Source organism: Arachis ipaensis, chromosome B7 (assembly GCF_059453495.1).
Source record: "Arachis ipaensis isolate K30076 ecotype BB chromosome B7, ASM5945349v1, whole genome shotgun sequence".
In the NCBI taxonomy this organism is placed as follows: domain Eukaryota; kingdom Viridiplantae; phylum Streptophyta; class Magnoliopsida; order Fabales; family Fabaceae; genus Arachis; species Arachis ipaensis.
In genome coordinates this window covers 81,497,224-81,569,312 of record NC_142442.1, presented here as the reverse complement: position 1 = coordinate 81,569,312, position 72,089 = coordinate 81,497,224, and the positions used below count along the sequence as shown (strand labels likewise).

General features: G+C 36.0%; 4 protein-coding genes and 1 pseudogene across 12 annotated transcripts in view; 3 read left to right on the top strand and 2 right to left on the bottom strand.

Moving 5' to 3' along the window:
* LOC107630845 (uncharacterized) overlaps window positions 1-1,354 on the bottom strand; it is a 6,587-nt gene extending 5,233 nt beyond the window's left edge. The window contains exons 1-2 of the mRNA XM_016334101.3: window positions 983-1,354; window positions 443-653 (exon numbers count right to left, since the gene is read on the bottom strand). Of these exons, the coding sequence (XP_016189587.1) occupies window positions 443-653; window positions 983-1,141 (370 nt within the window). The 5' untranslated portion in view covers window positions 1,142-1,354. The remainder of the gene's footprint in view (window positions 1-442; window positions 654-982) is intronic.
* A 22,847-nt stretch (window positions 1,355-24,201) lies between these two features.
* LOC107630846 (putative serine/threonine-protein kinase At1g54610) lies at window positions 24,202-26,874 on the top strand. Of its 4 annotated transcripts, none has more exons than XM_016334104.3 (7): window positions 24,202-24,616; window positions 24,688-24,972; window positions 25,042-25,359; window positions 25,426-25,653; window positions 25,734-25,834; window positions 25,924-26,026; window positions 26,153-26,443. In XM_016334104.3, exons 1-7 carry the CDS (start codon window positions 24,434-24,436, stop codon window positions 26,228-26,230), a joined length of 1,296 nt encoding a protein of 431 aa, XP_016189590.1. In that variant the 5' UTR covers window positions 24,202-24,433; the 3' UTR covers window positions 26,231-26,443. The 4 variants fall into 4 exon arrangements, with proteins under 4 accessions (XP_016189590.1, XP_016189588.1, XP_020974879.1 ...); XM_016334102.3 differs by having other exon boundaries at window positions 24,203-24,616; window positions 26,300-26,874; XM_021119220.2 differs by having other exon boundaries at window positions 24,203-24,616; window positions 26,123-26,443.
* A 10,824-nt stretch (window positions 26,875-37,698) lies between these two features.
* LOC148553140 (protein BASIC PENTACYSTEINE4-like) lies at window positions 37,699-41,758 on the bottom strand. 6 transcript variants are annotated; one of them, XM_088492519.1, is made up of 4 exons: window positions 41,639-41,758; window positions 40,317-40,460; window positions 39,406-40,232; window positions 37,699-38,941 (listed from the first exon to the last, which is right to left on the bottom strand). In XM_088492519.1, the coding sequence occupies exons 2-4, from the start codon at window positions 40,380-40,382 to the stop codon at window positions 38,887-38,889; spliced, it is 948 nt and encodes a 315-aa protein (XP_088348645.1). In that variant the 5' UTR covers window positions 40,383-40,460; window positions 41,639-41,758; the 3' UTR covers window positions 37,699-38,886. The 6 variants fall into 6 exon arrangements, with proteins under 6 accessions (XP_088348645.1, XP_088348643.1, XP_088348646.1 ...); XM_088492517.1 differs by having other exon boundaries at window positions 38,810-38,941; window positions 41,588-41,741; XM_088492520.1 differs by having other exon boundaries at window positions 38,810-38,941; window positions 39,406-40,214; window positions 41,588-41,741.
* Window positions 37,821-39,079, top strand: LOC148553141 (CASP-like protein 1F2). Its single transcript, XM_088492523.1, has 3 exons — window positions 37,821-38,177; window positions 38,258-38,387; window positions 38,502-39,079. The coding sequence occupies exons 1-3, from the start codon at window positions 37,861-37,863 to the stop codon at window positions 38,721-38,723; spliced, it is 669 nt and encodes a 222-aa protein (XP_088348649.1). The 5' UTR covers window positions 37,821-37,860; the 3' UTR covers window positions 38,724-39,079.
* A 22,384-nt stretch (window positions 41,759-64,142) lies between the features above and the next one.
* LOC148553139 (25S ribosomal RNA) lies at window positions 64,143-65,650 on the top strand (annotated as a pseudogene).
* Window positions 65,651-72,089: the final 6,439 nt, after the last annotated feature.

Genomic DNA, 72,089 nt, shown 5'->3' with positions numbered 1-72,089 from the left:
CGGTTTCAATATGGATAATAACTTAATATCACCCAGAATAAACAATGTTCTATCTGATCCCTTTCACAAATAATCCAAAAGAAAGAAGGAATAGCATTTGAGGTGGAGTGAGGAGAACAAAGAAGGGAGTAGTGTGGCTGCAAGAGGAGGATATACATGCAAGAAAGCTACATTTTTTAACAAGATCTTTTACAATTGATAAAGCACAGACAAATTTCTTTATTATAAATAGTTAAACAAAAATGGTATTTTGCACAGCAACTTTTGCTGTCTAATAATAACAGAATTAATGTTTAAAAAATAGACCGATTCATAGACACATATCCTAATAAAAACTCATACTTTAGACATAATTAAATATTGTCAATAATTGATTCAGGGTGGATAAATACTAAGAATTAGCATCTTAATTGAAGTCAAAATAATAAGTGGGGGAATTTACCTTTCTCCCCTATATAACCCTTAATTCTGTTGCCTTTCTTAGTAGAGCGTCCAACACTACATATAGAGTCAATGTTTCGAGTAGAAAAGCCAATTTCATTGTTGAAGATGAGCAAAGTGGCTGTAGCACCAGTGCCTGTTATGTCCTTCGAAGTTATAATGAAATCAAGGGTGGGATCCACTCCTCCATCATACTGGTTATCTTCTGCGTTCTGTTGTAGCAAATAAGTGAGTCAGAAACTAACCAATCTAATAATAGAGTAATATTATTCAATACATAGATTACATTATTATCATCTCACCAGGTTCTGCGTGCTATTGTAGTTTGCATGTAAACAACATGGGTAAATTGTTCTTAATTGATCAACTGAGTCGAATTTTGATTGTTAAAACACTACACGTTTAGTTTAATTCTAATGATGTTATTTAAGACTACAAATATTGATGAGCAAGGGGTTAACCGAGAAGGAACATATTAAGGAGGGACCACACCAGAGTACACATTATTTATTGTCATAACAAAAATCAATGAGAGTGAGACCTGGATGAGTTCCATAAGGAAGTGAACGTCCTTAGCGTAGAGCTCGGCAGAGAGGTTCCTAACGGCTTGGTGGAGGTCCTCCGTCAGAGGGTTGGGTGCTCCTCCGATCGAGAATTTGCTCCTCCGTATTTGCTCCACGTGTTCCTTCGCTCTCTCCATTGATCGATCACAGTACAATGCAGTATGAGAATTGTGAGGGAGGTGTAACTACCAAGTCAAACTGAAACTTAGCAACGAAGCACACACAACACAACACAACACAACACAATAGCACTCATTAAGGTCAACAATAAGTCTCTCAGTCTTCCTTTAATAAAGTCTTAAAATGCGCAACGCGATTCTTTCCTTCTCTGCCTTTTTTCAGGGAAGCTCAATCGTTCCTACTGAATACAGTGGTATATCTATTTACGGTTATTATTAGTACAAATTTTTAAATTTTTTTAATGAATAAATAATAAATGAATTTGAATCTTCCAAATTTTAAATTTTTATTTAGAAAATAAAGTGAAATCTTTTATCATTAAATATTTTTTTATCATATTTTTTTATTTTTATTTATAAAATAAATAATAATAGATCATACTTTATTTTTTAAAAAATTTAAATTCATAATAAATATATTAAAAATTAAATTATATATTTTTTGTATAAATTTTTTAATTAATAATTTTAATTTATGTCCGCACATATTAACTAAACTTAATAAAGAAAGGAAATGTTTAACGTATAATACATAATATATAATAATTTTGTATTCAATACTATATGTTTCCTTAATGCAAAATAGCATTTAGTATTTATTTTTAACAAAAGTTCTATAAACACCTTGTTGAAGAGATTAATTTTAATGTATTAATAGTGTAAAATATTTTATTTAATTATATAATTATATTTATTTTTTTATGATTATTTATAAAATTAATATAAAAAATAATTATTTTTACTGATATAATATTATATAATTAAATACATATATAAAATTATTTTATATTAATAATATATTAAAATAGTTAATAAATTATAGTTTAAATAACATTTAAAAAGTTGTTAGTTTGAGTCTCCTTATTTTTAATAAAATAAATAAATAAATAATACATCAAAATAAAAAATTAAAATAAAAAAATAAAATTACCAATCATCAAGAATATGTATTCAAAATATTAGGTTTATTTTTTATTTTTTATTTTTTTATATTTGTTTTCATGATATTCTAAAAATAAATAACATTCAAACTAAAATACTAAATAGTCCCTAAATTTTTTTAATGAGAAAACATCTCATTTTGGAGAGAACTTGCAGGAGAAGGAATCGGAATGGAAGAGTAACATTAGATTTGTGTGGTGGGGTCATCTTTCGTATCATGAAATTGAAATGATTGTACGGGGATACACCGATACACTACCCTTCTTCCTTTTTTCCAACGGAATGGGATGGCCCGAGTGTATTTAATTACGGTGCACCGTTTCCAATTCCGCATCTTAACGGAAGACTATATATTCTTTGGAAATTGGAATTGCCACTTTGGCTTTTCCGTGGATAAGAAGAGGGTTCAAAACTCGAAATCCAAACAAGATAAATAGTCATTAATTTAATATTTTTTTAATTTAATAATTTAATAATATTACGTAGGTAATTTGAGATGGATGAATTGTACTTGAAGGATTGATCCAAACGTTAGTGAAAAGTAGTTTCTGACTTGTTTTTGTTCGGGAGTAGCTGTCTGAGTTGTGTGTTTTGAAGAATGGGGAGTGGTATCTACAAAGACACTTCGATGTCTAAGTTAGCAAGGGGATAAGCAAGTTTTGAGAGTATTGGAATTTAGTTTTACCTGAGTGTGTCAGTGTATTTATAGTGGTGATCCAATAATCATCGTTGGAGTAGTTCCACTTCTGAAGGTGGATAATCGTCCCTTTATCTTAGAGTTGTTGAGATATTGCTTCTAGAAGTGGATGAGAGATTTTAGGGGGTAGTTACTTATTTGAATAAGTGTTGTTTGCCATCTCATGTCGAGCCCAACCTCTTTGGGGAGGGGCCTATGTCGAGCCCGACCTCTTTCGATGAGATCGGGTAAGTGGTGAAGGCCAATCTTTGGATTGAGCATTTTTGACTTACTTGGGCTTGGACCATAGTAATCAAAACAGAGTAAAGAGACACAGAGAAAAGAGTAACCAGAGCAAAGTAAAGAAACAAAGAGAAGAGAATAATCAGAGCAGAGTAAAGAGACAAAGAGAAAAGAATAATATGATAAAGAGATTAGAGAACAAGCAGAGGGGCTGTTGAAAGGTCATTAGTTGCATGAAGGCAACTCCAGAGACATTTGTGTGTTCATCTGCTACATTGAAGTAGTCAGATAGATAGTGGTCGACCACAGAATGTTTTCCAGTGCTATACAGCTATTGAGGGCTACACCTGCAACTGATAACCTGGGATCACTTGCAGAGGACATTATTTCATACACGGCTGGATTGCCGCCACCTAAAGCAGAGTCTGCTTATAGAGGATATAATGGCTTATGTCGGTTAATGAGAACCGTACTTATGCTTACTGGAATAACCATACCTGTTTCAGCTGCTTCGGGTTACGTCGGGAGCGGGTAGAAACTGACAAATGAGCTCATTACCTGCACTAGGGCTGGACATGCATCATACTTGGTTGTGCATTTCCTCTGTTGTGATTCTTGTATGAATATATGCTTTCTTTGTTTGTATTCTATTCTCTGTGTTTGTATTTTATTTTCTTGTATTCTTCTGTTTGTGTTCTGTTTTCTCTATTTTCTCTATCTATCTGTATTTTCTATTTACTATTTCTCTATATTATGCTATTTGTCTGCTAAACAACACAGAATTAATGAACGTAACTAATAACCCCGGCCCTTCTAAGAACTTCCCAGTTTTTACACTTCTCTCTCTCTCTTCTCCCCTTCAGATGGAAGCAAGAGTACCCTTCGGTACTCTACTGACGATCATTTTGCAAAGAGGATTCCGCTCTAGGTGGTCTTCTGAGTCTAGAGTGAACTCCGTTATCTGTTTATATGTATATACCATGAGACCAGCCGATATCTACATCCCGTTTATCTACGAACTTTAACCTAAGTCCTCAGTACGATGTTGCTGTTATGAGGCCAATCAATAAAGTATCAGTAGTATACTCTAAGACGATGTGTGATCGTGCAGAGGAGTAGAACAAGATGTTCCACCTTTTGATGACATTTGATCGGGTTTTGGTTTTGAAGACCTAAAAATATTTTCCCTCGCTTTAGTAGTTTAGAGGGACTAGGTGAGTATAGAGTCTAGGCTAGCCTGGGTGCCAGCTTAGGGACTTCTTGAACAGGTCAGGGCTTGGGATGTTATATGTATATAATTATTATCTAGCTATATCTAGGGGTGTTCTAACTAAAGATTTATACTCTAATAAAGGCTGGATAATTGAACGTTGTTAACTGCTTGAGATGTTAATAAGTGTGGTTGATTATAACTGCTTTATTTGTTATTATTTGTGAACTGGTAGTGAATGATTCTGTTTATCAATTTCGAACGTTAAACAAAACGTTTTTTTTAAAAAAAAGTAACTCGCAAAATAACTATGCTTTTAACAACGAATCAGGCTCATATAATAAATAATAGATAATAATTAGGAAGACAAGTTAGTAGCACTCAGTTTCTAGTATGATCATGATGTACCAGAAATTGGATCGTTATAGCCCAAGCCCAGAGACCCGACCCAGACCACCTGCTCTACGTGACACATCTTGAACCAAGCTCTATCGTCGCCGATGGATCGGGCAGAGGTTGTTTTCACCGGCAAGAGTGGTGCTGGATTCCACCCCTATCGAGTTGTTCGAGATCCCTGAGTTTGATTTTTTGGAACTCGGCTCTATCTTCCTCGTACCGTGATTTAGCAATGTCGTAGCCGAACCAAACGGCATTGGAAGCCCAGGCTATGGTTTGCACTAGACCCACACAAAGTCGCCCACTCGACGAGGAACAAGCTTTCATGGTTTTTGATACAATTCTGAGATCAGGTTCTTCTTCAATTCCTTTCATTCAATATGTTACAGTTGTTTGTAATCATAGCGGAATTTCAATTCGTACATGTTACTAATTTAGGCTCTAAATTTGACAAATCAAAAGCTTAATTCATTCCTAGTATGGATTAACTTATTTTGCTATTCATCTAATCAAATTCGAAAACCTTGATCAAAGAAGGAGCAACTGGCAGAGTGGTAGAGAAAGTAGGACTCATCCCAAACTGAGTTACCATCATAAGCATTACATTGATCGCCCTCTTTGGAGAGAAACTGAGCCACGTGAGGAAGAGCTGAAGAAGAAGGAGACAAAGAAGAAGGGAGGGGAACGCTAAGAAGGGTGGTTTCTCAAGAGCGTAAGCTTATGTAATCGAGATAGAAGAAGCAGGAGAGGAAGACAAGGAGGGTGAAGGTTCTAAAGGGTTGAAGCGCTTGAACTTGATGCTTCTTCAAACGACGTTGTTTTGAAGCAGGGGGTCCGTTACGTTTTTTAAGCCCAACTCCACAGATGGATATAATTGTCATGTGTTTTGATTTCTCATCGTAACGGAAGATTATACATTCTTTGGAAATTGGAATTGCCCTTTTGGCTTTTCCGTGGATGAGAAGAGGTGTTCAAATCCAAACAAGATAAAAATGCTAGAAATCTATGAATTTATTATTTGTAGTTATTATTTTTAGTCATTAATTTAATTTTTTTAATTTAGTAATTTAACAATATATTTTAATTCATATTTTAAATATTAATTAATGATAACTAAAAACAATAGAATCTTTTTATGATGAGCGCTGAAAATCTCTCTACTGACATTGAGAAAAGGTCATGGAGGAGAAGGATCTCGTGGCAAGGAGCACAAAGAAAAAAATGGATTGCACATTAATTCTGAATCAACTAGAGGAGGAAATAAAAGACGTTTCAGGGGTCTTAGCCAAGGGTGGAGTGAGTGCAACTCACCAAAAGAAAGATATCCATGCCGCTAAAGGAGCTAACAATACCTCAAGCAATAAAGTTTCCTACCGAGATATAGTGGTTGATAATGGATTCGAGAATCTTAACCCAAAAGAAATAGCAGATATGGTTGCTGAGGAATACATGTAGAAACAAGAATTCATGGAAGCAAAAGAAGATCTGGAGACTCCCTTCAATCCTAAACCAAGCATTGAAATGACCCTTGAGGAATATGAGGATTGGTGTAGGCCATGAAAATGATCTCTGATCGTCAAGCCCCTTGGAAAGAACCTCAATCTCCAAGCCATGGAGAAATGGGTCCTCAAAAAGTGGGTTAGAAAAGATGTAGTTAGTGTAATGGATTTGGACGAAAACTTTTTCTTAGTTCATTTTCTTAATCAAGAAGATTATTCTTATGTGTTGTTTGTGGGGCCATGGACGATTGAGGATCATTACCTATTGGTATAGCATTAGAGACCTCTATTCATTCTGTAAGAACCTGATATAAGAAAAGTGACTGTTTGGATTAGGATCCCTAATCTTCTGACGGAACTATATAACAAATAAATCCTTTGGAAGGTTGGTAAAACTCTAGGAACGATGCTTAGGTTGATGAATTAACCTCTATACACTCTAGATGAAAATTTTCCTGCATATGTGTGGAATTAGATTTAAAAAGACAATTTGGTCCTTCTTTCACTACTTTAGGTAAAGAATTCAAACTTGAGTATGAAGGGCTTTATCAAATATGTTTCAAACATAGGCAATATGGACATAAGAAGGAAATCTGTCTGGATTTTATAGGTAAAATGCTGACACAAGTAGCTCAGGCAGCAATGGATGGTGGTCGAAATCCACAAAAGGGTGGGGAGGAAAGAGGAGCTGGTCACATGAGAAAGCTGTTGGATAAGAATTCCCTAAATGAGAAAGATTCTATGATAGCGTAAATTCAAGAAGTTAATGTCAACAACAATAATTCAGGAGAAAATCAGGAGATTAGGGTCATGCAAGATGCGGTCCAAAGAGGAAATGAATCAAGCATTAATGAAGGTAATCCATTTGGGCCTTGGATGCTTGTCAAGAGAAATCCTAGGAGAAATAAAGGCAGATTGGAGGAGAATGTGAGAGAAAAAGGGGAAAGCTTTTATTTTATAAGATTCCAAGTATTAACTAAAGAAAGCTCTGAAGATGAGAATGACAGTAATCAAAGAAGTGCTACTAATGGAGATGCAAATAAACTGAATCCATATAAGGCAAGGTCACATGGTCAATGAAAAAATTATAATAATTTTCATAAACCTAGCAATAAACCATATCCTCAGAAATCCAGCCTAAATCAAGAATTTCACGATACATGTGAAGAAGACAGCATCAGAAATGGGTAGGAAAAAAATAGCAAACACAAGCCAAAGTAAAGCAAGCAACAACAACAAATCTAATAAGACATCCTAATATAACTAGGTGCAATATGTGGAGAATAATAGTAATAAAGAACGACAAAAAAATGAAGCATGAAGACTATTGGAGAAGTTTCAGTATGTTATAAAAGGAGTTAGATAAGGAACACTACAACGGATGGTACATTTCAGTTGCAGACACTACGAACCATACCACAATGACTCTCATTTCGAAGTATATGGGAGGGAATGACATGGACCAAGAAAACAACAACACAAAAAATGAACCTATTGACCCAAAGGAAGTTAACAAGGATGTGAGAACAACTGATATCGTCATCATTGATCAGAACACAAAGAGGGATACATATCCCTCCATCCCAAGGTCTAAAGAGGCATGATTGCCTGTTTTATCAGAAGATTTTTAAATTATTTCTCTTTATATTATCCATGAATTTTATAATTTGAAATTACAGAAGAACTGCAGCTAAAGGATTTTCTATTATTATTAAGGACATGACTTATAGATATAATGCTAATTTTTGTGCTTATTGAAAACTCATGTGTCAGGTAAAAAGGTAGAAAATATTATTAAAAATATGGGTTTTGATTCTTGGTTCATTAGCGAAGCAGCAGGCTTCGATGGAGGCATTTGGTGCTTATGAAATAAGGACAATTGAAATGTGGAACCCATGGTTATCCAGGACCAATTCATAGACATGAAAATTAGCCTACTAATAACTTCTAGTGATTCACAGCTGTTTGTGGAAGTCCACATCTTGCCAACAAAAGAAGACTATGGAGCCATTTGGAGGAGCTGGTAGCAAACCTTCATGAACCATGGTGCATAGGAGGAGACTTCAATTTGATTTTATATCTCAATGACATGGGAGGGAGCTCTCATCTATCTCAAGACCATGGTAACTTCAACATGTGCATTAATATGTGTGGAGTTCATGACTTCGGATTTACGGGACCACCTTTTACTTGGCAAAGAAGGAATATTAAACGGAGACTTGATTGTTGTCTATGCAATATGGAGTTCACAAATTGCTTTCCTAATGTTGGTGTTGAATATTTGCCTAAGTTGAAGTCGGATCTTCTTCCTATCCTTTTGAATATTTAGCTGGCAAGATCAGCCAAAGAAGAAAGACCGTTTCAACTCCTTGCTCCATGGTTGTAGCACAAAGATTATAATAACCTTGTGAAGAATAGTTAGGATAAGGATGGTGATTTGCTGCTGAACGTCACAACCTTCATTGACAAAGCTAAAGTTTAGAATAAGAAAGTATTTGGTCATATCTAAAAACAAAAAGAATTGTATCATGTTGTGCATGGAAGGAATTAATCGCAGGATATCTTTTGTCTTTAACCCATTCTTTGAGAAACTATAAAAGGACCTTTGGAAAGAATATGAAGAGGTTATTATTCAAGTGGAAGCCTACTGACAGCAAATATCAAGATGCAACATGATTAAGTTTGGTGATAAAAACACTAGTTACTTTCACCAAAAGACAAATAGTCAGAGAAGATCAGAAGGAATAAAGTCATAACTCTCAAAGACAATAAAGAGAACTGGATTGACGATGTTTCTATCATCCTCAAAGGAATGAGAGTATCTTTTTTTAAAAATTTATATGGTGCTGATGACGATTACTCACCCTTTTCGATTATAGGTTCTTTCCCGAAAATCTCAGATCACGAAAGGGAGAGGATTAAAAAAAGAATTACAATCGAAGAAATCAAAACTGTGGTTTTCAGTATAAAAGGATGGAAAGCTCTAGGGAAAGATGGACTTCCAGCTAAGTTCTTCCAATTTTCTCAGGACACTTTAAAGAATTTTATTTGTTTGGGTTCAAAATATTTTTAGAAATTCAGAACATATTGGGGATGTTAATCAAACTTTAGTCTCTATCATTCTTAAAGTTCAGGCTCCTAAAAATTTTGCTAACTTTAGATCTATTAGTCGTTGCAATATGTGCTATAAAATCATTACAAAGATTATTGTGAAAAGATTAAAGCCTCATATGTCCTCTCTTATTGTTAACAATCAAGTTAGTTTTATTCCAGGAAGAGTTAGTGCAGATATCATTCTTATTGCTCAAGAGGTTATACATACTATGAGAACTAAGCATACAGGCAGTGACGGATCCAGAAAATTTTAGGAGTGGGGGCAAAAATATATACACTAAAATAAAATTTGTTAAACATTATTAATTATATATGGAGATATAAAAATTTAAAAAAGTTAGTGAACATTTTATTCTTAAAATACTATTCATTATATATAATTTATAAAAAAAATATTTTTTTATTTCTAAAACTTGAACTTAAAATATTTTAATTAAATTATAGAAAATTTGTTATCCTAACTAATTTTTTATACACATTTAATAATAAAAAACAGAATCAATTAGCACATTAACGACTAATGGTACATTAGTATTTATAATTTGAAACTAGAATTATATATAAACACTAGAAAAATTAAATTTGTATATAAAAAGTATGTTTATATAAAATAATAAAAACATAATTTACAATTTTTTTCTTTCTTTTCTTTTAAAATAATTAAATTTATTATATATTTTTTAATTTAATTTTAATATAATGTTAGATAAAAAATTTTATGCATCTATTTAATTATGTATTGTAATTTAAATATTTTTTATTATTATATTTAAAAATAAAAAATATATTCTAAATTAGTAAATTAATCAATTCATTTTAAAATTTTATATGCAACATAGGTACATATAATAGAACAAAAGATATAAAACAATTAATTAGGATGAATAAATTGAAAATAAAATAAAATATATAAATTCATGAAGAGAATAAAAAATAGATTAATACCTAAACTATAATTGTTTGAATTAAAATTTGTAATTGAAAATATCAAAAAGAGAAACAATGAAATTGAAAGATACATAGAGTCATAGAGAGTTATATAAAACAAAATAGAGAATTTAAAATTTACCTTTTGATGAAGAGAAGATGACCACTAGACAAAGAATAGAAAAAGAAGGTTGAAAATATGAAACTAAGAAAAGGGTTTAAGAGAATAAATGAGTGACGGCTGGAATTTAAAAACAGAAGAAGACTAAATTTAATTAGGTTAACTAATAATCAAAATCATAAAAAGATAAAAATGGACTTAGACTTTTAATAATTGGGCTTAATTTATTTGTAGTGGGGTCATTTAAAATTTAAAATGGGATATATATATATATATATATATATATATATATATATATATATATATATTTGGTTTAAAAAAATCAAATGACACTGGGGCAAGTGCCCCCTCATTCATAAGCATGGGTCCGTGCCTGCATACAGGAACATGCCGGACATGCCTCATGGACATCAAAATAGATTTGGAAAAAGCCTATGACAGGATTAACTGGGCGTTTGTGATAGATACACTCAGGGATTATAGTATTTCAAATAATGTAATCAAAGTCATCTCCTACTATATGACTACTCTTTTTATGAATCTTCTCTGGAATGGTTCACCTTCAGAGGAGTTTACCTCCATGAGAGGAATTAGACAGGGAGGTTTCTTTTCTCCTTACCTATTTGTTTTATGTATTGAATGGCTATCACATCTTATTTTTTCTTTGGTTGATAATAATAAATAGAAACCTATTACTTTATCCTGAGGAGGTCCCAATTATGCCAGCTTTGTTTTGCATATGATTTGGTTTTGTTCGCCAAAAATAGTAAAGAGCAAGTGCAAGTTATCAAGGAAGCGATAAGGACCTTCTGTGAGAGTTCGGGTCAAAAAGTGAATTTTCATAAATCATGCATGTTCTTTTCGAAGAATTTCAACTACTCAGTCAAGCAGGACCTCAACTATAACCTAGGTATTAATCTCACTAATAATTTGGGAAAATACCTGGGCATTCTGCTTAGATGTAACAAGCAGTATTTTCACTTTATTATTGACAAAATGCACAACAAGCTTAATTCTTAAGATATGAAGACTCTTTATTTTTCCGGAAGGTTTACTCTAGTGTAATCCTACTAGTTACTATCCCGAGTTATGTTATGCAAACCATGAAAATTTTCAAAAAAGTCTGCAACCAAAACATAGAGGAGGACTTGGTTTAAGGAAAGCACAAGAGTCTAACACTTTATTCCTTGTGAAGATTGTAAGATCCTGGATTTTTAGAAATTAAGTTATAAGATTTTGAGTTTTAAATCGATTATCACCCATGTATTTTTCATAGTAATTGAGTATTTTTCTTATTTATAATTTAAAATTTTAATAGTTGAAAAACTATGAGAATTTTATATGCTTTAATTTGAATATTTAGACTTTGGACCTTATTTTATGAATAAAGGATAATTAATCAAATTATCTCCAATTTTTATTGAATTAGTATTTATTTAAAAATAATCGACAAGTTGATAATTAAATGGTATTTCAAAAAATAATTATTTTGTATTTAATTTGATTTTAAATTATTACTCCATCCTTTTATTTTTATTAAAATTCTTACTCTACACAAACCCTAATTTCTATCACATCACTAACCCTAACGCAACACAACACCTAATCACCCTCACAAAAAATCCTAGCTGCCACACCCCCATCCCCAACAGTCAAAAAGAAAAACAAAAGAAGAAAGGAAAGAGAGGGAAAGAGAGAAGAGGGGAGACCATGGGGGAAGAAGAGAGGGAGGAGGGAGAAGGACGGCACCGGAGGGGCTGGGTGCCGTTGTTGCCGTCGTCATCACCAGTTGTGGAGAGAGAAAGAGACAAAGACAAAACACAAGGAGGGAGGGAGAGAGAGAGAGAGAGAGAGAGAGAGAGAGAGAGAGAGAGAGAGAGAGAGAGAGAGAGAGAGAGAGCTCGTGGATGAGAGGGAGGCGTCACGCACAACCACCATCGTCACCGTTTGTGCCTGTTGCATTCCGAGAAGCCGTGCCATCGTGTCGTCGTCGTTACTGCCGAGGAGGAAGAAGACACTGAGAGGGAGGGGCGCGAGCCAGTAACGCGAAGTAAAGAGGAAGGAGGATTGCCGTCGTTCTGCCTAGCCAGCATCAAGCTGCTGCATCCCGTTACTGGTGTCGTGTTTGTCATCGCCGCCACGTCTGTCGTCGCCGATGGATGAGTCCGCCGCTAGAGCTTGTCACCAAAAAGAGAGAAGGTGATGGTGGGAGGTGTTGTCGCTGCGGTTACCGTTGTTGTGGATGGAGGTTGCCGCTAAGCTTCATGCGGCTGTTGGAGCTACTCCTGCCGCCGTTGAGCTACACTGCCGCTGTCGCTGCTATCTGGGTTGTAACTAGCTCAAGCCGCCACTGCTGGAGCTCGCCAAAGTTAGCCGTTAGAGCTACGATTGCTCTGTTCTTGATTCCTTTTTGGTACAGTAAGTATCTCTACTCTGAAAATTCTTTTAGTTGTTGTTCTGTTATATGTTACTGAGGCTTTTGTGGCGTTATTACCATAGGGTTGAGTTTCGGTTCTTGCATGCCGCGTTTGGAGTTGCTATTGTTGCGAAAGTAGAATGGAGCTGTGGTTGCAGCTGCCGTTGTGGTGGATCGGGAGAAAAAACGTTTTTATGAGTTTTATAGCTTTCGAGTCTTGACTATTCGAGGTAAGTTTTTGTTAAAACTTATTTTATGTTACGGAATTATATATTATAAATTGATATTGATACAAAAATATGTATTTGGTGATTATGTGAGTCATATGGATTGAACTAAGTTACTTTGGATGGATGTAATTGTTTGCCTGATTGATTTATTAACTGTTTGAAAAGGCTGGGCATTTTGGTTTGTTGGATGACTTTGTTGAATTGTTTTTTTTTATATTTAAAATGATTTGATATCGGAATTGGTTTGATGTTAGAAATAATTTGACATTGAAAAATAATTTGATATTGGAAAATAATTTGATATTAGAAATGATTTGATATCAGAATTAGCTTGATGTTAGAAATAATTTGATATTGGAAGTAACTTGATATTTGAAAATGATTTGGTTTTGAAACTGTTGAAAAGAGTTGAAAATTTTGGTTTGGAAGGAACCCTTTAAGGGTGGTAAAGTTCAGATTTTAGGGAGGTGCTATCAAAATTTTTATAAATATTTTAGTAAAATTGAATTAATGATTTTTGAGTCTTTTTGAGAAAACTTATTTTTGGTTTAGTTAATTATGAAAAGAATTATATTTTGTAGCACTTTAAGTGAAAAATAAAGTAATAAAAATAGATATTTAAGTATAATTGATTTTTGAGTCCTTGAGAAAAGGTTCTGGGGTTTGAAAAGGAGTTGAGGTTGATTTTAAAAATTTTAGTGAAATTAAAGCATTTGAGTTGACTAGTAAAAGAAAATAATTTTTGAGTCTCTTTTAGAAAGTTCTTAAACTTGAGAATGAATTTGAAAGTGAGTTTTATTTAACCAAATCTGATTTAAGAGTTATGCTCTTGAAAATTTCAAATGGATTTGAAAGAATGAATTAATGAAGCTAGTTTAATAACTTGGTTAAGGAAAACCAGACTCTTTATGGTTTTGTTAATATATTGAAAGTAAATGTGGTCTAAGTAAGATTTTGAATCTTGATAAATATGAGTATGAAGGCTTATAATTTTTATTATGATTATGAATTAAGTTTGATTAGGATTTTGGGCCTTATTGATTGTGAATATTATTGAGATTTGTTCCAGACATGGACGGTTGGTTAATCCTTCTTGTTTGAGGTACCCGATAAGGACAATGGTGAATCCCGCTTACTTGTGGACTAATATAATAGGCAAGGACGGTGGTTAATCTTGCTTGCATGTTTTGGACAAAGACAGATAGTGAATCCCGCTTGCTTGTAGAACCTACGGGTAAGGACGGTTGGTCAATCTCGCTTACTCATGTCGGGTTCTGACAATAAAACCGATGCATGAGCTCATGGCCAGTAGGACAGGATCTATATGACAATTTTTGGTGTGCATATTGTATTTGATTTGCCTATGTGAATATTTCTGTTTAACTACTAATTGTCATACTTGTTGTAATTGCTCTTAATTGTGTTTGAACTTTATTACTTGTGATTGTGACTCATTAGTTCGGACTCTGGTGGTTTGAGTGGTAATTTAGTTTTGTGTTGGGCCGGAGGCCGTGATTTGGTTTTGTGTTAGGCCGGAGGTTGTGATTTGGTTATGTTGGGCCGGAGGCCGTGATTTGATGAATCAATGGTAAGTTTGGTTAATATGGTCCTTTGGTATGTAGTGAAACCTTTTGGATATTATGTTTGATTGGATTTTATAAACTTTAAATATGAATTTGGATTTTTGGATAATTAACCATTGGTTTTCAAAAAGATTCACAAGACGAGCGATGATCACTGCAGTTGAAAACAGTTTTCTTTATACGTTTCTTCTTATGACAATTCTGAAACTCCTCTGGTGAGATCGTGTGGTTAGGTTCTCACCCCTTACAGCTTTATCTTTTAGGAAACGGGAGAATAAGCTTATGAAGAGACCTTTGCGATTTTGCTTATGCAATGTTATTGTATTAGTTTAGTTATTATTTTTTCCCTCACTATTATTATTAATTTTTGTAAAGAGGAATAGGAGTCGTAATTGTAATGATACGTCATGTTTATAAGTTATTTGTGTGTGTGTGTGTGTGTAAAATAAAAAGTTTATCCGATTTTGAGTTAAAGGGTCCTATCTTATTATTAAGTATATAGAAGTTGTCATAATATCTTTACTATCGGAGTGGCGCAATCGAAAATGTGACATTCTGATAGTAAGGATGTTATATTATGGTATTAGAACAGTCTTTCTTGTAGAGGCTGAGGAATAGACTAACTATGCTTCAATTGCATACTCTGAGTGTCTGTTATATTGTAAGTCTTGTCCAGATGACGAGAGCTAGAGTTTTATGTACATGACGGTCTATTGATTAATATCGTTAGTCTATCATTGCATGCATCACGGTATTAAGTTTGGCCAATTTAACACTAATGGTTTATGTATATGGGAATACTAATAAATTATCATGGACGATATAGGAGTTATAGGTAATACATATCGTGAGTTTTGGAAATGTTAGAAGTTGTTTCTCGAGGTTACTCAGTTATGTGTCTTGAATTCTACTGGTGTCATATGACTTGTTTTTTTTATGGTTTGTCTTGAAGCTCTTGTTTGGGATTTATTTCTTGGAAAATAATTTGATTATCTTCTAGCCTTATTCTTTAGTTCATATGCATTCTCGTTTGATCTTAATTGCATATGTTTGTTTAAAATTTTTGGAATGTATACCTTTATTTGTCTAAACTCTTCTTCTTAACGTATGTACTCTTTGATGTAACTTTGAACTTGTTTAATGCATTAAAGTTATCATTGAAATTTTTAAAGATTTGCTATTGATTGAGTTGTCTTTTCTTACGAGCTTTGTATTTCTTCGGATCAGCTGAAAACTTGTTTGATTTGATGTGCTTTGTGAATCCTATCCGAATTCCTTTAGTTTAAGCTTCTTACTTGAAATGTGAACTTATTTCCTTCTAAAGTTCTTGTATCAAATTTTCTTGGAAGAAATTTCTACTCAATTCTTATCTTGCCTAATTATGTCCACAACTATTTGAAATTTTGATAAAATTGTCTTTAGCTTTTGCATGCACTTTTTTATATGAATTTTGAAATTTTATGTACTTTAAAAATCTTACTTTAGATTTCTCTTTCTGAAAAAAAACTTGATTTCCTTCCAACTTTGCCGCAATTTCACTGTATACCTCTATTTGATTAAGTGCCTAAGTATCTTTTGAGATTTTCGAGAAATTATTTTTAGTCCTTAACTCAATTAATTTTCATCTTTCCAACCTCACCTATTCTATCTTTAACTTGGAAATTGTTTTGGCGTAATGCAACTTAATCTTCCAATCATATTGTAGTTTTAATACATGTTTTTATTTGATTATACACCTAAACATCTTTCGAGATATTTGAAGAAATATTTTTGCTTTTAGCCAGACTAATTTTCATTTTTCAAACTTTTCCTAATATATTTCAACTTGAATTTGTATTAAAGTAATGCCACATTTATGCTTTTGTCACTCTTTTACAAAATGTCTGTGGCATACCTTTTCTTTCAAAACGTGAAATAATTTTTCTTTAAGTTTTTCATTCTTTATATACAATGTATTAAAAGTTTTTTTTTAATCATGCTTTTAAACTTTCTAAGCATCACTATTGACTTTAGATATTCTTCTTCTATAAGTCTCATACTTCTCTAATTCAGTTGGAATTCGTTTCAAACTATTGCATTGTTTTTCATCTTATTGTTCCTATCGAATTTTTTTAATTCAAGAGTTATTCTTAAAGTTGACAATTGATTTTCTTTCCAGAACTCTTCATTACTTATACATCCTAGACTACTTGTGATTTCAACAATTCTTTCAAACTCTTGTGAACACTATCCTTGTTGCTTGTCCATCTTTTCTAAGGTATTGTATCCTTCTGAGTAAATTTGATATTTGTTTTGGTGTCACGTACGACCTTTAGGCATAGCAAGCAATATGTTAGTTCTTTAGGACATGGTTGGTGGACGCGGATGGTGAAGTTTGTAAGTGCGCGATATCACAAGAAGTTGTGGAGCTTTGATTCTCGCGAAATAACTTGTGGATGTTAGGGTTATGACCAGTAGTAGGTTTGCGAAGTAACATATGAGGTTGAGAACTCTCAGATGAGTTGTTCAATAAAGCAAGGTTGGGAATGGTGAAGATACATCAGGTTGAAGTTCTAAAGTTGGTACGAGATCAGTGTGCGAACGTTGTACCCGTCGTTGTGATCCCAACCTGTTTTGTAACCTTTCGCCATATTACACTACCATCGCATGTTTGAACCATATAATCTTTTGCATCAAGCCTATCTTATAGCTTCTGCTTCACATCACACTTTTATCCTTGTATCTTTATGCCATATGAATATCCTGGTATTTAGAACTATATATATATATATATATATATATATATATATGCATGCTGAGACTTCTTGATTTTTTCCTAATGCATTCAAAAGTGAAGTTAATGTAAATCTTTTTCATTTTGTATTAATTTTCGATGACAAAATTTTTATAAGTGGAATAGGATGTAAGACCCCAGATTTTTAGAATTTAAGTTATGAGGTTTTGAATTTTAAATGAATTAGCACTCATATAATTTTCATAGTAATTGAGTATTTTCTTATTTATAATTTAAAGCTTTAGTAACTGAAAAATTATGAGAATTTTATATGTTTTATTTTAAATATTTAGACTTCGAACCTTATTTTATGAATAAAAGATAATTAATCTGAATATCTCCAATTTCCATTGAATTAGTATTTATTTAAAAATAAATTACAAGTTGATAATTAAATGGTATTTCAAAAGATAATTATTTTATATTTAATTTAGTATTAAATTATTACTCTACCCTTTTATTTTTATTAAAATTCTTACTGTACACAAACCCTAATTTCTATCACATCACTCTAACCCAAACGCAACACAACATACACTCAGCTTCACCAAAAACCCTAGACGCCACACCTCCATCCCCAACTGTCAAAAAGAAAAATAAAAGAAGAAAGAAAAGAGAGGGAAAGAGAGAAGAGGGGGACCGTGGGGGAAGAAGAGAGGGAGGACGGAGAAGGACGACACCGGTAGGGCTGGGTGCCACCATCGCCGTCGTCATTGCCGGCTGTAGAGAGAGACAGAGACAGAGACAGAGACAGAGATGAAATGCGAGGAGAGAGAGAGAGAGAGAGAGAGAGAGAGAGAGAGAGAGAGAGAGAGAGAGAGCTCGCAGGTGAGAGGGAGGCATCGCGTACAGCCACTATTGCCACCATTTGTGCCTGTCGCAGTCCGAGGAGCCGCGTCGTTGTGTCGCCATCGTTATCACCCAAGAGGAAGAAGATGCTAAAAGGGAGGGGTGCGAGCCAGTGACGCAAAGTGAGGAGGAGGGAGGATTACCGTTGAGCTGCTGCATTCCGTCGCCCCTGTCGCGACTGTTGTAGTCACCACGTCTGTCGCCGCCATGGGTGAGTCTGCTGTTGAGCTTGTTGTCGGGAAGAGAGAAGTGACGATGAGGGAGTTGTCACTGCGGTTGCCGTTGTTGTGGATGGAGGTTGCCGCTGAGCTACATGCAGCTGTTGGAGCTGCTCCTGCCGCCGTTAAGCTGCATTGCCACCGCCGCCGATGTTTGGGTTGTCACCGGCTCAAGCTGTCACCGGCTCAAACCGCCACTGTGTGATCTCCTTAATCTCCTCGCTTGATACCTCTTTAGCCATATCCTGATACTTTATATCCTGTAACTTAGGAAACTAATTAGAAACAACAAAGTCATTATAACAAGATTTTGAACAATAGAGATTCTTAAAAAAATTAACACCCCAAAATTTAAAAGTGTCCACATTGTCCATCCATTCGCCTTCCTCACTCTTTAAGGCTGTGATTTTGTTTCTCTTACGTCTTCTATTCATCTTTGAGTGGAAATATTTTGAATTTTTATCACCAAATTTAATAGTATTACATCTAGATATCTGTTGCCAATAAGTCTCTTCTTGAATTGCTATTATCTCATATTCTTTCCACAAATCTTTTTGGAGTTCATCCAAGAAGAAATTATTGTTGAAAGAGTTCTTTTTGTTGATCCTTTCAAGCCTTAGGAGAATGCACTGTTTTTTCTTGAAAATATGTCCAAAAACTTCTTTGTTCCAAGCCTTAGCTGTGTTGACAAAGTTGCTAATATTCTATAACAAACTACTTTGCTCCAGCCAGCTACTTTTAACCATATTATTATAATTCTCATGCAAAACCCAAAGAGCAATGAATTTAAAAGGCTTAATTCCTTCTTCCCTTTAAGTTAATTGAAAATCAAGAAAAATGAAAAAATAATTGGACTTTAATTTGGATAAATGTTTGAGACCAACATCTGAAAAAATATCAAAAAAGTTAAAATTAGTAATAAAACGATATAGTCTTCTCTTTGTAGTCCCATTTGCCAAGTAAAAGGAGGTCTAGAAAATCCTAAATCCTTAAGCTCACAATTAAGTAAAACATCATTAAAGGTAATTGTGTAAAGAGAAAGATTAGAAGAACCCCTGTGTCATTTAGAGAAAGAATGGAGTTGAAATCTCCTCCTAAACACCAAAGTCCATTAATATTCTTAGCTAAATCCTTTATCTTGATCGAAAGCTCTCTTCTGTTTCCAACCCTAGGACTGGTGTAAACAGCAATAAAAACCAAAGATCATTATCTTTCCACTGCACTTCCATACGAACAAATTGTTTGTGAATGATGAGTGGCTTTATGTTTCATGAATTTGACCTCCAGAGGCACTAGATGCCACCTCAAAAACATTCATCATCACTAATACGCCACAAGTCAAACTCCAATTTTCTAATAATAGCCTCATCCTTAGTACTCGAGACATGAGTTTCCAACAAGATACAAAAGTTAGTTTTATATCTAAACATAAGATCATTTAAAATAGATTTGAAGTCTTTAGAAAAGGTTCCTCTACAATTCCAAGATAAGATATTCATAGATACTAATATAAAAGAAAAAGTCTACTCGGAGATAAGAAACTCCTTGGTGCACAAGAGGCCCCTCTAGGCTTCCATAGCCTTAGGCTCCTCTTTGATATCTCCTACATTCCCATTTGGAGCAGTTTCTTCTATACTATCAAGGTCAATAGCCATCTTATGTTCTTCTCTACCATAGTTACTCGTTTCTAGAGGGTTCTCTTTATAATACTCATTGTTTTGCTCTACATTTTTCCCTCCCCTAATCCTTGCTATGTGAGCATCTAAGATAGGGTCATTAGTACCATTAGTAGGGATATAATATCCTTCTTTGTGGCTTAAATAAACTGCTTTTGAAAGTCTGCTAAATTGCCTCCAATATTCCTGGTGCATTTGATCCTTCTCTTTGTTTTGTTCTCCTTAAGAAGGTTGACTCGGTTCAACAATAACAATTGTCTTTTGTTTGTTCTGAGATGTACTTATCGATTTCAGTTGTGCTTCATTAGGTTTTTTTTTTATCTCTGGGCTTTTTTCTTGTGTGTTTCGGTTAGAAAGGTTGACATTTTGGCCTCCTTTATGATTTCGATTCTGTTTAATCAGCTTGTCAATTTGTTGACTTGCTTTGGCATTTATCTCTCTTTTCTGCATTTGCTTGGACTAACTTTCCTGGTACTTTTCTTTTTCTTTTTTTTATCTTCTCTCTCTAGAGCTTCTTTATCATTTTGAAGAGCATCAAACCTATTATTAGAACTTCCTTTTTTTTTATATCTCCATAATTACTCCCTGATTCTTGCCTATTTTTTCTTTGGGACTTTTTGATAACCATCGAGGGACCATATAAACTTTCCTCATTTACAACAGTTAAATATGATATTTTCTCCCCAGATTGATACTTGTGACTTTTCTTAACTGTACCAACGGCTACTTCCATTACCGCTGGATTTTCCGTTGCAATAAGATCTTTTCTAACATGATTCCCTGTATTCACTGATGCTGGCTGGCCTTGGACCACAGCGGCATTTTCCCCTTCTGGAGGTTCTGTTCTTCAGTAACTACTTGAGATTATTGTCTGTTCTTTGTTTTTTTCATCTTCTCCGGACATCCATCATATTTATGTCCGTATCTACCACAATTGAAACATATTAGATGAAGACATTCGTATTCTAGCCTGAATTCTTTCCCCAAAGCTGAGGAAAATGGCACCAACTTTTTGCTTAAGTCAATTTCCATGCAAATATGTGCAAATTTACCTCTTGAGTAAATAGACGTGTGTTCATCCACTTTGTGCATGGTTCCAATAGATTTTCCAACCTTCCATAAGAAATATCTATTATATAATTCGGCTGGGAGATTGGAAATCTTGATCCAAACAGTAACTTTTTTAACCTCACTCTCTTGGGGTATGAACAAAGGCCGTCACCCTTGAACCAAGAGGAAATGATAAGCGATCATTCAGAGACTGATGAGCGGATATTTTATACGCTTTTTGCCATCATTTTCATATAGTTTTTAGTGTGTTTTATTTAAGTTTTCATAGATTTTAGTGCAAAATTTACATTTTTGGATTCTACTTTGAGTTTGTGTGTTTTTATGCAATTTCAGGTATTTTCTGGCTGAAATTGAAGAGCTGAAGCAAAAGTCTGATTCAAAGGCAGAGAAAGCACTGCAGATGCTGTCAGGATTTGACCTCCTTGCACTCGAAGAGCTTTTCTAGAGCTACAGAATTCCAAATAGAGCTTTCTCAATGGATATGGAAAGCTAACATCCAGAGATTTATAGCAATGTATAATAGTCCATATTTTGCTTCAGAATTGAAGGCCGAAAACTAGCGTTCAATGCCAGCCTCCTGCCCTATTTTGGCGTCTAGCGCCCACAAGGAGGAGACCAGCATCCAATGCACATAAAGGACCCCCTAGCCAGCGTTCAATGCCCTAGAGGTCTCCTAGCACGTGGATCTCAATCAAGCTCAACCCAAACACTCACCAAGTGAGCCCCGGAAGTGGATTTTAGCACTAAAAGACTATTTTACCCTTCTTATATAATCCTTAGTCATTAGTCTAGTATTTATTTGAGAACTTTTATTCTTTAATGGATTCAAACACAGACCTAAGACTTTACACGTTTTTACATTGTATTTTCTATCAGTATGAGTTTCTAAACCTCTTAGGTTGAGAGGAGGAGCTCTGCTGAGTTTTATAGATTAATAAATTCGTGTTGATTCTCTATTCTAAGATGTATCTTCATTCTTCATCAATATGAATGTGTTGAACTGGCATAAGTTTATCTCATTCTACATGGGTTCAGAGTGAGTCTTTCATCGGGCAATGATGAACTACTAGCTTGATTATACATTTCTTAGACGGTTAATTCACGACTTCGTTGGAGAGTTCTCGAGACACCAGTTTAGCTGAGATATGGGGAGATTAGAGTCTTTGTGGTAAAGGCTAGAACCAAAGGCGCAGCATTCGATCCGAAAGATTCGACCTTGTCTGTGGTGTTTTGAGTAGGATCACTAAGGAGAATAGACTGCAGGAGCTTCACCCTCAATCAGACTGGATCCGCACTAACCCTGGGGTTCAGATCTAGAGGAGCATTAGCGACCTCTCAAGAAAGGCGTTGATCATATACAGCCTGCCATAGAAGAAATCATTCACAGTTGAAGAAGACAGTAAGACCGGATTAATCCAGAAGAACAAAGCATCTCCAAGCCTTAACCATCTTCTTATCATTGCTTTCACCATCAACTGAGTAACGTTTTATTTATTTTCCTTTTATGCGCTTTAAACAATCAACCAACTTTTCTATCCGCCTGACTAAGATCTACAAGATAAACTTAGCTTGCTTCAAATCACAATCCTCGTGGGATCGACCCTGACTCACTCAAGTATTACTTAGATGACCCAGTGCACTTATTGGTTCAGTTGTGCGAAGTCTAATTTCGCGCACCAGAGACCCTCAAACAGAACATGTGAATAATCCTCTTGGCTAGAAAATCTCACTAGGAAGTACCCTCCGACAAGATCCATCATTCGAACTTCTTCCTTCTTTGTCCATCTCCTGTTTATCCACCGTTCCATAGTCTATAAATTCAGACTCTTCCCTAAGGGCTTAACAATGAGTGCTTGCTTCAACGGCCTGCACTATTCATCATATTCCTCCAAAGACACCTCTATAACAGGATTTGGATTGAAAGGAGCCTGTGGCTCCTCCATATGTTCCATCAGATCCTCATCAGAGATGTAGTCTTCTGTGACCATCTCGGTAATAATTTCATAAGGATGCAGCTTTCTAAGCCCATCGTTCATCAGCCTATCCTTGTAAGAAAGCTTGGTACCTTCGGATGCACCATTGACAAGGGTAACAACATTCTCCAGCAAGTTTTTAGACTCTTTAACAGACTCTGACTTTTCTCCTTCTTGTGTGATCTCCATATGTTCTTCTTCTTGATCTTCTCCATTCTTCTTGACTTTTTTTGTGCTCCTCGTCACTAGATCTTCCTCTTCTGGTGATCATTTATCAGTTTCAACGATAATGGTTAATGGATTTATTCAGAGAAAAAATTTACTTTCGTCATTTGTACTATTTGAAGCACAAACATTTTTCTATGTTACTATACTATTTGGTCTATTTATAAAGCATGTTGCATTGATACTTACTACTATTACTTTATTTTTTAATCTCTCATAAAAATTATTGAAAGCTCTTTTAAACAAGTTTAAATTTGACACAATATCTTTTTATCAGTCGTATTAAAATATATCATTATTATAAAATTAATTTATAATTTTATGTTACTTTTTTGTATTTTTATTCTAATTTATTATTTTCTAACTTTTTTAATTACTTGCAAATAATAAAAATAACAAATAAATATATACATTTGTATAATTCTAATATAAAAATTCTATGTTTCTTACTTTTTTTAGTAAATGAATTTAAATTTCTAAAATAATAAATTATACAAAATTATTAGATATACAAATATTTTTAGCAATTAAATCCAACTAATTTGTATTACATTTTAGTTAAATAATTATATAAAATTATAAAATAAATATTTTACAAAATATTTTTAGTATAAAATATTTAAATTTAACAAATTAGTTTATATATTATCTAATAAATTTTTATACAATAATAAAATATATTATATAATATAATTAATTTACCTCTATCTGCCTATTATGCGATTCTCACTCTAGTTATTTTAGATTTGAGAATTGGACCGTATCAATATACAAAATTATAGAAGTAGTTAACTTAGTGAAGCTAGAATTTAATTATCATTGATAGAGCTTAAATCATTTCAACAATCAGTATAAAATAATGATAGGCAATTAGGCAGACACAGAGCTGCATTTCACTGACAGCAGTTTGAGAATTGAGATTTCAGAGACATAGATCAGTGGCAATTCCGTCATTTGAACGAAAACCCATGCCTGATTTATGACGAGCTATGAGTGCTTTCCTTATCTGCTTAGTCAGTTAGTTAGTTATTTGCTTCTACAACTATAGTTTTCTAACTCCGTGTTTTTCGGATACTCTGCTTCCGCCATCCACTCCCGCCTCTGACGGATGGGCTGCGCGCTCCCAAAGCCGGCGCGATCCCTACCAAATCCCGCTGCGCCTCCGGCCAGCAATGTTCGCGGCCACATTCCGACCCAACAGGGTTGGCCGCCGTGGTTGATGGAGGTTGTCGGCGACGCCATCCGAGACTGGACTCCTCGCCGCGCCAACACCTTCGAAAAGCTTGCTAAGGTTCTGTTAACTTGGAACCTTCACTTTTTATTTTTAGTGAATGTTTATTTTATGGTGTTCTCCACTTGTAGATTGGGCAAGGGACTTATAGCAATGTGTACAAAGCGAGAGACCTAGTGAGTGGAAAGATAGTGGCTTTGAAGAAGGTGAGATTTGATGACTTAGAAGGAGAGAGTGTGAAGTTCATGGCCAGAGAGATTCTTGTCCTGAAGAAGCTTGATCACCCGAATGTTGTGAAACTTGAAGGCTTGGTTACTTCAAGGATCTGTTCCAGTATCTACTTGGTGTTTGAGTACATGGACCATGATCTTGCTGGCCTTGTTGCTGGCCATGGTCTCAACTTCACTCAGCCTCAGGTCAGGTACCTCAAATTCAGTGCTTCTGACAGATTAAATATAGAAAGGCTGACTTGTGTATTATGACAGATTAAATGCTATATGAAGCAATTACTATGTGGGCTTGAGCATTGCCACAGCAGAGGTGTATTACACCGTGATATAAAGGGTTCCAATCTGCTTATTGACAATCAAGGAATCCTTAAAATTGCTGATTTTGGACTCGCCGCTTTCTATGATTCCAAACAAACCCGTCCCATGACCAACCGAGTCGTCACTCTTTGGTATCGTCCGCCGGAGCTTCTTCTTGGAGCTACCTTCTATGGTGTTGGTATCGACCTCTGGAGTGCCGGATGCATCTTTGCGGAGCTACTTGCCGGAAAGCCTATCATGCCTGCCCGAACAGAGGTGTGTATTCATATTTATTGCTCCTTTCACTCACTCGCCTAAATAGTTTTAACTTGATCTATCTAGGTTGAGCAACTGCACAAAATATTCAAGTTATGCGGCTCTCCATCAGAGGATTACTGGAAGAAATATAGATTGCAAAATGCTACACTCTATAAGCCACACCACCAATATAAAAGATGCATCCTGCAAACTTTCAAGGATTTCCCATCTTCTTCATTACCTCTAATTGATACTCTTCTTGCAATAGATCCCGATCATCGCGGCACTACCTCTGCAGCTCTAAATAGTCAAGTTAATTAAATTAGCCTTCACTTTCACTCTATTTAGACATGTGATGATTATTTACTTAAAATCAACATCTTTGTCTACAGTTCTTTAACACTGAGCCCTATGCTTGTGAACCATCAAGTTTACCAATGTATCCTCCCTGCAAAGAACTCGATGTAAAGCTAAGAGTCAAAGAAGCAACAAGGTTCTCTTATTCTGTTGTTATTTTTGATAACTTATACAGCGATAATCTCTTGTTGATCTTGTTTTTGTTTATTTGATTTTGGTTCTTAGGCAGAAAGCTCTAAGCGGAAAAGCTGTTGCAGTTGATGCTGCGACAAGAGTTAGAGCGCGTGAGTGCGCTTTGGCCATTCCAGAGAGCCAAACAAATTTAGATGTATGTCAGATATTTTCTTTATGTTTATCTGTTTCTCCTAACTCTGTTATACCTAATTGAGTTTGATTTCCTTGCAATATCTTCAACAAACTGAAGTTCATGCACTCAATTCTATCACTATCATAGATTCTTGGACTAACCCTTCACCATACCAAGTCATTTTCACAATTCGGAGACAAATATGTTGTGAATGAATTATATTGATATCTACAACTTGAGAGCTAGATTCTTCATCATCACCACAATTGTTTTAAATTTCTAACCGAATGTCAGAGGTGGAGAGTTGTGACAAATGCAAATGCCAAAAGCAAGAGTGAGAAATTCCCACCTCCTCATCAGGATGAAGCTGTTGGATATCCATTGAATGCATCAAACAGAGGAACTGTTTTATTTGGTGCCAGTGACACTTCCTTTGGCTCAAAAACTTCAAGAACTCATGGAACTAGTATTGCTGCTGCTGCTAGGCCTAGGCCTAATTCCAAAGGAAGGACGTCAAACAAAGCAGATTCGAAGATGGTGTCATCTTGGAAATTTATGCGTGCATTCAAGCCAACAATTGTTGGCCTTTCATCTGATTTATTATTTAGAAGGAATTAATCAATTACTATGGATTTTACCATTGCTTAGTGGTATTTGTTCTTGTTCTTTTTCCTGTTGGTCCAATTTTTGGTACTTCATTTGACATAAAAGTGTTTGTTGTATATATCTGTAAATCTATAGGGCCAAATCCCACTTCTGTACAGTGTTCTCGAGCACATTCCCAAATGGTTACATTATCTTCATGTTCATGACCTTAGAAGTGTACATGTTTGAAAAATTTAAAAATAAAAGAAAATAATATTGCTTTCGTATTTTATGTTTACCATCTTTTCATATACCTATAAATTAGACTATAACTTAATCTCAAATTTGTCTTCATGTTTCTGGTCTATGGAGTACTACTACCAGCATCAATTTTCTAATACGAGATGGTCCACTTCCAAGTACACGACATTATATGAAAGTAGGTAAAGTTGGCTGCTAGTTGAAAAGATGTTGCGCCAGCTGGTAGTTGATGATCATAACACCGCTGTTCTCTCTCTCTCTCTGACTCTTTCTTCAGGGGTGTGGCTATTTTTTGAATGAATTTCAGTATGAAAAAGTCTAGGAGACCAATAATTTTTCTAAATTTTGGCCAGCATGTAACTAGCAAGGAAAAGTGAATCATTGGATGAAATCTCACACCAATCTCACACCATTAAAATCATCATTGATAACTATTTGATGGCTACAAATACCAAAAGTTGCTGATCCCTAGCACTCCTATTTGAGTATTATTGTTGACACGTCTTTTATAGTACATAAGTCATTGTATGGTATGGCGAATCATGTAGAATTTGCTTCTTTAAATTGAAATTTAGACTTGATGGGGTTTCCTTTTTCTGATGATGATGATAATGTTTTCCTAATGTTTTATAGTCCTTTCAAGGTTCCTACTAAGTTTCGTTAGTTTTCTTTACTTTATGGAATCTTCTTGAAATAAATTGCATCCCTTGATAAAACAGCCTACCTTTATGTGGGGAATATCCCAAATAGTCCTTCAAACCCTACTACAAAGTGATTGCAGTAAGGACCTAATTTCTCGTTACGGTATGATCGTATTAAAAATAAAGTGTTATTGACTTGTTTTTTTTATCATTTATTTAATATTGAGTCTTTATAATGTTAATACATTTTCAGTTTTAGAAAAAAATTAGTAAAATTTTTTTTATTTATTAAAAATCGTTCAACAAATACTTTCAATAAAAAATAATCACATAATTACTAGTACTACATTATAATTATTCAAATAAACAACAAATACAAACCTATGCCTCTAAATAAAATTTCAACTAACCAGACGAGAGAAAATAAGTAAATTATAACAAATATTCAACTTGAAAACAAATTCCTCCACGCATCTGTAGTTTTACAATAAGTCTTTGTACCTGTAACTGAAAGGGTGAGAAAGAAGGGATAAAAATTGGAGAGTCCTTAGTAAGGTTGAGATAGTTAATTAGGTTTATTTTATGTTATACTTAGGTAACAGCAACAATCATAGGATACATACAAACTTTAACAATGAAAGGTACATGAAAACAATTAATCAAAAAACACATACACACGAATCACAGAAACATATAACAAAGGAATATGTGCAAACAAGTATGATGCATGTTTATCCTATGTAGACCATAAGCTCATATGTCAGTTTACACCCTACAACCCGACATTACCTAAGAACTAGTCTCAGATATGATTTATCATTATGTCATTCGTGCATACGTATCTGTGGTTAAGAGTACCATCAGTTCGGGACCACCGGCAATCGACGCAAAACTCGACGCCATAATATACGCACAAGGAAAACTGCGATCCTTAATTAGTGGGCGTCCTCAAGATCAACACACAACAATTCGTAAATTTTTTATACATTATAGTTACTAGTAATACATTATAGTTATTCAAATGAACAATACATACAAACTAATGTATTTGCATCATTAGTTGTTTTTCTTTAGAATTTCATTTAAATAGTTAATTGTTTTTGTTTTTATGAGCAATAAATTCTTAGATTAGTACAAAGTATGTTAATGCTTTGAATAATATGTTTCAGGAGATTTTAAAGATAAACCAAGCAAAACAAGACCCAAAATAAAGCAAAAAAAGAGCCAAGAACACACTTTCAAGTTAAGGATACACTTTAAAATTAAGGCAACATTTTGAAGGACACTCTTTTAGGCTCAAAGTTACCAAATTTGAAGCGTGAATCAATTACCGTTCAACGTGAAAGAAGTGGCGTCCAACAACAATTATGCGTACCCATTTAGCATGCGTACGTGCAAATATAACAAAAAGGGAGAAACATGTGTACGCATTCTTCAAGCATACGCATGTTGGTAGCATGTTTCCAATGTTGTGCATACACATCCCTCATGCATACGCGTAAATCCTGTTTTGCGCTCGCTGGCGTACAACGGCTGGTACTATCATTTTGATTTTTTGGACCATTTAGGAACAAAAATACTTTGGCGTCCTAGGGCTATTGCTTGGCGTACCACGGCAAAGCATGCAAAGAATATTTTTGGGCCAAAAGAATGAAAGAAAGCTTGGCATTTCACGACTCTATTTTGGCGTGCCACGACAAAGTAGACAGAGAGTGTTTTGGATCAAAATAGAGTAGCAATTAACTTGGTGTCCCACGGCTATATTGAGGGTTCTCAACGGAAAATTTCACAGGATCAACCCCAACTCTTAAAGGCTTAAGTAATCAACTAATTTGGTGAAGTTAGGAGATGAATTAACCTTGCTAAAATTCATGGGTTGAATTTAGTTTGAATTGGACTTGAATCCAACTTGAATTGGACCTGAATTTGATGGGAATTGGAATTTGAATATGAAGGCAACTTGGGAAGGAAGTATAAAAGGGAGAAGAGAGAACTGAGAAGGTTTTTTACTTTTACATTACTTTTCATTCTTATAATTCCTCTAAGACATGAGTTACTAATTCTTTTTCATTGGGGGAAAGAGCTCTATTAATTTCTAATGGAATGAATTTTTTGATTCACTATCTTTGATCTATGCATTATTGTTTCTAAGAAAGAATCTTCGTTCTTCATTTGAATAATTCAAATTCATTGGAAGATTGTTTGATTTTGGGTTGAATTTCATGATCAATTAGAAAATTGAATCATAGGAATTAAGCTTGAAAATCCTCTTTCTTAATTATTCTGATTTTGAATTTAGATTTGATACGTGACATTGAATCAACTAAATTCAGATCTTAAGAGTTGTGTGGTTTAAGAATAAGAAAATGAGCTTCATCTCTTCTCATGAGCAATTGATCAAAGAATTAACAATTAATTAATTTAAGAGAGGTTGAATTACCAAAGAATTGGAGTTCAATCACTTAAGATTTGTCAGAGATCACAAGCCTACCCCTTTGAATAAAACTTCAACTAACCAGGCGAGGGAAAATAAGTGAATTCTAATAAATACTCAACTTGCAAACAAATTCCTCCACGCATCTGCAGCTTCACAATAAGTCTTCGTACCTATAACCGAAAGGGTGAGAAAGAAGGTGTGAGAACTGGAGAATCCTTAGTAAGGTTGGGGTAGTTAGTTAGGTTCATTTTATGTTATACTTAGCCAACAGCAACAACCACGGGATACATACAAACTTTAACAACTAAAGGTACATGAAAATAATTAATCAAGAAACACATACACACGATTCACAGAAACATATAACAAAGGAATATACGCAAACAAGTATGATGCATGTCTGTTCTATACAGGCCATGAGCTCATGTGTCGGTTTACACCCTGTAACCCGACATTACCTAAGAACTAGTCTCAGATATGGTTTTTCATTGTGTCCTTCGTGCATACGTGTCTATGGTTAAGAGTAGTATCAGTCGAAACCACCGACAATCAATGCAAAACTTGACGCCATAATATACGCACAAGGAAAATTACGATCCTCAATTAGTGGGCGTCCCCAAGATGAACACACAACAGCTCGTGGGTTTTACCCGCATTTAATGATTCAACAGTTTGTGGATTATCCCTGTAATCAATGATTATCAATTCATAGATTTTCTCTGCCTTTAAACATTTAATACTTTGTGCACTGAGCAAGTGGGATAGAACCCTAGTCCTTGACAGACCAACCTTTAATCTTCTAATTCTCTTTTACCTTCTATGTCTTTCTCTTTATCTAACCATCAATTTTCTGTTTTTACAAGACAATTATTCTTTTTTTGATCATGTTTAATATCTTAATCAATCATAGTACTCTCATCATACTTTTCTTAGGTGTTTTATGAAGAAGATTATGAGATTTTAGGATTAAAATTGTCTTCCTAAGTCTTTTAGAAAAAAAATTATCTCCTCACCACTTTTAGTTATATTATATCTTTTATTATTAATATAATTATTTAAATAAAAATAATAATAATATATTATAATATTTCAAAGTTAAAAATTCAATTAGTAATATTTAGTTACTCGAAACTTTTAAAAATTCATTTTGACCCATAAATTTTCTTTTAATTAACTTTTATCCCCAAAACTCTTTTTTAATTATAATTTAGCCACAAAATAATTAAAACATGAGGGTTTAATACTCTTCAAGAAACCAAAGTAAACTCATAAAAAATTCATTAAATTTTACTTGATTTTTAACTAGTTTTTCAATCTTTTCTGTAACTGATTTATCTCAATATTTAAAACCAATTTTCAGCTACCAAATCATATCATTTCCACCATGATTCCATCTTACATTCATCATTAAACATGGTTGTTCAGTTCGGTTATCCAGCAGTCCATGGAACTGAATATTTTATCAACTTTTAACATAATTAAAACATAATAACACTCAAATTTAAGCACAAATTCACAGCCCAACAATTACACAATATTAATATATTTATTAATCACAAAAATTATCAAACCCTACTTTTGTATGACAATCACCAAACCGAAACACCAAGGAAGCTTTTTGAACGAAAAATTGAAGAAAAAAATGTTAAAAAAATCAGCTACTCCACCTCTGAGCTTACCTTGACCGAACCATGCATGAGAGGACAACCACTCCACGCCTAACTTTCCTCCAAGAAAATCGATACCATTGTGAAGAGGAAGAAAAGATGAACACTTTAATCGATTTAGATTTTTTACGGGAGTTACAGAATTCAAGAAATTAAGCTCCGAAGTTTCATGGCTTCCATGGAATTCTTTCTTTTTCTTTCCTCAAGGTTCGGTGAAGGAGAAGAGAAATGAGATTAGATGTTGATGATGGTGATGATGTGGTTAATTACAAGGGCAAGTGTCATTAGAGGGGCCACGTGTCAAGGTTCTAGGTTGCTGAATTAGTGGGTCAAGTTATAAATAGCTTAAACGGATAATTATGAAAGTTAGATGTATTAAAACACAAGTAATATTACATATAAAGGTAAATATATATGAGTTACTAATATAAATGACATTAGTAACTTGGTGATCGCAAGAATATAAAATCCATGGTAAAGTATTAGCGAAGCTAAGTCTACCGAAAAGTACTAATATTTACTTAAATCGGCAGATATCGAACTCGATAATGATATTATTATCTAAAATCTATTTTGATTATAGCATATAAAATAAAATAAAAATGTAGTAATAATATCATATTATTATTTATTTTATCTCGAGATTCGGAACCGGCTCGTCAAACTAAAACTAGTCACTGAAAAACAAGATTTCGAAAAACGCCGTTTTAATATAAAAATTTAGGGTGTTACAATTACGAAATTTTGCATATGTTGGTCTTAAACTACCTCTTCATCCATCATTTTCCAAAGGTTTATATACACTACTGAGATTGCCCTTGCCATCATTTGTCGTGACAGCGCATCTGTCGCCTTATTCTCAAGGCATGGCCAGTACTGGATCTCAAAATTCAAGCCCAACAATTTAGTAGTCCATTTCAAATAAGCTGGGTCCATGAGTTGCTGGTCCGTGAAGAATTTCAGACTCTGCTGATCTGTGAGAACAATAAAATGGTGACCTAACAAGTAATGACGCCACTTTTAGACAGCAAAGACAATGGCTATCAACTCCCACTCATACGCAGATTTTTGCTGGGTCCTTGGAGATAGTTCTTGGCTTAGGAATGTTATTGGTCTGCCCTGCTAAGACAGCACCGCACCCAACCCCTCACTTAATGCGTCAGTTTCCAACACGATGTCTTGATTGAAATCTGGAACTGCTAGAGTCGGTAAGTATATCATCAGCTTCTTCAATCTCTCTAAAGTTTCTTGGGCCTTGTCATTCCATTCAAATGCATTTGTCTTTGTCAATTCCATTAGCGACTTGGTCATAACCCCATATCCTTGCACAAAACGCCTATAATATCCAGTAAGGCTCAGGAATCCCCGTAAAGCCCACTGGTCCGTAGGCACCAACCACTCTAGCATTGTTGTGGTTATGTTAGGATCAGCCAAAACCCCTTATGCCGATACAATGACCCAAGTATTCCACCAAGCTTACTGCAAATGTGCATTTCTTCTCATTCAATACCAGCTGGTTCTCCAATAAGATATGTAAAACTTGTTGGAGGTGAAGGACATGGCTCGCCATATCATAGCTATAGATAAGGATGTCATAAAAAAAGACCAAGACAAATTTTCATAATAGAGGGTTAAGAATGTCATTCATCAAGGCTTGGAAAGAGCTAGGGCCATTGGTCACGCCGAAGCGCATGACTAGAAACTCGTAATGACCTCATGAGTACGGAAAGCAGTCTTGTGAATGTCTTGATCCCTCATCCGGATTTGGTGGTACCCGGATTTTAAATCCATCTTGAAGAAAACTGCAACTCCCACCAATTCATCGAGTAGCTCATCAATGACGGAGATAGGAAATTTATCTGGTATCGTAACACCATTTAACGCCCTATAATTGATGCAAAATCTCCAATTGCTGCCCTTTTTCTTCACCAAGAATATTGGGCTAGCATAAGGGCTGGAGCTTGGCTGAATTATCCCTAAGGCCAGCATCTCTATCACCATTTTTTCAATCACAGATTTCTGAGGGTGCATGTAGCGGTAGGGTCTTATATTTAGGATTGAAGCTCCTTCCTTCAATGGAATGGCATGATCATGGCGATGGTGCGGTGGTAGCCCCAATAAGGTCTAAAACACCTTAACATTAGAAGCTAACACTGATTGTATCACCTCCAGCACCTGCAATATGGTGGCAGGTTGTAAAGTTATGGGCCACAGCTAGAGCATAAATCCTTCTCCCCCTTCTTAAATGGACAAAACTATAGATTGAAGGTGCATGCTTGCATAGCACAGCTCTGGGTCCCCTGTAAAGTAACCATGTTGTCTCATTCTAAAATCGAAGGTGTGATTTTTTGAAGTTTGTGATGATGCCTCCTAACTTATCTAGCCACGCCAGCCCAAGACACTCCGCTTTATCAGTTGGGAAAATAAGGAAGTCTTCCTTGATAACCAATTCCTTAAATTGTAGAGTTATATCCAAACATGTTCCTTGTCCCCCCTTATTGCTACTGTCCGCTACCCTGACCTAGAACTTAAGGGTGTTATCAATCCGTAAACCCAACTCGATGACGATCTTTGGTGTCGCAAAGTTGTCCGAAGCTCCACAATCTATGAGAATGCGGACACGATGGCCATTAATCTCTACCCAAGCCTTGATTGACTTGTGATGTCCACTCAAGATCATGAATTTGAGTTCCAATTGCTCTTGCTTCCCTGCTTCTGGAACCGCCTCATGATGTAACTAATCAGCTTTAAAGTTGGGCTCCATGATCAAAAGCTTCAACTCCGTATTCTTGCAAATGTGATCTGCGGTGTACGGTTCATCACAGAGGAAGCATTCCCCCTAGCGCGCTTCGCCCTATACTCCTTGTTGCTGAGATGTCTGAATCCACGACGTCGCAAGGGATCTGTCGTCGACTCTGCGCCATTGTTTGCTACAGAATTGGGTGTTCAGGATGCACGGCTTTGGTGGCAGGGAGATTGGCCATAACAAAGTTGGAAGCCAGTCATTTACTGCGTCCTAATACTCCTCACAAGGCAGCGTTGTGATTTTCTACCTTTAGTGCCAACTCCATCAACTCATCCACTGACCGATATGGAAACAATTTACATTCCTCACTGACTTCCAATTTCAGCCCGTTCAACAATAGATCCATTATCAATTCCGGTGCAATTCCGTGGAGAGGTCGAACATTAAACATAAACTGGTCGACGTTGTCCCGAACCGAGTTTGTCTATTTTAGCTTCAGCAGCGTCTGATACGGCCTCTACAGCCATTTCGGTTGAAAATGTCGTAGCAGCGTTGCACTGAGAAATCGCCACTGAAGCATCAGCGTCGTTGCCTCCTACCACCTGAACCACGTGAATGCCCTTCCTTCCATCGTAAAGGTGGTAACCGTGAGCCATTTCTCCTCTAGCACTATACGCAGCAAGAAAAATTGCTCCATGCATTCAATCCAAACCACCGCGTCACTACACGGGAGATCAGAAGTTCTAGCTTCCGCCATTGCTTCGACACGTCGCGATTTTTCGCTGACGAGCCTGCAACCTAGTGCGATCCCAGTGAATCACGATCGTTCCAATTAAGCGCGTGACTTTTGAACAAATCCATTCTGGAATCAAACCGCTACAACGTCTCCAGCATTGATAGGGAATATCTCCTCCATACGCGACTCGATTGTGTCAAATCGTGTCTCCATTTTTCTTGATCTCGATTGCACCATTCAGCACCAAGATCCTCAAGCTCAGATACCAGTGATAAGACAAACACTAGTAGAATAGGTAGATTTTATTACTGCATCAGGGATTACCAATTGGTACTCCTTAGAAGATTTTAGACAGTTGGAACTACCAACTCAGGAGAGGAAGTCTCTCTAGTTTCTTACAAAATTTACAACAAAAAATGCATAATAAACTAAGCTAACTATAACTTAGCTATTTATAGACAGTAAAAAATAGAATCTAACTAACTTATCAGCCAACTAAACTATACTAACAACTCCTAAAACTATCATTTAACTGCTACTTACTTCTTTTTTTTTAAAAGTCCAACCCTATTAATAGTAGGCGCCTCTCTATCGCGCTCATTGTTATGTTAATATGATTTCAAATATAGCATCAATAATGGAAGTTTGGCACTTTGTTACAATGTTACTCATTCTCATAAAATGAATGCATGTTACCCATTCATGATTGTGCTTCGATCTATCTCCTAGTATATTTTATTATTATTTTCCATTATGAAGGAAGAGAGTAACGAATATATTTTTAACTGAGTCACATACAGTTTATTCAAATTGGCAAAAATAATGTCAAATAGTTATAGAAACCCTCCCTTATGAGAATGCTACAGTAGTTTGTAATCTTGGTAGCATTTCCATCATCATAGACAACTCATAAAACTTTATCTTGAAAAGGTAGGCTGAATGCATATAGGCTAAGGAAATATAATAGAAGCTAAAAGGAAATCCAAGATTTAAGATATGTAAGTATACATATTTGAGCACATGAATGAAGGAAACTACATAGTACATGTCAAGGCTACCAGACGTTTTTTCAACTTAATATGAATAAATAATTAAATACAGTGAATAATAAACACCCCCTCCCCCCCAAAAAAAAATTTAATGCTTGTATCCGTCCTTGTCCACGAGCACCAAAAATCCATCCAATGTTTTTACTTGCACCATATAAGATCCTTATTTAATACGAAGTCATATTAATTGTTAGAGAAAAAAGAGGAAAGAGGGGGAGGGGGGGGGGGTTGGTTCAGTCTAGATTAAGAAACTTCATATTAATAGGAGTTTAAATGCTATCTTCTGTATTAGACTATTAGGAAGCACAAAAGGACACTACTAATTAGGGGAAATAGATTGCTTGACAGCATGCACTCATCTATAAGGAAATTAAAGGCTATTAACTACCCAAACGTGACGTATCAACCAGATCCCTGTAAGGAAGGCAATAATATTTGAAAGACAAAAAAAATCAACCAAAACTTATCTTATATTAGTATTTATTAATTGTGAAAATGTTTAATAACAAAAAATAATTAACCAAAATCAGTCAAATTTTTTTTATTTAACATTTATTAATTATTGTAACAATTAATGAATGTTAAATAAAAAATATTTTAGTTATTTTTTTTATTTCTCTAATATTAGGCTCAATTTTTTAGTTATGAAACCTGTTAGTGTGCTTTCTCCGAATATAGAAATAGGGAGAAATAGACAAGAAGGTGGGACAGCTTTATGTCATTTTTAGGTGAAAGAACTCGGAGGGTCCGAGTTCTTTGTTAAGCAAAAATAAACAAACAAGTCGGAGGGTAGGACTTGTTGATGGCTGGAATTTGAATTTTAACAATGCAAAACGGACCGTGCGTTTTGTATATATATAATTTTTATCAAGCTGAAAATGAAATCGTAGGGTCCGAGTTCCCTTTTTTAAATATTAATTTGAATCTGCCAATAGTAAACGGTAGGTCCGATTTAGGTTTATTGAAAATATCAGATTCCGTGTTCTTCTTTAAGCTTGCTCGCCTTCTTCCTCTGGTTCTCTGCATTTGTATTTTTCTTCTTCATGGTATGTAACCCAAATATTTGTTAATATGGTTTCTGTTATTATTTAGTAAAGTAAGAAAAATGGATAATAAAGTACTTTTGAAAATGTATTATTTTAAATGATAGAGTACAAAAATAAAATATTAAAAAAATAAAAAAAAAACCTATATCTGATAAAAATGATAATAATTCCTAAATTCAATTTCTAACCACAACAATAATAATTAGCCACCTAACAATAATAATTATAATTACGAAATATAAAAAATTTTTTAAAAAATTTAAACGGAGAAAGGAAGAAGAAGGTGGGAGCGAAGTTGAAAGTGAAATCTGAAAGTGATTGTAACCGAATAATGAGAGTGGATTGCATGAGTCTTTGTTTGGTTTCAGGGCACAGTTGTGGTTTCACTGACACCACAAAATTGTGAAACACCTCTCTCTCCCATATCAGAGTCCAACACCACTCATGCACAAAATTGTGAAACACCTCTCTCTCCCATATCAGAGTCCAACACCACTCATGCATCCATATGCAAATTAAATAGCGCTAACATTACCGTATTAATTGTAGCAATATGGCAAATTTGAGATTTTTTTTTATTTCTCTAACATTACTTATAAAAATCAGTTATGAAAGCTAACTACCATACATTCAATTTGCATAAAATTTGTCTCTTCCAAAGCTAAACTACCACACACCAATATATATATGCTCAATCTGTTGCTGAAGAACAGCATGTCTTCGCCTCAAGATTCAATAATGGACAAAGAAGAAGCCAAAGCTGAAAAGGAGAAGGACATGATGAGTGTTTCCTCTGAAAATGAACTCCTCACATGTCATGCAAAATTTGAAGCATTCCCATTTTTCAAAACACCAAGGTTTTTGAAGGGAGCCAAGATCACACTCAGACTTGTGACCATTGTTACTACATTCATTGCAATGCTTTGTATGCTAACCAGCCACCAATCTACCACAATGTTGGGCACGCCACTCGATGCTCGATATAGCTACTCTCCTGCTTTCAGGTATAAAGATCACATCATCAATCATGCTAATTCATACCCTAGCTTACACATGGACCTTATCTATCTCTTCTATCTTGCAGGTTCTTTGTTTATGCAAATGCTGTTGCATGCTTCTTTATATTCCTATCTTTACTTGCTACAATCGTTTTCTACCTTCGAGGCGCATGCCCCACCAATAAATGCAGCTACTTGTTCTTCCTGAATGACATGGTATGATACATGATTTCGTTCTAAATTAAACATTCTGTCCAACTTATCATCAACTCATCTTTGTTCCTCAAAGTGATTAACAGCAAGAAATTATGTATGTTGTGAACATGACAGATGATGTTAACAATGGAGATTGGGGGATGTGCAGCTGCAACAGCTATAGGAGAGGTGGGGCTGCATGGAAATTCCCATGCAGGTTGGGGTTCTATCTGCGGTTATTATGGGAAATTCTGTGACAGGGTCACCATTTCGCTCGTGTTTTCATATGTCTCAATTGTTTCATTGTTCATACTTACTGTAATATCCTCAATGAACTTCAAAGAGAATCCTCTTTAATTTAAGGATTGATACAGAAGAAGCGAATGTATGTAGAACAGTTCTCTTAGGCACTTGTTTTCTACTTGGTGTTATTTGTTTGGAATGGAAAGAAAAGGGGAGCATGAGTAGCTGTTTAACTAGGCATTAAATAATAGAGACAACTCCGAATCCAAAATCCATACTAAGTGGTTATTACACCTTGCATACCCAACCTGCAACCTTGGCTTGTATTCTTGCTACAAAAATAAACAAAATTTATCACGCCAAGTTAAAGATAATCTATCTAAATAGCATATAGAAGAGAAGATATTGAATTTGCTTAAAAAAATCAATGTCATAATTTCTCATTATATAATATACTTTATATTTCTCACGTGATTTGATTTTTAAGATCCAAACTGACGTTATAACCACATACTCATAGAGAGTTGGAAACATAAACAGCTCCTACTTCTTATTAGCTAGAAAGTCACATGTACAAATATCATGATAACTTACAACTATCCAATTTTCAGTTGGGCCAAACCAACTGAAAATAAGAGATGGAAACAACCCCCTGACCAAATTTACTCGATGAATTCACAAAATTCAAGCATATCTAACTCATCAAAGCATGATCTCAAATGTCAAAAGCGGGCCCAAAATGAAAAGCATAACTCCATACAAATGAATTCCTACAAGCTACTTGATAGTAATGTACCGATTTGTTCCGTGTCTAGCCCAGTAGTTCTTAAGATCCAATGGTGTAGATAAGTCATGACCTTGCAAAGCAAACCTACTAAGCAATCTTGTAAAGACACTCCCGCTCATCTTTCGTCCCCCAATGCGGGCGTGGCGCTTGTTCGGAAGCTGTGGCAGTGGATACACTGACAATGTCGTGGTACAACAAGAAGACTGCCATCCGCCATTCCCCCATTTGTAGCACTGCCGGGGTACTCCAGTGCAGGTGCATATTGGGACCGGCATGATAGTTTCATCAAATGCAACCAAATTCAAGCCAACATCCTGCATATCCCATTCAGATTTGAACTTTATCCCTTCAGAAGCTGCCTGCCTATTTAAATCCTCGCCCATTTTCTTTGCCTTGCTATGTGGTTTTGATACCTTAGAATTAATTACATTTTTGTCCTGCATTCTTTTAGCTTGATTAGATTTGACAGCTTCAGAAACTTTAGCCGTCATTGGAGAGACATCCCTTCTGGATATATCCTTCGGGCTGCATGCAGTTTGGCGCATCCGCTTTGATCCACGTTGAACTCCATCACCTGACTTGAAAATGTTCTGACTTTTAAGTGCTGTAAGGGCATTATCCCGTTCCTTTAGGGCATTATCCCTTTGCGCAAGTGCTTCATCCCTTTGTCGAAGGGCCAAATCACGAGCAGCCAAGGCTTCATTCTTTTCAGATATAGCAGCCTCTAGTTCAAGTACTAGAATGGCAGCCTGCCTTTCAGCCATAATGGACCTTATTTTTTTATTCATGACTAATGCATTTGGCTCCTTTACTCGATGCTGTGAATCCATATTCCACTACACATTTAAAATCTAATATAAATAAATCCAGTAGTGTGTGCAAGCTTGAAAAAGGAATACCACATATATGCTTATCTATACCAGGGAATGTGCTCCTCTGTAGTAGTCCATGTTATGCCTACCATTTTCATGTTGGCTGCTATCCATTGCATTCAGATAATTTAGCAGCAAATGTGAAAGTCAAGGGGTTTAATAAATCAATAATTTCCAGATGAAAAATACATCCTGTTATCAAATGACGAAGGCAACAGTTTGACATCAAGAAATAAGCCAGAAATATGAGCATTAAGTTAATTTCTTCTTTTTGCAGAAAGCTATTAACTGTGGGAAAAACAAAAATGACAAAGCATTTTTACAGTAAGTGGCAACAGAACTATACAAATAAAGCAATAATGCAAATATGACAGACCATTGGTTTTTGGCCAAAAGTACAACAGGTGTTAACGGCCATCAACTTAAGGGACATTCTTAAAACGCTCTAATGAGAAAGACTTCATGCAATGTGTCATGGCTTCCATATAAAACAACTCCTTCAACAACTGAAATAGCATGAAGTTGCTAATGGAAAGTAGAAAGAATTATATGCATGTATCACTGCTCAAGTATTTCTACCCTAAATGAAAAAAAAAATTAACTTTCCTGTTTAGTCTTTACAGTACAATCAAAACCCGATGCACAACTTTCTCAGGAAAAGAAACAAGCAAAAACAGATAAGTAAAATGGGGCATTTTCCCACCAAAGACGCCTGAAACAAATAGCTCTCGTCATGAAAACACAATTACTGCATATACATAGAACCCCATTCTTAACAACTGAGTCGTTCATGAAGCAAAGATTACAATAAAAGCTTGAACAGAATCAAAATGCAGGAGAAACCTCCAAATGTAATATTTTGATCAAGATTGCAATAGCTAAGTGAACAAAAAAAAAAAAGTAACTCTCCTAATTACAGTACAAAACTACAGTTGTGAAAGTTAAATAAATGTTTTCATCAACTTGTGATCAAACCATTTTGCCGAGTAATCTTGAAGCTAATCTTTTTGGAACTAAAACCCTTCAACCCTTGAGCACATGAAGAAGAAGAAGAAGAAAAGCCTTCCAGTTTCCCAATTTTGCATATGCTTAAAACAAAGCATACAATGCAAGACCAGACAATCAAAGGAAAAAGGAGATGCCGAAGAGCAGAGGAAAAAAAAGGACAAAAAGAGACAAAAAGAAAGGGTAAAGGTACAGTAAAAGGTTATAGAAGAATAGTGAAAGGTTTTAACGAATTGGTAATGAAGATTAGGGAAAGAAAAGAGAAGGGTGAATGGAGAGAGAAAACAAACTTAAATTACAGGGCAGCTACTCACATTGAATCGATGAACAGAGAAAGATGGCAAAGACCGAGAGGGTGAAGATACCTAAGGCGTAGAGAACAACGTCGTTCAACTCTGGTCTATGCCTCAGTGTTTCACTCGTCAATCGTCACAATCACACCCCTTCGCCTTCCTCTTCAAATGCACTCACTCACTTACTCTCCCACTTTCTCACCACCAAAACAACGTCGTTTCATTCCGGGATTTAGGTAGTAAATGTAAATCTATAAAACTAAATAACTTAGTATATGTTGCAGTACCTTATGCATAAAAAATATATATAGTAATTATTATTATAAATATTTTTAAAAGTTATAATTAAAATCAAATTTTTAATTTTTTAATATTAAAATATTAAAAATAATTAATATCTGTTTTAATTAATTTAAGTTTATTGAGGGATAATTTTATTTGTCTGTTTAAATAATTATTAGTAGTTAAAATTTTATCTTATATATGTAGTAATTTATTGACTAACGGTAAATTTTTAATAAATAAAGTATCAATACGTGATTAAATTTGGCAGGAGTACCCGAATACGCGAGTACTTGACCCGTCCATACCCGATTGGGAAGAGTAATAACTTAACCGAGTCAGCAAGAATCTTGCTTAGGACAAAAAATGATCAGATTTATGGTGTACCTGTCCTGGATATATACATATAAACACTTTTAGAAATTAAGATTTGCCTCACATGATTTACAACTTTAGTCCATACTCTATAGCCATGCAAGAGAAATCCAGTCATCTTCACCCAAAGTCTTCTTCTTCTCGGCTTCTTCACAAAAAACCTCGTAGCTCCTGTCGTTGTTGCTGAGCCCATCGCCTCCTACCCCTTCATAGCTCATGTCACCATTGCTGCTTATCCCGTCGTTGTTGAGCCGTCGCCAGTTTTCTCGTGTCGTGTCCTTTTTCTCTAGGTAAATTTCTCTCTCTCATTGTGAGTCTGTTAATTTCTCCTCTTCTTCTTCCACAGACTCATCACTTAGTCGTCGTCACTATGAGCTCGGGTGTTGCCGTTGCACAGTTTCATCTGAGTCTGTCACCGAATAAAATAAATTTTTTATTCAAGTTGCACCAGTTAAAAATAGGCATGCATGAGATCATTTTTGTATGTAATTTCTGAATTTTCTCATCTAAATTTGATCTATGTGATTGAGTATTTTAGTATGGCGATCATCATGGTTTCCTCAACACTAATGTGATTAAAGTTGCGGTAATTTCATAATTAATGTATGAGACAGACCAGATTATTAAAGTAATCAGTGAAATAATATTCAGATGTGCGTATAAAATTTATAAGATGTGATTATATCAGGAAAATATATATGTATAGCCCAAGTGAAAGATTTTTAGGAAATTATTATTCTTTAATATATTTATGGAAAATATATATATTAATTATAATTGCAAATTAAGTAATTTCAAATTAAACTACTTATATAATTGGGATCTCATTTATTGTCATAAATGTTGAATTAAATACGTCATTATTAATTTTGATTTGGATAAATGAGATTAAAACCATAGATACTATTTTATTTGGGTTTTAGAGTTTAATGAGTATCACACTCAAATATAAATAATGACTTCAGGATTTTGGTCTCCAACACATCAAACTCGTCTCCGTAGTAGCTCTTTTTCCACGGTGGAGTTGTGATTCAACCCCATCAGGAATAGCTCATACAGAAGGTTTTGGTTGACAAAGATGAAAGAACCGTAAGAGCCAAACTCTCTGATCTTAATCATGCTCTCGAATGAAGGGACGCTTCCGCGCTCTCAGTTATATTTTTTAATGATTTAACATGGATGATTTTGAGGTTGAGAAATCCTAAAATTTTCAAATAAAATAGAATTTTTATTCAATCAAATCAAATGATGATAAATAATTTTATTGAATTAAATTAGATTAATATGATCATTGGATGATAAAAAAATACTAGAAAAATAAATAAATAATATTTAAGAGTATAAAAATATTAAATTATCATTTCAATTTACTTTTTTAATCAACGACAATAAATATCTTGAATTAATTAAATTTTTACAAAAAATTATATACCTAAAATGATTTCATTTCTTCAAAAATCTTTTAAACATACAATGGTTCAATGAGAGATTAACTATTGAGAATTGAATATAATATTTTTAAATTCATATTTTTAATAAAAAGATGTGCTTAGTTCTATCCATCCTAAATAATTTTATATTCACTATTACTCATCTATTTAAATAATTTTAACATTGATAGAATATTATTTTTCGATGCAAAAAAATTAAAATATATTTATTCTATTTCAAAAATCAATATTCATATTTAACTTAAAATTTCAACAAATATGACAAAAAAATATTACATTTTTTAATTAAAAAAGTAAAATATTTATAAATATTTTTTTTAACTTTAGATTTTTCAAAAAAAAATTGGCAAGTTAATGGAATTAAATCGTATTTCTATAACATATATAAGAATGTATATTACACATAAATAAAAAAATGTTAGGTGTAATAAGAACAAATACATAAATTAAAGTAAAAATTTTGGACTACGACTTTAACTGCTCAGTCTCAAGCATTTCACTTGACACCTTCACGCCACAAGCACATGGTTAGGGACAGCTTGTTTGAGCCGCTTAGGCCAGGATTTTATTCCTTTGGGCCTTCCTAACCACTGATGCTCAAAGCCTTAGGCCCTTTTACCCTTGCCTTTTTGGTTTAAAGGGTTACTGGCTTTTTCTACTTGCTTTTTATTTTTTATTTTCCTTTTTTTTTCACATGCAAGCTTTTTCTTTTTTTTTTTGCTGCTTTTTCTTGCTTTAAGGATCAATTTTTAGATTTTTCAGATTGTCAATAATACTTTTCTTTTTTCCTTATTCTTTCAAGAGCCAACATTCTAAAATTACAACTTCAAATATGCACCGTTCATTCATACATTCAGAAAACAAAAGCAAATGATACTACATCAACATAATTAAACTAATCTTATTTTAAACTTGAAATTTATGCATCTCTCAATTCTTTTCAATAAAAATATTCTTTTAAGCAAGGTGAGAGATATATGGAATATTTTATAACTTAATGACATCAATGCAAATGATCATACAACTAGAACAACAGAACAGAAAATAAAACAGACAGAAAACAGAAAAATAAAACAGGAAAGGGGTGTAAAGAGAACGAATTCACTTTTAATGGTGGCGCCTTGTGCTCCTCCTTGAGGATCCAATGTGCTGCTTAATCTCTTCTATGTCATCCCTTTGCCTTTGTTGCTCTTCCCTCACAGCCCTTTGGTCTTCCTTTATGGCTCTTTGATCTTCTCTTATTTCATTGAGGGTGGAGGCATGTCCTTGATGCTCCATCCTCAATTTCTCCATGTTAGTGCTCAATTCTCCAAGAGAAGTTTGTTATTGATCCTAATAGCTTTGGGGAGGAAAATACATCCCTTGAGGCATCTCAGGGATCTCATAATGAGACGGATGCACAAGCTCTTATGCATGCTCTCTAGTTTGCTCCATTCGCTTCTTAGTAATGGGCTTATCCTCCCAAATGGAGACATCTCCATTTATGACAATTCCAGCTGAATTGCACAAGTGATAGATGAGGTGTGGGAATGTAACCTTGCATTGGTGTGAGGCTTCTCAGCGACCTTGTACAATTCTTGGGGAATCACCTCATGAACTTCCACCTCAGTTCCAATCATGATGCAATGAATCATGATGGCTCTATCAACAGTCACTTCTGACCGGTTGCTAGTAGGGATGATGGATCTTTGGATGAATTTCAACCATCCTCTAGCTATGGGCTTTAGGTCAATCCTTCTTAGTTGAATGGGCTTGCCATGGGAATCCCATTTCCACTGTGCGCCTCCTACATAGATATCTGAGAGCACTTGATCCAATCTCTGATCAAAGTTTAATCTCCTAGTGTAAGGATGAGGATCTCCTTGCAATAGAGGCAAGTTGAACGCCAACCTCACACTTTCCAGGCTGAAATCTAAGATTCTTCCTCGGACCATGGTGATCCAATTGCTTGGATTTGGGTTCACACTAGTGTCATGGTTTTTAGTAACCCATGCATTAGCATAGAACTCTTGCACCATGAGAATCCCAATATCCTGAATAGGATTGGTTAGGACTTCCCAACCTCTTCTCCGGATCTCTCTTCGGATTTCCAGATACTCATTCTTCTTGAGCATGAAAGGGACCTCAGGGATCACTTTCTTCTTAGCCACTACTTCATAGAAGTGGTCTTAGTGGGCTTTGGTGATGAATCTCTCTGTCTTCCAAGATTCAGAGGGATTGGCTACTGCCTTTCCTTTCCTCTTTCTAGTGGGTTCTCCAACCTTGGGTGCCATAAATGGTAATGGAAAGAAATAAAAAAACTATGTTTTTCCAACACCAAACTTAAAACTTTGCTCGTTCCCGAGCAAAAATAAAGAAAGGAGAAGAATGGAGTAGAAGAAGAAGAAAATAGAAGGAGGGAGAGAGAGAGAGAGAGAGAGAGAGAGAGAGAGAGAGAGAGAGAGAGAGAGAGAGGGCTCGACCTTGTGGGTGTATGAGTGTATGAGAGGTGTGTGTATGAAGGGTTATGGTGAGGGGTATTTATAAGAGCGGAGAAGGGTAGGGTTCGGCCATAGGGTGGGTTTTGGACGGGAAATTTAATTTTGAAGTGGGTGGGGGTAAGTGGGAGTTATGATGGTTTGCAGAAGTAGGATGAATGTAATTAGGCTAGGGTTTTTGGGGAAGTGTGTATGGAGAAATGGGAAAGTAGTTGGGGTTAAGTGGGGTAGGTGGGATGCTGTAGGACCCACAAGTCCTGAGAGGCTAGGGAGTTCCAGATTCTCTGCTTCTCTGTATTGGCATTTGAACACCCAGGGGCTGCTCCCTGGCTGGCGTTCAACGCCAGCAATGCTCCCCTCTTGGTGTGTTGAACGCCCAGCTGGGATACCCTAGCTGGCGTTTAACTTTAACACTCTTTTTAGAGTGTTTTGTTTTCAATGCCGTGAATTTTGTCTCTTTTGACTGATGCACATGATCATGAATCTAACAACTGAAAGAAAAACAAAATGAAAAATAAATATGGTTGAGTAAAGTTGGGTTGCGTCCCAACAAGTGTTCTTTTAACATCATTAGCTTGATGGTTAGCTCCTTACGGAGGTGAGTATGGGCTTAGATTTTTGCCCCTGACAGTGAATTTTCTTTCTGTCCTCTCATGAATGAGCTCTACATGCTCTAGAGATAGGACACGACTCACTGTGTGTGGTAAGGGTGGCTTTTTAGTGAAGACAACTTTCATGCCAGCTGGGAGGCCTTCAGTAGGAACTTTCTTGTCCCGCCAGCCTTTAGGTACTTTCTTTTTAGTACCTTTGTGCTTAGAGCTTGTTGATGGATGCCCAACACCAAATTTAGAATTGATGTCTGGGGGCTCTGCAGAGCTCTGCACAGAAAGAAAGGGCTGGCACACTAGGTGTTGCACAGTTGTTTCTTTCTTATCAGAGGGAGAATTTGGATTGGACATCTTGAATAAGATATAGTCCTCTCCTAATTGGAAAACCATTTCTCCTTTAGCTACATTAATCAAGGCTTTTACAGTAGCTAAGAAGGGTGTTCCAAGGATGACACAGTCATCCTCATCTTCTCCAATGTCCAAGACAATGAAGTTTGCAGGGATGTAGTGGTTTTCAACTTTAACCAAGACATCTTCCACTATGCCATATGGCTTCTTCATGGTCTTGTCTACCATCTCTAAAGAGATGTGTGCATGGTTGGGCGTTGTACACCCAGCGAGGGGTTCCTAATTGGCGTTCAGTGCTAGAAAGCCTTCATGTTTGGGTGTTGAACGCCCAGCCAGTGCTCCCTGGATTGCGTTCAATGCCAGCTTTTCTGCCAGGATGGGCGTTAAATGCCCAGTGAGGAGTTCCTCACTGGCGTTTAACGCCAAGCTTGCTGTCATTGTGGGCGTTGAACGCCTAGTGAAGGCTTCTTCACTGGCGTTCAACACCTTCCCATTCTCTTCCAATTCGGCCTCAACCTCAATGGTTATAGCCTTGCACTCTTCTCTAGGATTAATCTCAGTATTACTTCAAATAGTGTCAGGAGGGATCTTAGGGATCCTCTTCCTCAGTTGACTAACTTATACCTCCAAGTTTCTAATGGAGGACCTTGATTCATTAATTAAACTATGGGTGGTCTTAGTAAGGCTGGAGACTAGAATGGCTAAGTCAGAAAGGCTCTGCTTAGAAGCCTCCATTTTCCCTTGAGAAGATGGGAACAGTGGTCTGTTATTGAACCTAGTCTGGTTCCTACCACCTTGATTATTATTGAAACCTTGCTAAGGTTTTTGTTGATCCTTCCATGAGAGGTTAGGATGATTCCTCCATGAAGGGTTGTAAGTGTTTCCATAGGGTTTTCCCATGTAATTCACCTCCTCTATGGTGGGTTGATCAGGATCATAAGCTTCTACTTCTGAAGAAGCTTCTTGATTACTGCCAACTGCAGTTTGCATCCCAGTCAGATATTTGGAGATCATGTTGACCTGTTGGGTCAAGATCTTATTCTGAGCTAGGATGGCATTCAGAGTCTCAAATTCATGAACTCCTTTCTTCTGAGAGGTTCTATGGTTTACAGGATTCCTCTCAGAGGTGTACATGAATTGATTGTTTGCAACCATCTCAATGAGCTCTCTTTCTTCTGTAGGTATTTTCTTCAAGTTGAGAGATCCACCTACAGAGCTGTCCAATGAAAATTTGGACATCTCAGACAAACCATCATAGAATATGCCTATGATGGACCACTATGAGAGCATGTCAGGAGGACATCTCCTGATCAGTTGCTTGTATCTTTACCAAGCTTGATAGAGGGATTCACCTTCTCTTTTTCTGAAGGTTTGAACATCCACTCTAATCTTGCTCATCCTTTGAGGAGGAAAGAACCTAGCCAGAAAAGCATTAACTAGCTTTTTCCAATAGTCAAGACTCTCTTTAGGCTGGGCATCCAACCAGCTTTTAGCTCTATCTCTTAAAGTAAAGGGAAAGAGCATCCACTTGTAGACTTCAGGATTGACTCCATTAGTCTTTACAGTATCACAGATTTATAAAAATTCTACTAAGAACTGATGTGGATCTTCCAGTGGAAGTCCATAGAATTTGCAGTTCTTCTGCAGAAGAGAGACTAACTAAGGCTTAAGCTCAAAATTGTTAGCTCCAATGGCAGGTACACCAATGCTTCTGCCATAAAAGTCAGAGGTAGGTATGGTGAAGTCACCAAGGACCTTTCTAGGATCCTCTTTAGGTTCGGCCATGTCCTCTATCTCTTGTTCAAAACTTTCTGAAAGGTCTCTTTCGGAGTGTTATGCTTTAACTTGTTGTAAACGCCTCCTCAGAGTCTTCTCAAGTTCAGGATCAGGAGTCAATAGGAGTTCTTTATCCCTGTTCCTGGTCATAAACAAGAAGAAAAGAAAAGAAAAGAAGAAGAAAAGAAGACTTTTTATTGCAATGGGCAAGAAGCTCCTCCTTAGAATCAGAATAGAAGAAAGAAGAAGATGAAAAAGAAATCACAAGAAAGCTTTTTGTGCCACTTGGATCAAAGAGCTTCTAGTGGGATGTAAAGAAGAAAGGAAAGAAAATAAAGAGGTGTAGAAAGAAGAAGAGAGGGAAGTAGAGTTCGAATAAATAGAGATGTGAGAAGAAGTATAAATAGAAAAAGTAAACAACAATTAAAATATTTTTGTTTTTATTTAATTAATAAATTAGTTTTCAAAAATTAAGTTAAATTAATTTAAAAAAATTTGAATTTGAATTGTCAAATTTTCGAAAATAGTGGAGGGAAGAGAAGAAGAGATTTTCGAAAATTAAGAAGAGAAGAGTTAGTTAGGTAGTTTTGAAAAAGAAGAGTGAGAAGAGGAGAAGTAATTTTCGAAAGTTAAAAATAGAAGAGTTAGTTAGGTGGTTTTAAAAAAGAAGAAAGAGAAGATAAGATATTATTTTTGAAAATTAAGGAAGAGAAGAGTTAGTTAGGTGGTTTTGAAAAAAAAGGAGAGAGAAGATAAGATAGTAATTAAGAAAAGATTTAAATTTTAAAAATAAGATAGAAGATAAGATAAGAAAGGATTTGAAATCAAAATTTAAGATTAGAAAAAGATAAGATTTTAAAATTTGAAATTTAAAAAAGATAAGATAGAATTTTTGAATTTTGAAAAAAATATGATAAGATTCTGAAAAAGATAAGATTTCTGAAAAAGATATGATTCTCATTTTTGAAAAATTTTTATTTTTGAAAACTTGACAACTAAGATATGATAAAATAAAATTTTGAAATTGAAATCTGAATTTTTATGGGTAATCTTCAAAAATTAAGGTTAGAATTAAGTTAGAAAAGATATTTTTATTTTTATTTTTGAATTTTATGATGAAAGAGAAAAACACAAAAAAAGACACAAGACTTAAAATTTTTAGATCTAGCACCCTTGTTTTTTCGAAAATTTGTAGGGAAACACAAGGGACACCAAACTAAAAAAATTTTAAGATCAAAAATAAAAAAGACTCAAGAACATTTTGAAGACTCACAAGAACACAAAGAATAAAAATTGAAGACTCAAAGAACTCAAGAATATAAAAAGAACACCAAACTTAAAATTTTTGAAAAACCAAAACAAAATTTTCGAAAAACAAAAGAAAAATAACAAGAAAATACCAAACTTAAAAACTGAAACAAGATTTAAACAAAGAAAAATTATTTTTTTGGAAAATTTTAGAAAGAAAGACTCAAAGGAACAACAGTTACCAAGAACATAAGCCAATACTGTAACCAATTGAGCATGGAAAATAAAAATATTTTTGAAAAGCTTTTTAGAATTTTCGAAAAATAGAAAGGAAAAATATAAATAATAGACTTAACAAGAACACAAGACTCAAACAAAGAACACAAATTAAAAAAGAAAATAAAAAAATATTTTTGAAGAATTTTTTTAATTTTTTTGAAAATTAGAGGAAGAAGAAAATAAAAATAAAAGATTCAAATAAAATAAAATAAAATACCTGATCTAGGGAGCAAGACAATCCATCAATTTGTCCAATCTCAACAATCCCCAGCAACGGCGCTAAAAACTTGGTGAGCGTGTATGCAATCCCCACACTTTCGTACAGCAGTAGTACCAGCAAGTGCACTGGGTCGTCCAAGTAATACCTGAGCGAGTCAGGGACGATCCCACGAGGCTTGTGGCTTGAAGCAACCTATAGTTGTCTTGCAGGTCTTAGTCAGGCGGAATCAGAAGGTTGTAGGATTATGTAAATCTTGAATAATTATATGTCATATATGGAATTTGAAGTAGAATTGAAAGCAATAATAGGAATAGAGTTGAGAGTCGGAGTTGCTTTGCCTTTCTGAATTAACTATGGCACTACTGTCTTCTTTGCTTGTAAATGATCTTCTTCTATGGCAGGCTGTAAGTGATCAAAGCCATTGCCCATGGTCATTGATCTCCTTTGCTACAGAATGAACGCCATTGCCCGTGGTCATTCAATCTGACGAAGGGTGAAGCTCTAGCAAGTCATTCTCTTGGCGATCCTACTCAAAACGCTACAGACAAGGTCGAATCTTTCAGATCAAAGAATGCTGCTTGTTTGGATTCTAGCCTATACCACGGAGACCCTAATCTCCCGAGAAATTGGCTGAACTGGTGTCTCAAGAAGTCCCCAATGAAGTCTTGGATTAACCGTCTGAGAAATGTATAAACAAGGCTGTTGGCTCGTGCTTTCCTTCCAAGTATTCACACGAACCCAAGTAGACGCAGGTGTTTGTCAGGCACGTTCGTCTTAATGTGATGAACAGAGCTAATTTGTTGGATCATCCTATTCACCACAATGAAGATCGGATATACATCTTAGAAGTAAATCAAACACGGATCGAAGAAGAAACAGTAATACTTTTATTAATTCATAGGGCTCAACATGGCTCCTCCCCTCAACCTAGGAGGTTTAGAAACTCATACTGAAAGTAAAAATACAAAGGAAAATGTGTATGCTATGCAAATATAGTGATTAAAGGTTCGAATTACATAAATTTAATCCCTTAAATACTAAACAGATGACTAGTAAGGGTAAAATAGTCTATTTAGTGCTAAAATCCACTTCTGGAGCCCACTTAGTGAGTGTTTGGGCTGAGCTTTGATGAGATCCACGTGCTATGAGGCTCCTTTGGTGTGAAACGCTAGCTAGGTGGTCCTCTCTAGGCGTTTGTACATTGGTCTCTGCTCTTTGGGTGCTGGACGCCTAGAAGGGGGCAGGAAGCTGGCGTTGGACACCAGTTTTGGGCCTTCTAATCCAAAGCAAAGTATGGACTATTATATATTGCTGGAAAGTTCTGGAAGTCAGCTTTCCATAGCCGTTAAGAGTGCTACATTTGGACTTAGGCAGGTCAGATCTGGACAGCATCTGTAGTGCTTTATCTGTCTCTGAATTAGACTTCTGTTCTAGCTCCTCAATTTCAGCCAGAAAATACCTGAAATTGTCCAAAAACACAAAAACTCAGTAGAATCCAAAAATATGATTTTAACACTAAGACCTATAAAACCTAAATAAAAACTACTAAAAACTATACGAAAATGATGTCAAAAAGCGTATAAAATATCCGCACATCACCTCTATGAGCTTTTCGTTCTTTTTGTACTGAGGTTGGGTGCTTAAGGTTTTCCCACTGCTCAGTTGAATAGCCTGGCATTCATCTATTATCTGCTTAGATAACTCCTGCCTTGTTTGACTCAACTGGGCTTCTACATTCCTGTTAGAAGCCTGAGTTTCTTGTAGAGCCTCTTGCAGTTCCAGCAGTTCCTGGACAAGGGCGTGCAGTTGCTGAGTTAATCGGCCATCCTGTTCTGGAGGGTTAGGTTCAGCAGCTACTCCCTTAACCTCTCCTTTTATGGAAGCCTCAGGATATGAGTACAGATGCTGATTAGTGGCAACTGTCTCAATAAGCTCTTGAGCCTCTCTAATGGACTTTCTCATGTGTATAGAACCACCAGCAGAGTGGTCTAAAGACATTCTAATCATGTCCAAAAGCCCATAGTAGAAGATGTCTAACTGTATCCATTCTGAAAATATTTCAGTGGGACATTTTCTTAGCATTCTCATATACCTCTCTTAGGCATCATAAAGAGATTCACTATCTTCTTGTTTGAAGCCTTGGATGTCCAGCCTCAGCTGGGTCATCTTTCTTGGGGGAAGTATTGATTTAAAAACTTGTCCACTAACTGTGTCCAAGTTTTCAAACTAGATCAGGGCTGGTTATCCAACCACCTCTTTACTTGATCCTTTACAGCAAAAGGAAAGAACAATAATCTGTAGACATCTTTTTCTACTCTCTCATGGTGTACAGTGTCAGCAATTTTCAAGAAATCTGCTAAGAATTCTGTAGGCTCTTCTTGTGGAAGTCCAGAAAACTGGCAGTTTTGCTGCACTATAGTAATGAGATGAGGGTTTAGCTCAAAGCTACTTGCTCTGATTTGAGGTATGCTAATACTTCTTCCATAGAAGTCAGCATTGGGATTTGTATAAGATCCCAAAGTTCTTTTGAACTCTTCATTCCCACTTGGGTTCATAGTGAAGAAAGGTAGAAGATGAAGAAGGAAGAATGAAGATAGAAGCGGTAAAAGAAGAAGTAGAAGTAGAGAAGATAAATAATAATTAAAATATATTTTTGTTTTTATTTTATTTATTTAATTAAACCGAAATAAAAAAAGGATTTAATTTAAAAGAAATTAAAATTTAATTACCAAAATTTTGAAAATAGAAGAGAGAGAATATATGTAATTAATTATGGAAAGATTTGAAAATAAAATAAGATAAGAGATAATATAAGAATTGAAATTAAAATTTGAAATTTGAAAATTTAATTTTAATTTTGAAAATTTGAGATTTGAAATTTAAATTTTGGATTTTAAAAATTGAATTTTTAAATTTGAAATTTGAATTTTGCATTTTGAAAGTTGAGATTTTAAATTTGAAATAAGATAAGATTTTGAAAAAATATGATTTTTGATTTTGAAAAGATTTGATTTTTGAATTTTTAAAATTAAGATAAGATAAGATAAAAAAGTTTAAAATTAAAATCTGAATTTTTGTGTAAAATTTCTAAAATTTAATAAATATAAAAATAGAAAAGATATTTTTTTTTATTTTTAAATTTAATGAAGAGAGAGAAAAATAAGTAAAAGACACCAAACTTAAAATTTTTAGATCTAGTGCACCCAATTTTCGAAAATTCGGAGAGAAAACACAATGGGACACTAAACTTAAACATTTAAAGATCAAAACACCAAAGTGTTCTTGTGTTTTTTTTAAGACTAACAAGAACACGAAGAACAAGACTCAAAGAAATTTAAAGAACACAAGAACACATAAAGAACACCAATCTTAAAATTTTTAGAAAACTAAAAAGAAATTTTCGAAAATTAAAGAAAAACAATAAGAAAACACCAAACTAAATAATTGAAACAAGATTTAACCAAAGAAAAATTATTTTTTTTAAAGATTTTTTAAAAGGAAGATACCAAAAGATCGAAAATTGCTGTAATTAATAAATACAGAGACTCAAAGAAGAAAAAAGTTACCAAGAACATAAACACAAGACTCCAACCAATAACAAGAATTAAACAAAGAAAATAAAACATTTTTTGGAAAGAGTTTTAAATGTTCTTAAAAAAATTTTCAAAAAAATAAAAGAAAAAGAAAATAAAAATAAAAGACTTAAATAAAAAAAAGGAAAGTTATACTCTTGCAAAAATCAAAGACAATACCTTATCTAGGGAGCAAGACAATCCGTCAGTTTGTCCAAACTCAACAATTCCCGACAATGGTGCCAAAACCTTGGTAGCACGAATCCCCACACCTTTGTACTGTTCTTCACTTTTTCACACACTCATGCATTCTCTTTTTGATCACCACACATATGCATTAATTTTTTTTATTGAACTTTACTTTGGGGAATTTTGTCCCCTTTTATTGCTTTTTTTTCCTTTCTTTTTCTATTTTTTTTCTTTTCTATATATATTTTTTCTTTTTATTTTTATTTTGTTTTTCTCTTTTTTCTTTTTGATGTATTTATATACAAAGGTATCAATGCATATGGTTTAAACATTTAATTAACACATGAGTATGTACACAATTCCCAATATTTTCAACAAAAAAAACCCTTTTATCTCAACCCATGTCCCAAGTTTTCCCACACTTGAATGATACACACACTCACTAGCCTTAGATAATCAAATGTCCAAATTAAGGACATTTATTATTTTTCACTTTAAGGCTTGTAATGTGCTAAATCAAAGAACAAAGTGGGTTAATCGTAGGCTCAAAGTTGGCTAACAATGGTTGATGAAAGGTAGGCTATTTGGTAAGTGAGCTCAATGAAACAATGGCCTCAATCATATAAATGCATGTATACACAAAATAATGGACATAAAGAATCAAACAAATCAAAGATTACAACCATAGAAAGAGAATAATGCACACAAGAAGGAAAATAAGTGGTTATAAGATGTAACCATACAATTAGGCTCAAAATCTCACAAGCTTGTGTTCTTAGCTCAAAAACATGATCCACAATGTATAGTTCAAGCAAGTTCTATGAAAAGTTTCACTCAAATCAATTGGGATGTCAATGCCCTATTAAGAATGTTTTTCTTGGAGAATTTTATTATTTTAACTAAGCTTATTATATATCTACATGCAACTAAAAATCCTAAAAGACCTAAAAAATGAAATACAAAAATGTTGGGATTAGAAACATGTCACCCAAAAATGCCGACGGGTCAGACGACCTCTCCACACTTAAAAGTTTGCACCGTCCTCGGTGCATTCAAAGATGAGCAAGGGGTACGGCGACTCTCCGAGTTGCTACCTTCAGCTGGTAGGTCAACCAGTTGCTGCGTGTTCTTTTTCCCGCTTCCGTTTTTGCTTATAATAGTTCATCCTGAAAATCGGGAACAGGGTATAAGAAGACAATTGAATGTACAAGCAAGGAAGCATAGGCTGTTGGTATGAGGTAAATCACTAGAATCAAGTGAGTGAATTAGTGTGACATTGAAGAAAAATGGTGTGTGGGTCCTAATTTGCATGCGGTTTAGAACACACACACACCATTTTTTTAAAAGCTATGCCACATATGTACAAAAGAAACATACACTTCATTCATTTTAGTGTGCTTGGAATGCTTTAAAAGACTTGTAGGTAAAATGCAAACAAGTAGTGAAGAGGCATAAAAGCATTCAAGCTAACATCAGGCATTTGTGAAATTGGATAATGCATGTACATTGATTGATGTACAAGGAAACTTAATGAACCAAATGAAATATAGAGCTTGCACATGAAACAATGACACATTTTGAACTTGTTGCAACACTTAAGTGACCTAGAAGTGGAACACATGGATGTTGTGGAACTTAGGAAAAAGAAGATAGAAGTTAAACTCAACACCTAAGCTTTCGATTCAATTTTTACAATTCCAAAATCTCAATGTATGAAATAGGTGATGTGAATAAAGGTCAATTAACAACAAGCACCACCCAAAAAAAATACATTGATAATGTACAATTGCCTAACAATAGATGATGATTGCATGGTGGCCAAAACATGCAATTCAAAAGATTTAGAAAGCTAGGAGGCAATGTAACATGTACTTGGTATTCAAAAAGGTTAAACATGAAAAGTTCAAAACCAAGTAACAATGTATATCTTCAACAAAGAATCCAACAATGAATACAGTAATCGGCAGCAATAAATAGTAAACATGATTAATAATCCAACACTTATAATGAAAAACAGAAAATAAAATGAAATTTTAAATAACAAAACAACTAATTAACAAACTAACTAAAAAGAATGGTTATAGATGGTATTTAGTAGTGTTGGATGATGGATGAGAGGTGGAAAGAAAGGAAGAGAAGAGAGAAGAAGGAAAGAAATGGAAAGAAGAGAAGAAAAGAAATGAGTGAAACAGGGCAATCCACGCGCACGCATAAGCGTGGATAGGTGAAATGGAAGCTACGCGTATGCGTGGATCACGCGTACACGTGGTGGGTTATTCAGAGAGGCGACGCGTACGCATGGGTCACGCGTACGCGTGGGTGGATTTTGTGCTAGAGGTACAGTTCCAACCCAAAACTCGCATAACTCTCAGGTAAATGTATTGGTGTTCGAAATTTTGGATCCACACGTACGCGTGAATGACGCGTGCGCGTGAGTGACGCGTACGCGTGGATGGTCGAAAAGCTTGGGGTCACACGTACGCGTGGATGGTGCTCTGTTTTTCAAAATTTTTCAAGTTCTCGCACCAAACCACGCATTCCAAGCCTCCAAACAGCTACCAAAACACCATAAAACCTTATTCAACATATTAAACTACCAATTAAACTTAACAAACTAAACAAAACATGAAATCAAACAAATTTCTATCAATATTTACAAAAGAGAAAAATGAAAAGATGTTACCATGGTAGGGTGTCTCTCACTTAGCACTTTTATTTATTGTCCTAAAGTTAGACTTATGAGGAGCTCCTATCAAGGTGGCTTGTGCTTAAATCCATCCTTGAACATCCACTAATGATGCTTGGACTTCCAATAAGCTCCATCATTCAAAATTAATAGCTCCAAGATTTGATGGAGTTCTTCACAAACCATGAGCTCCCAAAATTGATTCTCCTTGTGCGATCTGATATCCCACACTTTGTTTTGACACCCATCTTCAAATTGATCATCATTATTCCATTTGGGTGCCATAATCTTGGAATTCTCATTCAAGTGACCAAACATCATCCTAGACCCAAGAAATCTAGTTCTACACCAACCCTTGCTATTAAGCTTTGAATATGCAACAATCATGAACTTTACAATGCCAACCACTAACCATCTCCTTTTTACTCTTAAAGCCACAAATATGTCTAAGTTGACCATCTGTCTCAAGCAAACTATATTCAAGGGGAATAATAAAGCATAAGGGTAAGGGATTTACCCACTTGAATGAAGGAATGGATGATGATGGCTTGGGGAGAGGTATCTCCAATGTCCTTGCAAGCTCTACTCCCTTGTGTTCTTCCTTGGTTACCTCCACCTCTTCACAAACTTTTTCAATTTCAATCCTTTGTTTGTCAATTTCATATAACTCTTCTCCATCACTCAAATCATAAATGGGAGGATGAGAGAAGTATACCTCCACATTGCTCTCTATCTCACCGGGAGAAGGTTCTTCAAGTTCAAAGGATTCACCATCAAGAAGGTTTGATGCATGATATTCATCACCAAGGGAACTCAATTCTTGCTTCATTCCCTCCAAGTCTTCATTCAAAAATTGTTTTGGAGGTTGTGCACTCTCCTCCTTAGCATCAAATTCAATCTTCTTGGAAGAATTTTCTATGATTCTAGATTCCCATGGAGGTTCCGCATCTCCTAAGTCTTCAACCACTTCTTCCTCTTCTTCAATAACCATAGGTTCCTCCAATTGTTCTAATACAAAATCTAACTCCTCATTCTCCACCGGATTTTCCAATCTCTCCTTCATGCTTTGCTCTTCTTTTGATACTTCACATGTGGCCATGGAAGTACTTTGAGTGAATGGGTATTGGGAAGTGTGCACTACCTTGGTCAAGATAGTCACATATTCTAGTGCACTCCTTTGCATATCCTCTCGCCCTTGAAGTAGCAAAATGAGAGACTCATCCATTGGGACTTGGGATGGATAAAAGGGTTCATTATTTTGGAGAAAAGGTTCATAATAGGAAGGTGGTTCTTCTTGATAGGGGTATAGAGGTGGTTCTTGGGAGTATTGATATTGTGGTGGTTCCATATACGTCCATATGGCTCATAAGGTGGTTGGTATGGTGGATAGGGATTAGGGTCATATGGAGGTGTTTGGTGGTAGGGGGCTTGTGAGTATGGTGGTTCAAAACTATGTTGAGGAGGGGGTTCATAGGTATATGGTAATGGTTGATAGTCATAGAAAGGTTCACCATAACCATTGTCTTGGTATGCATCATAGAATGGCTCTTGTTCATAGTGCATTGGTGGAGGTTGTTGCCAAGAGGATTGATCATATGCATATGGCTCCTCCCACCTTTGATTGTTCCATCCTTAATGCATCTCTTCATTGTAATCTCCACTTCCTACAACATAATTGTAATCACACCCATATCCAAAGTGAGAACTCATAATGAAAAGAGAAAATAAAAACAAAAGCTTACAAGAAATAATGGAACAAAGTCCTAAAACTAACAAGCAATCCAAAAAATAAGCTATTCACAATATTAACATATGTCCAATAACCAATAACAAGGCACATAATTGCAATTCCCCAGCAACGGTACCATTTTAATGAAGAGAAAATTGTTCGTATGATATAGAATTTCACAAATAAAATCTCGTTGCAAGTATAGTTCTAAACCAACAAACAATTCCTTCAATAAAAAATTTGGTTGTCAGGCGATTAGGGCCTTTGTGGTATAGGCTAGAACCAAAGAAGCAGCAGTCTCTGATTCGGAAGATCCGACCTTGTCTGTGTCATTTTAAGGATCACCAAGGGAATGCACTGCTAGAGCTTCTCCCCCATTCAAATTGGATGACCGCTGACCCGGCGTTTGATCTGAAGCAGAGGAGATTAATGACCGTTGACCCGGCGTTAATCATATTGATGACAACGGAAAGTGTATCCACACAAACTACCGGCAAGTATACCGGGTCGCATCAAGTAGTAAAACTCACAAGAGTGAGGTCAATCCCACAGGGATTGATGGATCAAGAAATTTTAGTTGGGTGACGAGTCTAGTCAAGCTAATATTGAAAGGAGTTTGGTGAAATTTAATGGGCGGAATATAAATTCCAAGAAAGTAAAATGCTATAAAATAAAGGACAGAAACTTAAATAGCATAAAATGTAAAATACTGAAGAAATAAATGTTGAAAAGTAAATGACAAAAACTTAAATGACAAGAAATGTAAATATGCTGAATCTTAAATTGCAAGAAACTAAAGGCACAAATGTAAATGGTGCTAGAAAGTAAATTGCATGAAAAGTAAAACGGTCATGGGTGTTGGGAGTCAAGAAAGTAGTAAATCAAAGCAATTAAAGTGAATTCAAGGTAACCAAATTGAAGAATACCAAAGAGAAAGATTCATTAGGGATTGGAGATATCATAATCCATCATGAATCAAATGGGTCTCAACTTCATTCTCAATCATATGAAGTAGATCTATGGCGGATTCTAATTGATTGAGTTCCAATTCCTTGGCAAATCAATCTCTCTAAACACAATCAATCTTGCCAATTCCTTGATCTAATTGTCATGAGAAGAAGTTGAGTACTGATGAGGAAAAAACGATTCCACACAAAACTCACCGGCAAGTGTACCGGGTCGCATCAAGTAGTAATAACTCACAAGAGTGAGGTCGATCCCACAAGGATTAATGGATTGAGTAATTTTAGTTAGGTGGTGAATTTAGTTAAGTGAATAGTTGATAATTTGAGTGAAACTTTGATTAACAGAAGCTAAATTGTAATTAAATAAAAGGGAGAGGGTAAATTGGCTGAATCTAAAAGTGCAAAAGAAGTAAATTACAAAAACTTAAAGAGCAAGAAAGTAAAAGAGCTGAAACTTAAATTGCAAGAAAGGTAAATGACTGAAACTTAAAGTGCAAGAAACTTAAATTGCTGAATATAAATTGCTGGGAAATGTAAATTGCATTAAGAGTAAAGGGATTTGGGTGTTGGGATTCAAATTTAACTAGAAAATGTAACTAAAGTAAATCAAAGAGCTATGAGATGAAGAGATTCAGTTCAGTAGCCAAACAGAAATGGAAAATTTATTGCAGAAACAAACAGCAAGAAAACTTAGCTCAATTATGAAATTCTAAAAGAGAAATTGAAGATCGAAGAAGAGCAATGAGATCAGAAAGCAGATCTAGATCTCAATTACTCCCTTGACCAAACAGAAGAGAAATTGCAGAAGAAATGAAAATGAAAACAGCTAATGAAATTTAGATCCAACTCTCAATTCTTAGAAATGCAAAAAGGAAAAGTAAAAGATGATTCTAAGATGAAGAATTCAAGTAGAGTTCTCTAATCTCAGTTCAAAATCCAAAACAGAAAGTAAAAGTTGCAGAAGCAAGAACAAAATAGAAAGAAAACAGATCCAATCCCAATTCCCCAAATTCAAAACAAATGAAAATTAAAAGTCAGAAAACTAAAATGAGCTAAAGGTCCTTTTCAAATCAAACTTAATCCTATTTATACACTGTCTATTTTTAATCTTCAAAACTTGGAGTGGGCCTTTTGATTTGTGAAGAAATGGATCTAAGATGGCAAATTGATTGAAATTGGGTTGGAGGCATGCTCCAGTGGAGCGCTCCGTTGGGTTGGTGAACTTGGCGTTCACTTGCCTTGTGTGCCTTGTCACGTGTGCTCAACAATGCCCCTAGCGTTCATTATTTGAACGTCACGTTCCAAATGTGAACGTTGCTCCTTGGTGTTTCCTTGGCTCGTTGGTGGCTCTCTCTCTTCGAAAACGTTCACTCTAGTGAACGTCACGTTTATTTTTCCAAATGCTGCCTCCTTGCTGCGTGCCTTTCCTTGGCTAGCGCTTGGGTGTGCATGCTTCCTTGGCCAAGAGTCACAAAAAAGTTCACTTTTGTGAACGTGACGTTCACTTTGTTGAACGTGGCTCTTTGGCATGCGCCTTGGTGCACGAGTTCCCTTCTTGGGCGCTCCCCTTTCGAGCACTACGTTGCCTTCCTTGAGCGCTCCCAGCGCTCCCTTGGTCGAGTGCTTCCTAGCGCTCCCTAGGTTGAGCGCTACGCTCAAATTGTTGAGCGCTACTCCTTTGATGAGTGCTTTGTGCGCGCCCAGCTTTCCTTGGTTCCAAGCCCAAAAACGTTCACTAAAGTGAATGTGGCGTTCACTTGCTTGAACGCTGCTTCTTGTGTGATTTGGTTGAGCGCTTCTTTCTTCATGGGCGTTCACTCTTTGAACGCTACGTTCATTCATTGAACGCTACCTTTTGTTTCTCATTTCTTCACCTACAAGCAACCAAATAACGAATCAAAGTATCAACAAATTCACAAGGTCTTTGCATCTTTCATGAAATCAATTAATTCTAGCATAAAACCTATGATTTTTGTGTAAAATAAATGATGGTTTATTGATTAAACATGATCATGAAAATCCACTCCAATTACTTACTGATTGTGCAAGAAAGTGCATAAAACCTAATGAAACTAATGAAAAATGCTTGTAAAACTAGCATAAGATGACTTGTCATCAAGTACATTATCTTATCCATAAGCCATACAAATTCTAAAGACCTCAATTCCTCCTAAATAGTGTTGGTCAAGAGAATTGTGAGGGATAGAGCTTTAATTCTAATCTCTATGATTCCCATTCCGAGGCTCACATAGAGATTCAATTGATTTAAACCCCCTTCCGGAGTGAGTAAATCACAATAAACATAGAAGATATACCTTAGCTACAACAAGAGGATTGAGAAGAAGAAGAATTTTATTTAATCATGTGAATTACAATAGAGCTCCTCCCCCTAATGAAATGGGGTTTAGTTCATCATTGCTCAGTAAAACAAAAGAGGAAAAGAAAAGTACATGAAAGTGAAAGAAAATGATTCAGGGTTTCCTAATTAGGGTTCCTGCTTCCCAGCCTCTCTTTTTTAACTTCAAAATCTATCCTATTTATACACTTCCTAGTTCAATCTTCAAGTCTTTGGATGTGGGCTTTGACCTTTAGTTAAAGCAAGTTTGGAGTGACTCTTTATGACGTTGACAAGGACGTTAGTTCACTAACGTTCACAAGCTTGCATGAGTGCCATTTGGAAAGAAAGTTGGTGCTGGCGTTGGTGACCAACGTTTGTGCACTAAATGGCACAAACGTGGTAAGCATGAGCCACTTTGGGCATTGCCACTAGAGTTGGTGCCCAACATTGGTGCACCAACGTTCAACTGGTCACGCGTGCGTGTCACCCACGCATACGCGTCAAAGCTGTTTTTTTGTCATATCACGCGTGTGCGTCGCCCATGCGTGCGCGAGACTGGCTAAAATTCCACTTTCACGCGTACGCGTCATCCACGCGTACGCATCACATTAAATTTTTCTAGCTCCAACTTGAGATTTTATCGAAGACGTTGGTGGGCAACGTATGTGGTAATGTTGGCACACCAACGTTGGCACCCTTTTTGCTTGCAACGTTGCCAACAACGTTGGTGAGCCACTTTGGACCACCAACGTTGCTTGTTGAGCTTGGAACGTTGGTGAGCAAACTTTGGCCACCAACGTTGCTTGTGAGGCTTGGCACATTGGTGGGCAACGTTGGTGAGCCCTCTTAGGCAACCAACGTTGCTCATTCTCTTCCTTGAAACGTTTGTGGTAAAGTTGGTGAGCCAACTTGGCCACCAACATCGCACACCCTGCCTTGAGCCAATGTTTGTGGCAATGTTGGTGAGCCAACTTGGCCACCAACATTGCTCACCCTTCCTTAAGCCAACGTTTGTGGCAACGTTGGTGGGCCAGCTTGGCCACCAACGTTGCTTCCTTCTCCATAAGCCAACGTTGCTTCCTTCTCTATAAGCCAACGTTTGTGGCAAAGTTGGTGGGCCAACTTGGCCACCAACGTTGCTTCCTTCTCCATAAGCAACATTCATGGCAACGTTGGTGAGCCAACTTTGGCCACCAACGTTGCCTCCTCTGCTTCTTCCTTGTTTTTCTCTTACTTCTTCTTACCTATCATCAACCAAACAAAATTCATCAAAGTATTGCCATAATCATAAAATAATGCATCATTCATTGCATCAAGTAAATCTTGCATAAATCTCATGAAAATGCACATAATTAATAATGTTTGATTGAATCAAGACATACATAAATTTGTCATCCAAATTTGCCTTAGAAAGTGTATGAAACTAAATGAAAACTAATGACAAAGGCTTGGGAAACTAGCCTAAGATGCCTAGGCATCACATATACAGCCTGCCATGGAATGAATCAATCAGAAGTTGGAGCAGATGATGAGAAAAGTTGATCCAGAAGGAAGAAGCATCTCCGAAGCCTCAACTGTTCTCATACCATTGATTTCACACCTATCTAGTAACGTTTTATTTATTTTATCTATTTTATGCATTTTTCATGACAAACTATATTTTCTATCTGCCTGACTAAGTTCTGCAAGGTAACCATTGCTTGCTCAAACCAACAATCTCCGTAGGATCGACCCTCACTCACCTGAGGTATTACTTTGACGACCCGATATACTTGCTGGTCTATCTGTGTGAATACTGCAGAGCCAATTTCGTGCACCAGGGCCACGGGAAGAGTTACCTTTTCTATTTAATAGCCTGCCTACCCTGGAAACGGCTCAGTCGGAGGTAGGGTTCAACGGCTGGAATAGCATCGCACGTCGCGTGGTGTCTGGTGCGCCTCCGGCGGCCCTTGAAAATCCGAAGGGCTGAGTGCCTATCACGCCCGGTCGTACTCATAACCGCATCAGGTCTCCAAGGTGAATAGCCTCTGGTCGACAGAACAATATAGGCAAGGAAAGTCGGCAAAATGGATCCGTAACCTCGGGAAAAGGATTGGCTCTGAGGGCTGGGCACGAGGGTCCCAACCCCGAGCCTGTCGGCTGTCGATGGGCTGCTCGAGCTGCTCTCAAGGCGAGATTGGGTCGTCGCATGCTGGTTGGGGAAAGGATTGGGAATGGGCCCCTCGGGGCCTCTTCCCCGAGCATAGAACAGTCGACTCAGAACTAGTATGAACAAGGGGAATCTGACTGTTTAATTAAAACAAAGCATTGCAATGGTCCTTGTGGATGTTAACGCAATGTGATTTTTGCCCAATGCTCTAAATGTCAATGTGAAGAAATTCATCCAAGCGCGATTAAACGACGGGAGTAACTATGACTCTCTTAAGGTAGCCGAATGCCTCGTCATCTAATTAGTGACGCGCATGAATGGATTAACGAGATTTCCACTGTCCCTGTCTACTATCCAGCGAAACCACAGCCAAGGGAAGGGGATTGGCAGAATCAACGAGGAAAGAAGACCCTGTTGAGCTTGACTCTAGTCCGACTTTGTGAAATGACTTGAGAGGTGTAGGATAAGTGAGAACCGGAAACGGCAAAAGTGAAATACCACTACTTTTAACGTTATTTTACTTATTCCGTGAATTGGAGGCGGGGCATTTGCCCTTTTTTTGGACCCAAGGCTGGCTTCGGCCGGTCGATCTTAGTGGAAGACATTGTCAGGTGGGGAGTTTGGTTGGGGTGGCACATTTGTTAAAAGATAACGCAGGTGTCCTAAGATGAGCTCAACGAGAATAGAAATCTCGTGTGGACTAAAGGGTAAAAGTTCGGTTGATTCTAATTTCCAGTACAAATACAAACCGTGAAAGTGTAGCCTAACGATCCTTTAGACCTTCAGAATTTAAAGCTAGAGGTGTCAAAAAAGTTACCACAGGGATAACTTGCTTGTGGCAGCCATGCGTTCATAGCGACGTTGCTTTTTTATCCTTCAATATTGGCTCTTCCTATCATTGTGAAGCAAAATTCACCAAGTGTTGGATTGTTCACCCACCAATAGGGAATGTGAGTTAGGTTTAGACCATCGTAAGATAAGTTAATTTTACCCTACTGATGATAGTGTCGTAATAGTAATTCTACCTAGTACGAGAGGAACCGTTGATTCGCACAATTGGTCATCGCGTTTGGTTGAAAAACTAGTGGCGTGAAGCTACCGTGCGTTGAATTATCACTGAACACCTCTAAGTCAGAATCCGGGCTAGAAGCGATGCGTGCACCCGCCGCTCGTTTGCCGACCTGCAGTAAGGGGCCTGGCCCCCAAGAGGCACGTGCCGTTGGCGACACCCCCGGGGTGAACGAGCCCTGTGGGAGTCCTCGAAGCGCTATTCTGAATGCACGGCGGGTAGAATCCTTTGCAGTTAACTTAAATACACGACAGGGTATTGTAAGTGGCAGAGCAGCCTTGCTTCAACGATCCACTGAGATTCAGCCCTTGTCGCTTCGATTTGTCCCTTCCCTTGAAAAATTTCACAAGTTAAAGAGTTCTCGGCCGGAGACCATAACGAGTCCCTAGGAGAAGGCGGGGTGACCCGAGGCAAGCCAAGGCCCGTGAAATAGAGACCGGGCAACGACCTTGACTAGGCCGAGGGGTGTCCGGGATAGGACAAGACCTGGCCTGCACGGGCACCTGCCCAGGTATGGTCGGCTAGCATGAGCCTTGGCCAAATTCGGTCGATGGAATGATCTCTTTCTTTCAAAAGGTGCTTGGAAAAAACTGCGTTGAAATTTGACCCCTAGACGAGTTTTGCTGAGCATGTCAAACAGAACAGGCACGTGGCCTATTTAGGCCAGTTGGCCACAGTGATTTTAACAGAGGACCCAGATTTTCACATATCAGCGTTGGCTCGTGAGTTTTGCTGGAAGTTTTGTTGGGGCATTAAGAATACTTTTTAAAGGCTTCATGAAAAAATCCCGGTCAAAAATGACCTTTCCTCTTTAAGGCGAGCCCTCCTGCCCCCGGGGGTAGAATGGGCCGTAGAACACAAACGGATCACCAAATGGAAAAACTGACCTCAACCGGCTTAACTTCTGTAATGGCTCGGCAGCCTATTATAGTGAGGCGTCTCCAGTTGCTCAGACTCGACCTGGCCGAAGGATTGCTGGGCGCAATGCCAGCACTACGTGCGATGCATATTCCTCCACTAGGCAGCAAGATCCGACAGACAGTCAACTGGGGAAGGAAAACACAAAAAGACACCAAACTTAAAAATTTTAAGATCAAAACAAAAAAAACAAGAGCACTTTGAAGATCAAGAAGAACACCAAGAACAAAACTCAAAGAATTCAAAGAACAAAAGAACATGCAAAGGACACCAAACTTAAAATTTTTGAAAACCAAAGACAAAATTTTCAAAAATTTCAAAGAAAAGACACAAGAAGACACCAAAATTTTGAAAATTTCAACAAGAACAAAAATAAAAGACTCAAACCAAAAAGAAAGATTAAACAAAGAAAAGAAAAAAATATTTTTTTTAAAAAGGTTTTTGATTTTTCGAAAAAAGAAAAATAAAATAAAAGACTCTAACAAAATTAAAGACAATACCTTATCTTTTTGAACAAGATAATCCATTAGTTGTCCAAACTCGAACAATTCCCAGCAATGGCGCCAAAAACTTGGTGCACGAATCCCCACGCTTCGTACAACTGAACCAGCAAGTGCACTAGGTTGTCCAAGTAATACCTAAGTGAGTCAGGATCGATCCCACGAGGATTGTGATTTGAAGCAAGCTATGATTATCTTACAGATCTTAGTCAGGTGAGTAGGAAATTTGTTGGATTTGGTTAAAAGCATAAAAAGGTAGTCAGAACTCAGAAGTCGTGTAAACTATGTGATGCACCACTATTTTGTGGTACATTTTGTACTTAATTGAGTAGATTTTATCCATTAAACTCACACTTATTCATAGAATTCTCATGTTTTACGTTCTCCTTCCTATTTTTATGCTACGACTGAAAACATGCTTCTTTGGCCTTAAATTTGCTATGTTTAATCCTCCCTTAGTACCATTCGATGCCTTGATATGTGTGTTAACTGATTTCAGGGTTTATAGAGCAGGAATGGCTTAGAGGATGGAAAGGAAGCATGCAAAAGTGGAAGGAATACAAGAAGTTGAAGAAATTGCTAAGCTGTCCAGCCTGACCTCTTCATACTTAACTGCCCATAACTTGAGCTAAAGAGGTCCAAATGAGGCGGTTCTTATTGTGTTAGAAAGCTAACATTCGGGGCTTCAAAATGATATATAATTTTCCATAGTTGCCCTGAAGATAAGCAACACGCACGTGTTGATCTGCGCAAATCCAGCATATCAGAATTCGCCCCCAGCAATTTCTGGGCTGTTTCTGACCCAGTTCTCGGCCCAGAAAACACAGATTAGAGGCTACAAAGTGGGAGAATCAAGGGAACATTGATACACTTATCATAATTCACAATTTTAGTTTTTTTAGATGTAGTTTTTATAGAGAGAGGCTCTCTCCTCTCTCTAGGATTTAGGATTCCTAGTTTTATGCTTTGAGTTGGATATTGACAAGAGTTACTACCCCATTGAAGTCTTTATCATTCTAGTTTGTTTTATTTTTTCCTTACTCTTTCATATCCTTAATCTTTGTTCAAAGTTACAATTGAATTGTTTTTAGAATTTATTAATGCAAGAAGTATTTTTCCATTTAAATTTTATTATTTGTTTAATTGCTTTCAATTGATTTTAATTACCATGTTCCCTTTTTACTTCTCTTATAAAACAACGAAGATGGTATTTATGTTGACAGAGTAGACTCCTAACTTGACTTGGGGGTTGATTAAATGGAGACCCTAGAGTTGAAATGCTCAAGTGCTAGTTAAATTGGAAGTTGTTAGCTAATTCTCTATTTACTAACGCTAGTCCTTCCCAAGGGAGAGGATTAGGATTTGCGAATAATAGTTAGATAAATCACTTGACTTTCCTTTATTTAGTAAGGGTTAACTAAGTGAAAATAACAACCTCTTGACACTACACTTGAGAAAATCCAACAAGGATAGAACTTCCAATTAATCATACCCTTGGTCAAGGCTTTTTATTTCAATTACATAAAACCTCTTGTTAATTTTTATTGCTTTAATTTATAATCATTTATTTTTCCACTCCTCATTCCAAAATTTCTCAGAAAACAAAAACTCATAACCAATAGTAACACACCTCCCTGCAATTCCTTGAGAGACGACCCGAGGTTTAAATACTTCGGTTATTATTTTTATTGGGTTTGCTTAAGTGACAACCAAATTTTTGTACGAAAGGATTCTTTGTTGGTTTAGAAACTATACTTGCAACGAGAATTTATTTGTGAATTCTTTACTGACAGAAAATCACATTCGTCACTATGATAAGAAGGTGGTTAAGGCTTGGAGATGCTTTGTTCTTCAACTGTGAATGATTTCTTCTATGGCAGGCTGTATGTGATTGACCCTGATTTGAGCAGCCGCCAATACTCCTCCAGATCTGAACCCCAAGGTTAGTGCGGATCCATTCTGATTGAGGGTGAAGCTCCTGCAGTCCATTCTCCATAATGATCCTACTCAAAATGCCACAGACAAGGTTGGATCTTTCGGATCAGAGAATGTTGTGCCTTTGGGTTCTATCCTCTACCACTGAGACCCTAATCTCCCTATACTTCGGCTGAACTGGTGTCTCGAGAAGTCCCCAACAAAGTCGTGGATTAGCCATCTAAGAGATGCATAATCAAGTTGGTGGTTCATCATTGTCTGATGAAAGACTCACTCTGAACCCATGTAGAATATGATAACCTTATGCCAGTTCAACGCATTCATATTGATGAAGAACGAAGATACATCTTAGAATAGAGAATCAAACACGAATTGAGAAAGAACAGTAATACTTTTATTAATCCATAAAACTCAGCAAGGCTCCTCCCCTCAACTTAGGAGGTTTAGAAACTCGTACTGATAGAAAAACAATGTAAAAAACAAAATATGGCTGGAAAAGCTTCTGTCTATCCTCGAAGATCAAGTGTAAAAAGTCTTAAATACTAAACTAATGATTAAGGATTACATAAGAAAGGGTAAAACAGTATTTTAGTGCTAAAATTCACTTCTGGGCACACTTGGTGAGTGTTTGGGCTAGGTTTTGATGAGATCCACGTGCTAAGAGGCCTCTAGGGCATTGAACGCTGGCTGGGGGGTCCAGTTTGGGCGTTTGGACGCTGGTCTCCTCTTTTGGGCACTGGATGCCTGGAATAGGGTAGGAGGCTTGTGTTGGACGCCAATTTTGGACCTTCTAATATGAAAAAAGTATAAACTATTATATATTTTTGGAAAGCTCCGGAAGTTAGCTTTCCATAGTCGTTACGAACGCTCCATTTGGACTCCTGTAGCTCCTGAAAAGCTCTTTCGAGTGTAAGGAGATCAGATCCGGATAGCATCTGCAGTGCTTTCTCTGAATAAGACTTTTGCCCCAGCTCCTCAATTTTAGCCAAAAAATACCTGAAATTGCATAAAAACACACAAAACCAAAGTAGAATCCAAAAATGTGAATTTTACACTAAAATCTATGAAAACTTAATAAAAATTAAACAAAACATACTAAAAACTACATGAAAATAATGCCAAAAAGCGTATAAAATATGTGCTCATCAGTTGCCCTATCCATTCCATAGCATGAGTAGTCGTAGCAGCGCTCGCTTGTATTGTGTTAGCCAAGTTAGTCAATGCCGCAATGAATTTAACATGGTTGTTCACTGACGGGTTACCCTCATTCTCTCTTTGAGTACGTGTCTGACCTCGCCCGCAAGTCGCAATTCAGGGTCCTGTGCACACCAAACAATCGATATCAAGTGATCAGTCTCAATATCTCAAAGAGGTACTCACAAACAAGCATGCTATGTTTATCAAACAAATATCCTAAATAGAACAAAAGAAAAATGACCCAGAGTATGCAATGAAGTACAATCGGTCCATCCCTCAGGCTCACGAGGATGAACCATTCTGATACCACTAAATGTAACACCCTGTCACCTTAGGCCTTACCTCTAGCCGTAAAGCAAATGGCGATAAAGCGCTATGACAGTTCTAAACCTCATACAATATATATATATATAGAAAGAAGTAATAAGAATATAAGCCTTACCTCTAGCTTTATTGTTGCATCATTGGCATTCCTTTGATGGGCGCCCTTGTTGCTCTGGCATTAGTAATGCCTTCCTTGTGTGCATGCATTCTTTGTGCCATAGATTTCTTGCTTCATTTCTTCCTTGCACAACATTGGCGCCATTTTGGAATGGGCGCTTTATGAACCAAGCGTTACCAATGCCTCATGCAAGCTCCATAAACATGCATGCCTTGCTTCACTTGTAATCAACGCCACTATGAAGGGTGCATTGGAACAAAGGTGTTACCAACATCACTATGCAAGCTCCATAAACAAGCATGCCCTGCTTCAATTTACCACTAACACGTTTTCTTCTTGTTGCATGCGTTACTTGGGGGTGACGCTTCACAATTGAAGCGTTACTAACGCTCTGCCTTGGGATGCTTACCTCTCCATTCTTCATCATCATTTTCTTAACAGTCATTAAAAATTTTTTTGTCAAAGTTTGGTTCATAATCTCATGAATAATTACCAAATGAGCTAGTGTACATAAGTGCAACAATAATCATTCCTATAGTCACCAAATCACTTAGTGTACCACTCGCATCAATCTTAGCTTATATATTCATGAATGAACATAAATTCAACTAATGTTCAATCATCTTTTACATGCAAACATACTGAGATTTAACCACAAAATCACTTGATTATTATCCAAGATTCATGAAAAAGAGTTATAAACTAACAAAACTAACTAGTTAAGATGCACATGCATCACAACACCAAACTTAAAACTTGCTTGTCCTCTAGAAAGAGTTATGCAAATAATATTATTCTTAAGCAACTTGAGTGAAGGAAGTTTAAAAATAAGGCAATCAAGAGATGAAGGGATAATTTAATTATGTAACCATGCATGAAATTCCTTAATTGTTAATTCTTGCCTTGAAATCCTTAGAACCTAGGAATTCTATTCAAATCAAGTTACAGAGGCCTCTTTATATGTTGTCACCTTGAAGTAGCATTGCATCTTTTCTTGCACCTTTGCTTTCTTTTCTTGATTCTTTTTTGCTTGACCATAACTCTAAATATTTTTTCTCAAAGTAGCTCTTTAAATAAGCTTTCAATTAACACTCCCAAATCAGTTGGTCTAAGGTTCTAGGTGTTGAGATACCCCTAAGAATTTACTTGCTCAAGCCTCTCTCTTTGACACAAGTTCACCACAAGCATTTACTAGGCTTAAACTCTTTGAGTGTCTTTTGTTTCTTTCTTGGTTTTCCTAGTAATTGATGCTCAAAACTTTGAGCTAAACTTTCTTTTACTTGTTTATGCTACTAGTTCTTTGTTGTATTGATGTTTGAGAGCCTTTATAACATTCTTCAAATTTCCTCCTCTATCTTAGTGTTTCAACTAAGAATGAGAAATTATGGAGCTTCATTTTATGGTTCCATCATCAACTTATACCTTCCTCTCAATTACACTCACTTTTAATACCTAAGACTTCCTTAACTTCTTTTACTTTGAACAATTTTTAATACAACTCAAGCCTAAAGGAAAAATAACATCTTTTATTAAATTTTTAAAGATAAGCATAAAACAAAATATAAACACACAAAGTGTGCAAAGTAAAGAAAAATACTCATACAACCATTATTATTAAAACAAACAAAGCAACAAATGAAAAGAGCTTCACCACCTTGATTTATTCATCACCATCTTCTTCATTGCCTAGCTCCAAGTTCCTTAGCTCCTACACACTTAGTGCTTCTGTGTTCTTAGAAGAGGAAGTCCTCAATTCCCAAAAATCATGCT

Coding starts and splice junctions, on each gene's coding strand:
- LOC107630846 (XM_016334102.3), top strand. CDS start 24,434: ATGGGCTGCGCGCTCCCAAAGCCGGCGCGATCCCTACCAAATCCCGCT. Junction 25,360..25,425: donor TCATGCCTGCCCGAACAGAG/GTGTGTATTCAT, acceptor TGATCTATCTAG/GTTGAGCAACTGCACAAAAT. Junction 26,027..26,299: donor AGAGCCAAACAAATTTAGAT/GTATGTCAGATA, acceptor ACCGAATGTCAG/AGGTGGAGAGTTGTGACAAA.
- LOC148553141 (XM_088492523.1), top strand. CDS start 37,861: ATGCTCAATCTGTTGCTGAAGAACAGCATGTCTTCGCCTCAAGATTCA. Junction 38,178..38,257: donor AGCTACTCTCCTGCTTTCAG/GTATAAAGATCA, acceptor TCTATCTTGCAG/GTTCTTTGTTTATGCAAATG. Junction 38,388..38,501: donor TGTTCTTCCTGAATGACATG/GTATGATACATG, acceptor TGAACATGACAG/ATGATGTTAACAATGGAGAT.
- LOC148553140 (XM_088492519.1), bottom strand. CDS start 40,382: ATGGATAGCAGCCAACATGAAAATGGTAGGCATAACATGGACTACTAC. Junction 40,233..40,316: donor ACAGAGGAGCACATTCCCTG/GTATAGATAAGC, acceptor TTAAATGTGTAG/TGGAATATGGATTCACAGCA. Junction 38,942..39,405: donor GCTAGACACGGAACAAATCG/GTACATTACTAT, acceptor TTATTTTTGTAG/CAAGAATACAAGCCAAGGTT.